Below are 72,089 nucleotides of genomic sequence, written 5' to 3' on the forward strand. Positions count from 1 at the left end.
TGAGGAAATAGGCTATCCATCTTTGCAAATGCTCAGATTATTCCTACCACACAATATACAGAATCTAGTTGCTGTATAAGGAAGAAGAGGGTGGCTCTGGGCAGACACCTGTGTTTCAATCCCAGTTTTGCTCTATGCACCTCTATGGCCTAGAGAAAGTTACCCTACCTCTCTAGGTATATGCTATCCAGATCTTAAGCGGGTTTAAGAAAATAGCTAGGCTGGTCATGGTGGCTCACACCTGTAATCCCAGCACTTTGAGAGGCAGAGGTGGGAGAATTGCTTGAGGCTAGGAATTCAAGACCAGTCTGGGCAACACAGTGAGTCCCTGTCTCTACAAAAATAAAAAATAAAAATTAGATGGCATGGTGGTGCATAACTGTAGTCCAAGCAACTCGGGAGTCTGAGACAGGAGGATTGCTTGAGCCCGGGAGTTCAAGGCCACAGTGAGCTATGATTGCACCACTGCACTCCAGCCTGGGCAACAGAGCAAGACCCTGTCTCAAAGGAAAAAGAGAGAAAGAAAGAAAGGTAGCTAAATCATAGAATGGTTCTGATAAACTGGGCTCTAGATGTGAAGACCTTAGAACAATGCCTGGCATGTTCAGTAAATACTATTTCCCCATATCCGTCTATTAATAGCACGCTAAACATAGGAGGAGAAGGCCACACAAGCAAGTGGGTTACAAACTTCTGGTTCTGGGTAGGACTCAGGAGCAGAGAGAGATAGATGAGGGATGATGGAGGATAGCAGTGGACTCACTAAGATTGACTTCCTGGCTCAAATCTTGGAGAGGAAAAGGGAAAATCCCAAAGGACTTTGGCCATGGGAGTTTTGCTGCTAGTATTCCAGGGCATGTCCTGTGATTCATGCTCGTTAAGACAAAGAATTTTATAGCAGTTGCCATCCCAGAAAATTCCTATTCCAGCTTCCCTGGGCCACAGGTGAGACAGAGGCTCTCTAAAGTCAACCCGCAGGTTTGGCTTCTTCCATTTACCTGTGCCCTTTCTTTCAACAAGAGGCCTCCAAGGCTGCCACGATGGAGAAAAGAAATGGGGATTACACAGGAGACAGTTCTGTGAGCCAAGCCCCAAAGCGGCAGCCTGAGCTTCTGCCCACATCATACCGACAAGGACTCAGTCCTGTGGCTCCTGCTACTGGCAGGGAGGTGAAGTTTCCCTGATCTGCAAGAGGAACATGAGTGGGTTAGGTGAGCAATAGCACTGACTGCACCAGCATGCCTTCAGGTCAGCAGATTATCATATTTCTGTTGCCACTACACACCAATAAAACAGAAACTCACTCTGTCTCCAAGGTGGCCATGCAAAGGACTCTCTAGTAATTCCATCCTGCTCAAAGCTCAGGACCATTGGCTCACACAGAGTCCTCTCCAAAGCAGCAAGATGTGGCCCTGTGCAGCCAGGAGACAGAATAATAACCTAATTCCCATTCAGAACATGCAGAACATGGACCAAGGAGAAACACAGAATAATTTGTGTAGCCTACGGGGCTGGCAATGGGAAGATAGTAAGAATGTTTTCCTTGATTGGACATCAAGTCTGCTCTCTGGAATTAAGTCCATTTTCATTTTGTTTTCTCCTCTTGTGCCTGGCTCTCCTCTCCAAGGAATTCATCATTGTCTGTTACCATCTTGGTCACTTCTGAAGTGGGTTTGGGGGAAAAAGTCTCTGTGGGAGCTGCAAGTTTAGCAGCCTACTTCCTTGCAAAGATGGTACCAAGACTTGCCTATGGGTCCAATGGTTTTAGATCCTGCTCTGCATTTAGACAATGCTCATAGCTGCTTTGCAAGCCACCCCAAACCTTGGTTAACTCACATCCCTGTGTTTCCAGTCAGTTCCATGAGCCAATTACCACACCCCAAAGGCCTTTCTTTCTTGGACATAATTCTCAAGACTGAGCCTTGGTAGATTGGACTTCTAAAATACTCTCTTACTACTTGGGGTCCAGAAGCAGCAAGGTTTTTCCACCTTACAAAGTCTGATGTTTCTGGATTCTCTTGATTTCTTTTTAGTTATACTTACATACTGGGAAAATTATTGAACTCATCTTCCTCCAATTACTTGCCAAATGCATTTATCAATATAGAACACACACTACTAACATTGTTTATCAAACTCTTCCCTTATAGTCACAAGTTCAGCAGCAGGTGCATAATCTGCCATCTAAGTAACTGCAAGTGATGACTTTACCAAAGGCTTTGTTATCACTTAAGATGGATTCAGCTTTCATTAGAATTATTCATCAAAATAATATAATACAAAAACCAAATAAAATGTGGCTACACCATAAATTTTGGTAAATGATTAGCAAATATAAAAATTAAAAAATTTTGGAACGCTTCTCTTAATGAGACAGATGGACTTCTGTCCCAGCTTTGCCATGAATCTGTGAATGAACAGTTACCTGCTAGAATGTGACAGAGTTCAACATCAGTCATACACCTATTTTTTCACTTGTTCAGTTTGAAGTCCTGAGAAACCTTGCTTACATAAATAAGCAGATAGGAATGGAAAGGGTCTTTATGCAATTATTTGAACTCTTTCAAAGTTATAGACCAAAAAGCACAGTTATATATAATAAAAGTTATTGTAAATGACCCATCTGCTGACAACTGGATTTGTTCCACCTTCAGTTTGTTCAAATGAAGAATTGAAACTTATGTGACTCGTAGTGGGATTTGATATCCAGGAATTAAAGACAGTCTCACCTGAAATACCTACTTCAGTATTTTAAATTATCCCCTTGTTAATCCCTGGAGATATGGATCTATGGTCTATAGTAAGATGCAAGATTGTTGAAAGGGAACCTCTTGTGAAGTGGGAGAAGGGCTATTCTAAATAGGGACTCTTTGATCTCATGCTAGATCTTAGGAAGATCATATTTTGGAAACAGCCCAGGTAGAAGTTAAAGATCTGAAAATTAATTTCTTTAAAACCATCCATGGGAAAGTTCTGAGTTAGGAATTCCAAAGGCCTGCCTTCTACCAAAACAGTGAAACCACTGGCAAAAAACTGTCAAAATCACTCTTTATAGAACTCTGGAAAAGCTTGCAGCAAGCAGTAGAGCACATATTCAAGAAAAACTGCTGACACCAATAAGAAAAGCTTGCTCCAGGGTGCTTTAGCTTATCCTGGTTCCATCTCCTGCTTCCCTTGAAAACTCACAGCTGTTGTTCCCAGTGTGGTACTGAACAGATCAGAAATGAAGATATTCTCAGAGAGTTGGAACTGCTCATTTTGATCTGTCAGATTGCTCCCCAGAAGACTAGCTCCAAAGGATTGCCATTCTCTTGTCCACCTTGGAACTCACCCCAAACTGAAGCACCACCTCAGAGCAATTGTTGACAACATATATGGCAAATGTTCCAGGCCCAACTTCCAAAGGGAATGGACAGTTGCTGGGGAAAACAACAGGTTAACCAAAACTTACTGGGAGAAAAGTCTGGAAATAAGATGTTTTAGGCAACAAGGGCTTTGGAAAATTGTTACAAATTCCTGGGAATCTTGAAGGCCGCACACATGCCCAGGGCTCTGTGCACCCTCAGAGAAGAGCTCAGACAGCTCTAAGCTCACCCTTGGCTGATCATGAGGTTCAACACAGGCAGGAAGTGAAGGTTAAGACCAGGTTGGAAACCACCTGGCTGAGCATTGAAGGAATGACCTCAAAATGCAAACACTTCCTCTGCAAAGATTAGATTTTTATTTTATTTTATTTTATTTCTTTAGACAGAGTCTTGCTCTGTCACCCAGGCTGGAGTACAGTAACATGATTATAGCTCACTGCAGCCTCAAACTCTTGGGCTCAAGTGATTCTCCCACCTCAGCAGCTGGGAATACAGGTGTGTGCCACCACACTCAGCTAATTTTGAATTTTTTGTAGAGACGGGGTTTCACGATATTGCCCAGGCTGGTCGTGAACTCCTGGCCTCAAGTGATTCACCCATCTCAGCCTCCCAAAGTGCTGGCATTACAGACAACAGCCACCGCACCTGGCCAAGATTAGATTTTTTTTTTTTTTGAGACGGAGTCTCGCTCTGTCGCCCAGGCTGGAGTGCTGTGGCACGCTCTCGGCTCACTGCAACCTCTGCCTCCCAAGTTCAAGCAACTCTCGGGCCTCAGCCTCCCAAGTAGCTGGAACTACAGGCACCCACCACCATACCCAGCTAATTTTTTGTATTTTAGTAAAGACGGGGTTTCACCATGTTGCCCAGGGTGGTCGTGAATTCCTAAGCTCAGCCATTCCACCCACCTTGGCCTCCCAAAGTGCTAGGATTACAAGCATGAGCCACCATTCCTGGCCTAAAATCAGCTCTTTTAAGTATGTCCAAAGAGCTACAAGAAACCATGTTCTAAAGAACTATGGTGAGGACGAAAACAGTATCTCACCAAATAGAGAATATTAACAAAGAGATGGGAATTATAAAAAGAAATTCAGAAGTTAAAAAGCACAATAACTGCAATCAAAATTCAATGGAAGGCTCACCAGTGCATTTGATCAGGCAGAAGAAAAGAACTGACACCATGGTTTAGGTCACAGCATCCCAGATGCTGCAACTAGATTTTTCCTTTCTTAGGAACCTTGGGGTCCAAGGGTTGTAGTCCCACTGGTGTTCAACAACACACGGATCAATGTGTGTCCATGCAGTACATTTAATTCCGAACCCCCATTTGGGGGTACTGTCAGGCTTATAGATGCCTTCATATACATACATTATGAGATGCTAGGATATTCCTGCTGCTCATTACTAGGACAGAGCTCCAGCTGCCATTTCAACAAAAAATCCCAAAAAGTCAACTAAATTCAACGCCTTCATCTGCACTCAATGAGCCTGTCTGCCCAGTGGGGATTGTGGACAGAGCAGAAGCATTATGACACGTTACGTGTTGGGGTTTTTAGTGCTAAGTTTGTGTGATGAGAATTGCTGAACCCTCTGATGTGGGGTGAGTCATTAAATTGTCTCCCCTGCCACTGAATAGATTCCAACATAGCCTGGCCACACGTCCAAGGGTGTGGGGGACAGAGGGGGAGCCGAAGCACTGATGCTCCCTGATCCTTTGATCAGTCAAGATGACTAAGGTGGGTGCACACAGAAGGCGGGGGCAGGAAAGTGCTGGGGTGGATGTTGGAGAACCGACACTAGTGGAGCTAACCCAAAATCACTAAATCAGGGATTTCAGATGGCGTCTACTGTTAGGGAGATGAGAATCCTCATGTGAGATGAGTCAGGTTCTCCTGGGAATTGCCATGGGGCAGGGGGTTGGGGGGGAGTTAAATGGCACTCCTGAACACTAGGGCTAATTAATAATAAAGCCCTATATTTCCATTTTACTGCCAATCACATGGAGACATAAACATCTTCCTGATGGGAGCCATAGCCAAAGCCTTTCCACTTGCAAGAGCTCCGACTTCCCTTCAGTGCATGCGGGTTGACCAGGGAGACTACAAGAGGGGGCAGGGGTGAGATTCGTGGCAGGTGAGCCTGGGAGCAGAGCAGAGAGAAGCACTGTTGTACCATGGCTTCTTTTTCCAATTTTGCTTTTTTTTTAAATTATACTTTAAGTTCTAGGGTATATGTGCACAACGTGCAGGTTTCTTACATATGTATACATATGCCATGGTGGTGTGCTGCACCCATTAACTCGTCATTTACATTAGGTATATCTCCTAATGCTATCCCTCTCCCTTCCCCCCACCCCACGACAGGCCCCAGTGTGTGATGTTCCTCTTCCTGTGTCCAAGTGTTCTCATTGTTCAATTCCAACCTATGAGTGAGAACATGTGGTGTTTGGTTTTTTGTCCTTCTGACAGTTTGCTGAGAATGATGGTTTCCAGCTTCATCCATGTCCCTACAAAGGACATGAACTCATCCTTTTTTATGGCTGCATAGTATTCCGTGGTGTATATGTGCCACATTTTCTTAATCCAGTCTATCGTTGTTGGACATTTGGGTTGGTTCCAAGTCTTTGCTGTTGTGAATAGTGCCGCAATGGACATAAGTGTGCATGTGTCTTTATAGCAGCGTGATTTATAATCCTTTGGGTATATATCCAGTAATGGGATGGCTGGGTTAAATGGTATTTCTAGTTCTAGATCCTTGAGGAATTGCCACACAGTCTTCCACAATGGTTGAACTAGTTTACAGTCCCACCAACAGTGTAAAAGTGTTCCTATTTCTCCACATCCTCTCCAGCACCTGTTGTTTCCTGAGTTTTTAATGATCGCCATTCTAACTGGTGTGAGGTGGTATCTCATTGTGGTTTTGATTTGCATTTCTCTGATGGCCAGTGATGATGAGCATTTATTCATGTGTCTGTTGGCTGCATAAATGTCTTCTTTTGAGAAGTGTCTGTTCATATCCTTCACCCACTTTTTGATGGGGTTGTTTTTTTCTTGTAAACTTGTTGGAGTTCATTGTAGATTCTAGATATTAGCCCTTTGTCAGATGAGTAGATTGCAGAAATGTTCTCCCATTCTGTAGGTTGCCTATTCACTCTGATGATAGTTTCTTTTGCTGTGCAGAAGCTCTTCAGTTTAATTAGCTCCCATTTGTCAATTTTGGCTTTTGTTGCCTTTGCTTTTGGTGTTTTAGACATGAAGTCCTTTCCCATGCCTATGTCCTCAATGGGGGGCATTGCCTAGGTTTTCCTCTAGGATTTTTATCGTTTTAGGTCTAACATTTAAGTCTTTAATCCATCCTGAATTAATTTTTGTCTAAGGTGTAAGGAAGGGCTCCAGTTTCAGCTTTCTACATATGACTAGCCAGTTTTCCCAGCACCATTTATTAAATAGGGAATCCTTTCCCCATTTCTTGTTTTTGTCAGGTTTGTCAAAGATCAGATGGTTGTAGATGTGTGGTATTATTTCTGAGGGCTCTGTTCTGTTCCATTGGTCTATATCTCTGTTTTGGTACCAGTACCATGCTGTTTTGGCTACTGTAGCCTTGTAGTATGGTTTGAAGTCAGGTAGCGTGCTGCCTCCAGCTTTTTTCTTTTGGCTTAGGATTGTCTTGGCAATGCAGGCTCTTTTTTGGTTCCATATGAACTTTAAAGTAGTTTTTTCCAATTCTGTGAAGAAAGTCATTGGTAGCTTGATGGGGATGGCATCGAATCTATAAATTACCTTGGGCTGTATGGCCATTTTCACGACATTGATTCTTCCTATCCTTGAGCATGGAATGTTCCTCCATTTGTTTGTGTCCTCTTTTATTTCATTGAGCAGTGGTTTGTAGTTTTCCTTGAAGAGGTCCTTCACATCCCTTGTAAGTTGGATTCCTAGGTATTTTATTCTCTTTGAAGCAATTGTGAATGGGAGTTCACTCATGATTTGGCTCTCTGTTTGTCTGTTATTGGTGTATAAGAATGCTTGTGATTTTTGCGCATTGATTTTGTATCCTGAGACTTTGCTGAAGTTGCTTATCAGCTTAAGGAGATTTTGTGCTGAGACAATGGGGTTTTCTAAATATACAATCATCTCATCTGCAAACGGGACAATTTGACTTCCTCTTTTCCTAACTGAATACCCTTTATTTCTTTCTCCTGCCTGATTACCCTGGCCAGAAATTCCAACACTATGTTGAATAGGAGTGGTGAGAGAGGGCATCCCTGTCTTGTGCCAGTTTTCAAAGGGAATGCTTCCAGTTTTTGCCCATTCAGTATGATATTGGCTGTGGGTTTGTCATAAACAGCTCTTATGATTTTGAGATATGTCCCATCAATACCTAATTTATTGAGAGTTTTTAGCATGAATGGTTGTTGAATTTTGTCCAAGGTCTTTTCTGCATCTGTTGAGATAATCATGTGGTTTTTGTCTTTGGTTCTGTTTATATGCTAGATTACATTTATTGATTTGCCTGTGTTGAACCAGCCTTGCATCCCAGGGATGAAGCCCACTTGATCATGATGGATAAGCTTTTTGATGTGCTGCTGGATTCGGTTTGCAGTATTTTATTGAGGATTTTTGCATCAATGTTCATCAGGGATATTGGTCTAAAATTCTCTTTTGTGGTTGTCTCTCTGCCAGGCTTTGTTATCAGGATGATGCCGGCCTCATAAAATGAGTTAGGGAAGATTCCCTCTTTTTCTATTGATTGGAATAGTTTCAGAAGAAATGGTACCAGCTCCTCCTTGTACCTATGGTAGAATTCGGCTGTGAATCTGTCTGTTCCCAGATGTTTTTTTGGTTAGTAGGCTATTAATTATTGCCTCAATTTCAGAGCCTCTTATTGGTGTATTCAGGGATTCAACTTCTTCCTGGTTAATCTTGGGAGAGTATATGTGTCCAGGATTTCATCCATTTCTTCCAGATTTTCTAGTTTATTTGCATAGAGGTGTTTATAGTATTCTCTGATGGTAGTTTGTATTTCTGTGGGATTGGTGGTGATATCACCTTTATCATTTTTTATTGCATCTATTTGATACTTCTGTCTTTTCTTCTTTATCAGTCTTGCTAGTGGTCTATTAATTTTGTTGATCTTTTCAAAAAGCCAGCTCCTGGATTCATTGATTTTTTGAAGGGTTTTTTGTGTCTCTAGCTCCTTCAGTTCTGCTCTGCTCTTAGTTATTTCTTGCCTTCTGCTAGCTTTTGAATGTGTTTGCTCTTGCTTCTCTAGTTACTTCAACTTTGATGTTAGGGTGTCAATTTTAGATCTTTTCTCCTTTCTCTTGTGGGCATTTAGTGCTACAAATTTCCCTCTACACACTGCTTTGAATGTGTCCCAGAGATTCTGGTATGTTGTGTCTTTGTTCTCATTGGTTTCAAAGAACATCTTTATTCCTGCCTTCACTTTGTTATGTACCCAGTAGTCAATCAGCAGCAGGTTGTTCAATTTCCATGTAGTTGAGCGGTTTTGAGTGAGTTTCTTAATCCTGAGTTCTAGTTTGATTGCACTGTGGTCTGAGAGACAGTTTTTATAATTTCTGTTCTTTTACATTTGCTGAGGAGTGCTTTACTTCCAACTATGTGGTCAATTTTGGAGTAAGTGCGATGTGGTGCTGAGAAGAATGTACATTCTGTTGATTTGGGGTGGAGAGTTCTGTAGATGTCTGTTAGGTCTGCTTGGTGCAGAGCTGAGTTCAATTCCTGGACATGCTTGTTAACCTTCTGTCTCATTGATCTGTCTAGTGTTGAGAGTGGGGTGTTAAAGTCTCCCATTGTTACTGTGTGGGAGTCTAAGTCTCTTTGTAGGTCTCTAAGGACTTGCTTTATGAATCTGGGTGCTCCTGTATTGGGTGCATATATATTTAGGGTGGTTAGCTCTTTTTGTTGAATTAATTCCTTTACCGTTATGTAATGGCCTTGTCTCTTTTGATATTTGTTGGTTTAAAGTATGTTTTATCAGAGACTAGGATTGCAACCCCCGCCTTTTTCTGTTTTCCATTTGCTTGGTAGATCTTCCTCCATCCCTTTATTTTGAGCCTATGTGTGTCTCTGCACGTGAGATGGGTCTCCTGAATACAGCACACTGATGGGTCTTGACTCTTTATCCAATTTGTCAGTTTGCATCTTTTAATTGGAGCATTTAGCCCATTTACATTTAAGGTTAATATTGTTATGTGTGAATTTCATCCTGTCATTATGATGTTAGCTGGTTATTTTGCTCATTAGTTGATGCAGTTTCTTTCTAGCATCGAAGGCCTTTACAATTCAGCATGTTTTTGCAGTGGCTGGTACTGGTTGTTCCTTTCCATGTTTAGTGCTTCCTTTAGGAGCTCTTGTAAGGCAGGCCTGGTGTCACAAAATCTCTCAGCATTTGCTTGTCTTTAAAGGATTTTATTTCTCCTTCACTTGTGAAGCTTAGTTTGGCTGGATATGAAATTCTGGGTTGAAAATTCTTTTCTTTAAGAATGTTGAATATTGGCCCCCACTCTCTTCAGGCTTGTAGAGTTTCTGCTGAGAGATCCACTGTTAGTCTGATGGGCTTCCCTTTGTGGATAACCCAACCTTTCTCTCTGGCTGCCCTTAACATTTTTTCCTTTAATTCAACTTTGGTGAATGTGACAACTATGTGTCTTGGAGTTACTCTTCTTGAGGAGTTTCTTTGTGGCATTCTCTGTATTTCCTGAATTGGAATGTTGGCCTGCCTTGCTAGATTAGGGCAGTTCTCCTGGATAATATCCTGCAGAGTGTTTTTCAACTTGGTTCCATTCTCCCCATCACTTTCAGGTACACCAATCCAATGTAGATTTGGTCTTTTCATGTAGTCCCATATTTCTTGGAGGTTTTGTTCATTTCTTTTTATTCTTTTTTCTCTAAACTTCTCTTCTCACTTCATTTTATTCATTTGATCTTCAATCACTGATAGATTTCTTCCAGTTGATCTGAAGCTTGTGCATTCATCACGTAGTTCTTGTGCCATGGTTTTCAGTTCCATCAGGTCATTTAAGACCTTCTTTACACTGGTTATTTTAGTTAGCCATTCATCTAATCTTTTTTCAAGGTTTTTAGCTTCTTTGCGATGGGTTCGAACTTCCTCCTTTAGCTCGGAGAAGTTTGATCGTCTGAAGCCTTCTTCTCTCAACTCATCAAAGTCATTCTCCATCCAGCTTTGTTCCACTGCTGGCGAGGAGCTGCATTCCTTTGTAGGGGGAGAGGCACTCTGATTTTTAGAATTTTCAGCTTTTCTGCTCTGTTTTTTTCCCCATCTTTGTGGTTTTATCTACCTTTGGTCTTTGATGACGGTGATGTACAGATGGAGTTTTGGTGTGGATGTCCTTTCTCTTTGTTAGTTTTCCTTCTAACAGTCAGGATCCTCAGCTGCAGGTCTGTTGGAGTTTGCTGGAGGTCCACTCCAGATGGTATTTGCCTGGGTATCAGCAGCAGAGGCTGCAAAAGAGCGAATATTGCTGAACAGCAAATGTTGCTGCCTGATTTTTCCTCCGGAAGCTTCTTCTCAGAGGGGTACATGGCTGGGAGAGGCGTCAGTCTGCCGCTACTGTGGGATACCTCCCAGTTAGGCTACTCTGGGGTCAGGGACCCACTTGAGGAGGCTGTCTGTCCATTCTCAGATCTCAAACTCTGTGCTGGGAGAACCACTAGTCTCTTCAAAGCTGTCAGGCAGGGACATTTAAGTCTGCAGAGGTTTCTGCTGCCTTTTGTTTGGCTATGCCCTGCCCCCAGAGGTGGAGTCTACAGAGGCAGGCAGGCCTACTTGAGCTGCGGTGGGCTCCACTCAGTTTGAGCTTCCTGGTCACTTTACCAACTCAAGCCTCAGCAACGGTGGGTGCCCCTCCCCCAGCCTTGCTGCCACCTCGCAGTTCAATCTCAGACTGTTGTGCTAGCAATGAGTGAGGCTCTGTGGGCATGGGACCCTCCGAGCCAGGGGCAGGATATAATCTTCTGGTGTACCGTTTGCTAAGACCATTGGAAAAGCGCAGTATTAGAGTGAGAGTGACCTGATTTTCCAGTGTCATCTGTCATGGCTTCCCTTGGCTAGGAAAGGGAATTCCTGACCCTTTGCACTTCCTGGGTGAGGCGATGCCTCACCCTGCTTCAGCTCATGCTCGGTGGGCTACACCAACTATCCTGCATCCACTGTCCAACAAGCCCTAGTACCAGTACCTCAGTTGGAAATGCAGAAATCACCCATCTTCTGCATCACTCATGCTGGGAGCTGTAGACTGGAGCTGTTCCCATTCAGCCATCTTGGAATCGCCATTCCCTTTGGCGTCTTTGTCTCTGCTCTGCTTTGCCTGTATCATTATGGACTATCCCTAGGGGAGAATCTGGATGAACACAGGTGGTGGCTGAGTTCTCCACAGCCCACCTGCAGTGAGTGAGGACCTGCCTCTTCTCCTGAATGGTACCTCTTTAACCATCAGTTGGGCACATTTGTCTCTCAGCCTGGATCTTCTAAATGTGTCCAAGAAGTCTTAGTGCCAGTTGTTTCTCCAGGACTGTGGGAGGCTGTGGCAGCTCAGGGGCTGATTGGGAGATCATCTCTTTTCCAACCTTTCCCTCTATGAGTTCCAACTTCCATGAAGCCTGTGTCTTCTCAGAAGAGATGGGAGAGGTTTCTTTTTCTCATCCAGCCCACAGCCTCAGCAAGGGATCGCCCATATCAGTGGCTATCATGGGCCCAGGCATGAGGTGACCACAGGAGTTGGGGCTGCATGAGACACTCACCTTGCAGTTGGTGGCAGGTGTGTCCTCAGGGGAGTCCTGTCAGCCAGCACTCCAGGTGCGGGATGCAGGGCAGGGCAGCCTTCAAGGATAGCAGAAGAGTGGGTTGGGTTGGAGAGGGCAAGGAGGAATCACTTATGTATGCTCCCTAGTTTTAAACCTACTAAAATGTTTATAGGATAGACCTGAACAGTCTGATCATTTCAAAAGGTAAATAAAACTCTCCTTACAATCCTTGTCCTCAAAGTCCTTAGCCCCGCACACACAGGATTGTGCGCAATGAGGGAAGCTGCACCTGCCAGCCCAGGCCTGTGGAGTTCTGGGCGTTGCTTCATCACTTTGTGTCACTCCATAAGGGACTGTTCACGTGTATTTGTTCAGCTTCGCTCTCCAGAAGGCCCTTCAACTATTAGTCCATTGTATCTCTCAACTCTCCCAACAGATTGTTGAAGCATTTCACAGAGGAGGAACCCGAGGCTCCTATGAAGGAATAGTTCACCCAGAGTCATGGTTGATAGGCCACAGGTCATGGGGATGGCTTGCCTTGGGATGAGTGTGTAGATTGACTTTAAATTTCTAAGGAGGGGAGTTTAGATATGTATTCCCAAAACTTACCATCGCCATCTGGAAGTTTGAATTACCATCTTACTGGGAACTGTCCAGGTGACCTCACACTAGAGCTCATGTGATATCCGTTTATGATGAGGTGGTTGTGTGCTCAGGGTGCACACATATCTCTGAGTGGGTGTGAGGCACATGCCAGGTGGGCACAGAGACATCCACCTGGAATCCCAGAATGGTTTGAACCCCTCTACATATAGACCTTTCCTTGGTGCTGGGAAGTCAATTGTCCTCTCCGACCCTTGAGAGGGAAGGTCCTGGGTGGCCCATAATGTTTCAGATGTTTTAGGTATCAGTAACCTTTAAGGACATTACTGTGGATGCCACCCAGGAACAGTGGGCCCTGTGAGGCCCAGCCCAGAGGTGCCATGCTGGAGAACAATGGTCCCCTGGGCCTAGTGGGTGAGTCTGTCAGCACTGATTGATTTATTCATTTATCTTTAATAATTTCAACTTTTCTTTTCGATTCAGGGGGTCCTTGTGCAGGTTTGTTACATGGGCATATCATGTGATGCTGAGGTTTGGGGTACGATTGATATTGTCACTAAAGCAACGAGTGCACATGGTACACAACGGTTAGTTTTTCAACCCTTCCCCCCTTCTTCTCTTCCTTCCCCCTCTTGAATTCCCCAGTGTCTATTGTTCCTATCTTTATGCCCATGTGTACTCAACATTTACCTCCCACTTGTAAGTGAGAACATGCAGTATTTGGTTTTCTGTTCCTGAGTTAATTCACTTAGGATAATGGCCTCCAGCTGCATCCATGTTGCTGCAAAGCACGTGATCTCGTTCTTTTTATGACTGTATGGTATTCCATGGTGTATATGTACACATTTTCCGTAGCCAGTTCACCATTGAAGGGCAGCTAGGTTGGTTCCCTGTCTTTGTTATCGTGAATAACGATGATTTATTTTTTGAACATGTGTCCACGACAGCTTGGCCACACCCCTCCTCTCAGCCCTCAGTCACACTGGTTCTTTCACAGCACAAAGGACTACCTGAAGGAAGCTTGTTAATGTCTCTACATCTGGCTTGTCACCCACCAGAGCATCATCTTCCCATTGCAATGTCATGCCTTTCTGGCTGCTAGATCTCCAATACCCAGAACACTGTGGCTATCTTTAAAAAATAAATCACTAGATTAAATTTTTACCAAGCAACAACTCTGTTCTGAGCACGAAGCTAGCGTTTGAGAGCATAGCAGGAAAAATAACTGGCCCTTGCCTTTTTCTTGCAAAACTGAGATTGTGCTGGTGGAGCTTTCATTGATTGGATTATTATGAAAATAAAGGTCAGCCAGCTGTGGAATCTTCCTTCACTCTGCTCTGAGCCTGGCCATGCAAACCAGCAACATGAGCTCCCACTGCCTGGAGATCCGAGGCAGGACTCCCTCCTGTCCTGTGAGGGACACTGGTGTCCTCAGGGTCAGGGTGCTCTTCCCTGGCTGCCCTTGGAAGCCCACCTCATTCTTCCTCAGGAGCCTGCCCTGAACCTGAGGCCCATGCTTGGTTCTGGCATAGGATTCAAATCCCTGCAGCTTCACTGCAGAGCAGGAGCTCTGCCAGAGAGAATTTCCCAGGTGGAGCAAGGACAGGGCTGTGGAGGGCAGGGAAGGTCCTCCCTGGGGCCTGAGTCCAGGTGAGCCGCAGACAGGTGTGCTCCTGGGAGGACCTAGCCAGGGAGGGAGCAGGGTCTTAGTGAGCGCGGTGCGGAGTTCCAGGAATGGTGTTTTCAGGTAGTATGGGGGCTGCTGGTTGACCGGTTCCTTTGAGGTCATATTCCTCATGCGTATCAGTCTCCCTTCCTATATGTTCCTGTCCTCCTGGGCGTCGGAGTTTCCCGTTGCAGCCTCTGCCCTGACCCTTGCCCTTGGACCGTTTCCCTCCCCTTTCATCCCTGAAATCCCAGATCTATTCTATTTTTCCTCTTATATCAACCCTGAAAATGTTGTCTGTCCGTTTCCTAAGTCGTGTTTCCACTCGCTGGTGTACGGATTGTCAGGTTCTACCCCATGCAGCTGGGTGGGCCTCTCCGGCTCCTTCCTGCTCCTGTAGGTTTCATCCCCCACCTCCCCCAACAGCGGCTTTTAGCTGCCTGGGGCCGCCCGCCTGACCCTAGGACGAGTGCGGAATGACCCCCTCTCCACGCGGAGCCCTGAGCGGGAGGCGGCAGGGGCCCAGGCAGCAGGAACTGGGAACAAGCCGCCCGGCAGGAAGTTTCGGGTGGCTGGAATTTAGGAAGAAGCTAGCCTGAGCTCAAAACCTCCTGCTAAACAAACCTTAAGGCGCGCATCCGGCTCTGTTTCCCACCTGCAGGTTCCGCATTCCTTAGCCCAGCAGGCGGGGAGGCGGGAGCGGGGTCAGAATTGGTGGAAGGCTGGGGTTGCGGGGTGCAGAGAGTGCTGAGCCATGAAGACTTGGGGCAGCGAGGCCGAGTGATGGCAGAGCCTGGGGAGGTGTCCAGGCTGCGGGGGAGCAGGGACTTTGGAGCAATGACCCTGGGGGGACACTGAGCACAGGGCCAGGGTGGCGTCCAGGGGTCTCGGGTAGGCCTGGACTAAAGAGGCCTGGGAAGAGAGACGTGGGGAGGTCAAAGGGCCCTGGTGAGTCTGGATGAGGAGCAGAGGATTGAGTCCCCCCAGAACTGAGTCCAATGTTTTTGGGGGGAGGGACAAGGAAACAGTGAGGGGGTGGGGGCCATGTGCCACTGTTCGAGGGACAAACCCAGCTCAGAGGAAATAAGGCACGGGGGTGAGGTGACAAGGGACATGGGGGTGACAGGGCCATGAGATGAGGGGTGTCGAGGTCGGGCCAGGAAAAGATCAACTAAACAGCCGGGGGAAGTGGGGACCCAGGGAAGCAAGACATGGAGGCATGAGGGAGAAAAAGGGAGGAGGGGGAGCTCAGCAAATCAGTCACTGCCAGGCGCCTCTAGGAGTCTGATTTTGTGGCACCTTAGTCATGTTTTCAGAGAAGAGGTTCATAGTCTAGAGGATCCCATGGCCACATGGCCAACACAGGGAGGAAGTGGGGTGAAGAGCTGGGGTGCCCATCTGTGGCCCCGCTTCCTTGTGAGGTTCCCACAGGCCCTGTGGGCACACAGCCCAGCTCTGCCCTGAACTCAGGGCCTGCCTGGGTCCTGTCTCTTCCCTCCTGTACTTTCTGTCTCAGCTGAGCTGTTCTTGCCTGCACCTTAGCACCTCAGGCTGAGTGGGAGGGAGAATCCTAAACTGGCCCTCAAGATTCTGCCCCCTGGGGAACAGCCCTGTGTATAGAATCCCTTTCACCAGGGTGGCCTGGATCTCTGAATACTTTGGGATCTCACTCCCCAAGTTACATGACTTTACATTGCAGTTAGGGGGTTTTGAAGATGTAATTACAACCCCTAATCAGTCTACTGTAAGTTCATCAAAAAGGAGATTTTCCTGGAGAGGCCTGGTCTAATCAGGTGATCCCTTTCAAAGAAGGGCTGGAGGCTGGGCATGGTGGCTCACGCCTGTAATCCTAGCACTTTGAGAGGCCAAAGCAGGAGGTTCACTTGAGCCCAGGATCACTTGACCCCATCTCTACAAAAAATACAAAAATTAGACGGGAGTGGTGGTTGTATGCCTATAGTCCCAGCTACATGGGAGGCTGACGTGGGAGAATCACCTGAGCTCAGGGAGGTTGAGGCTGCAGTGAGCTGTGATTGCACCACTGCACTCCAGCGTGGGCAACAGAGCAAGACCCTGTCTCAAAAAAAATAACAGGAAGAAGAATAAAAAAGTGGGCTGGAGGTCAGAAGCAGAAGGGATCAGCGTGATGCAAGGCAGACAGTCTCCTGCAGGCCCTGAAGAGGCCACCTCCTGTGCTGTGCTGCTGTGCCACCGCTATGCTGCTCTGCCACCTTGTGGAGGGCCTCCAGGAAGGTTTCTGAAGCTGCTGCGTGTGTGGCAATTGGTTACGTAGCAGCAGAAAACAAATGCAGCTTTCTACTCCTCCCTCTCCTACCCCACCCCTGGATCTAACCAGTTCCTGATATTCTCTAACCAAGGATCACCCTGCACACTCCTGGACAGCCCTGGTGTGAACCCTCACTCACCCTGGGTGGCTGAAGATGGTTTGGGATAATAATGATAATAGTGGCTCCTGATATCTGTTGGGCACTAACTACTGTGCAAGTATTTTATGCCCATGAAGCCATCCCATTTTCACAACAACTGCATAAGGAGGCATATCTAGAAGAGGATCTAGCAGCCTTCCAGTTCAACTTCATTTAGACATCAGGATCCCAGGCCCAGAGGCACAGGTCATGGTTTCCAAGCCCCATAGGGCGCTGTTTTCAACTGTTAGGATAATCCAGAACACCTGGAGGGCGCTCCTATGTGCTATGAGCAAAGCAAAAACATCCTTCATTCAACAGACTCTCCCCAGGCTGAGCCTGCAGACCCCCTCTTGTGATAGGGTCAGAATTCAGTTTTTAAAGAGCTTAGTGTGTAGATACTATTGATGATCTTTGGGAGCTGAAGTGTTCTTGAACTCCAGGCATAGTAACATGTTTTAGGTTCATTTATTTGAAGCATTATGAAAGGAAAATATATGTTACACCTCAAAAGGAGTTTAGATTCTCTGTAGTTATAACTACTGTATAGTCACATGACTATTTTCTAAATTTTAAGCTAAATATTCAGTGTGATAAGATACTCATTTTTGTACATGTTATATCCACTTAACTATTAAAGCTGGTCATTTATTACCTCACATGCAGTGTTAAGATAATGAGTAAATTGTTCATAAATTTTCACTACTATTATTGGGAAGCATCATGGCATGTAATAAATCATCTTTTTTATACATAGAATGAAATCAAGGCTAGGGAAGGTACATACTACTCCATTCGTGCTGTGTGGCTAAGAATGGATCTCATCGATTGTGTATAATGGCAAGATGAGTACTAAAAATATTTGTAGGATCAATACTTGAATGTTCATAAGCAAGATGTCACAAATATCCCACCATTCCTACAAATTAAAATAATTTTAGTATAATTTTTAGACAGCACATTTATAAACATGTGCCAAATAGAACATAGCCACCTAGCACAGTGACTGGATTGGATGTAGTACGTCTCTGGATTCCTCCTATGTGTTTACTGGAGATGTTTGGGAAGTCACCTAGTCCTTTGATTGTTCATATTCTTTATCCATGTATTAGAATTTCATAGTAACTGCTTAGCTGATGTGTTTCATGTAAGTTACAGAATTGTCTATTAAACATGCTGTGCTCATTACCTATTATAGGATATTGATTTTTGTCTGTATATTTGCCCTTCTTTAAAACATTCTAGTACTTTTACTTTTTAGAACATGCAGGAGAATACGTAGCAGGAGGAGAGCAAAGATGACACCAACTTTTTTCATTTCTTAGCCCTTTTGATCTATGTTATGGATGAAGATATAGATGAAAATTAAGGCTGAGATATCTGATATCCTGATATCTGTTGGGCACTTTTAATCTGTTGAGAATTTTAATTGTTAGATATTTTACTTCTGATTATGTGAACATATACAATTTAATGATTAAAATATTATAAATTTCATGCTTAATAATAAATGTCTTTCATATATGACTCCATCAAATCTTTAAACTTTGCATATTTATACTGTGAAAAAAAATGAATTAACTAAGCCTCCGGCTTTCTAAAATGGAAGCAGGAGAAGCACTCAAATCTGCTAAAGGTCAAGCCACAGAATGTTCCAGTAGACTTGGATAAACAACTGAAGCCAATGTCCACCAGCCTTCAGCATCTTTCAGCTGGGAGTGGCCTCGTTAACTGACCAATCAAAACGAGTTTACAACTTCGGATTTCTGCCCAACAAATCAACTGCCTTTAAAAATAACTTTTGTGGAAATCCTTGATTCAAAAATGTTTCCTGCACTTGCCTTACAAGACACTCTTCAGGGCCGCCCTGACTCACTGTACCTGAGTTGCAATTCTTTGTTTCTCAAATAAATGCTATTTCCTTTGACCTCCATGCCCATCTTTTTTAGTGAACAGCACAGTATCGTAACTGTTATTGGTATCCATTATTAAGACTGTTGGACCTTTCATTGCTTCATAGAATTATCTTTATCTTGGGCAAGAAAGTGAAAATTATCCATAGTTTCTTTAAAATAGTAATATTTTAAGCCACTCAAAATAAGAAAAAGTTAAAGTTCACAATAAAAAGATCCTGATTTACCTGAATAAGACTTGAAAAGTGAAGAACAATTCCTTCTACCTGAAAAGGGTGTTGACCCAGAATCCACCTTGGACGACCCTCTAGAGCTGGCAAGTCAGCGTCATCCCCAGTGCACCTGTGACTGACAACACATCTCACCCAGCTGCCATAGGGATGTCAAAGACACAGGATACAGTGCTGGAAAGGGAAAAAGCATCAGTGCAAAAGTAGATTTCAGGATTTGGAGCACGGAGGCAAGTGCCCTCTCCTGGCATCCCTGCATGGGGCCATAGTGAGGAGGCTCTGCAGTCTTCCAGGAGGACTGGACCATGGATAGGAAATACCCAAGACATGGATTCTCTAGGGACATGGGCGATTCCAAAAGCACCGAGGAGCGTGCCCCTAGAGAAGCAGTCCACTGGGTCCGTAGTAAAATCTCATGGCATAACCAATGTGGAGACCAGAGACTAAAAATCTGTAACGTCCTTGGTGTCCATGGACCTCAAAGCCAAACACAACAGCCCCACGAGTATCTGTCATCCAGGCACGGAGAGCTAGGGGCGAGCTTCTAAGGGTAAAGGAGGCTTCTTCCCTGTCCAGATGTGTGGACGCTTGGGTTTACAGATAATGGAGGTGTCTATGTATGTTGTCATGAAAATATAAGGCAAGTGGCACCAAATATGATTTAGTGGTCCCAGAAATTCGGTGCTGTGTGCTTTCTGCACGACATTAATTTTAATTATATGGACACAGAAGGAGAAAATTTAAAACTTAAATGTCTTATCATTGCTAGAAAAATAAAAGTTTTTTCCCTACGAGTTAGAAATCTTGATCTCTGCGTTTTTCTATGGATCGATTCTCAAAGTTTGTGCAAATACAGTTGGTGTTTCTTTCTAAGTGTCTTTGGTTATGAACTAAGGATGTAACCAACTCCTGCTTATTAGGTAAAGGGATGAGGCAAGAGAGATCCAGCAACAGGGTGTGTTTTTTTTTCAATCTTTGGCAACATTTTTCTGTGATGTCCAAAGTAGTGAACTCCCTGACTAGGGTTTCAGACATGGAGTGTTCTAATCCACCAAACACCAAAGGGCTGGGAAGAAGTGATTTGGACATGGATAACCAGTGTCACCTACAACATGGAACAGAGGGTCATCAAAGTGGTCTGAGTCACTTTAATATGTGGCTGGAGAGATGCAAGAACAACAGAAAGAGCCCTCAGGAGGCATCCCCACCCAAGGGCAGTGAAGCTCAGTGCAGCTGCGGGGTGTGGGGTCATAGGGTGACCAGGTGACAGGGCTGATGGGGAGGAGAAATGCTCTGTTAAGGGTGTTGTCTCTGTCACTTCTTCAAAAAGCAGCACAGTCTCAGGCACATGCTCCCTCCTGCCCCACCCCACCCACAATTGATCCACTGCAGCTCTTCCAAGATGCTTCCCTCCATTCTAGTACCTCCCCTTACTCCTGAGCCCCTGTGGCCTCTATCTTACTCCCTCTCTCCAGTTCTTTGTACCTTCCTCCTCTCCCTCACTCACCTCCCCTCCCATGCAAAGCCCCTACTGGTTCCCCCCTTCCCCCCACTTCACCTCCACTCACACTCCATCTTCACCCTCCATTCCAGTCCTTCCCTTCCTCTCCTCACTCTGACTCCACCGGTGAACTCACTTCCCATCCCTTCTGTCCATGTCCCTGCCTCAGTTTACCTCCCTTCCCCTCTCCTCACCTTCCTTGGATGCACCTGACCTCTCCTGCCTCCCTCCCCTTCATTCATGCCCTTCCTTTCTTCTCTCTCCAGTTCCATCTCCTCCAACATGCTCCCCTCCCCCTTTCCTTCAGCCTCTGTTGACCTCTCCACCCTCCCACAGTCCCCTGCACTCTCCTGCCAAGGACATCCCTCCCAGCCATCCCCGCCCTCCTCACCTCACCTCGTTTGGCTCCATGTCCCTCAGCTCCCCTTCCCTCCCTCTTCCCTGTCCCAAGAGCCATCTGGGTTTCCTTTCCAGTCTCCCTCTGCTTGTGTGCTTTCTTCCCCTTCCCTGACTTCCCCTGCTCTATCTTCTCCTCAGTTCCCCGCCCTCCCTCTCTGCACCTGCCCAGTTTCCCCCATCTCCCCTCCATGCTCCCTTTCTCAGTTTCCCTCCCCAGCTCCTGAGTTGGACCACCTCAGCTCAGCGCCCTACTTCCTGTGCCTGCCCCTGCCTGCTGCCCACCCTCCCTGCACACAGCTCACTTCTCCCTCTGGCCCTCCTGCTGAGCAAGTGGCTCCCCGACTGCCCTGGGCCTGCCCACTTTCCCCAGCCCCCGCAGTCAAGGCTCTCCACATCACCGGGGTGAGGGCCGAGATGCACCCTCTCCAGGGCTCTGCTTCCTCCAGCAGGTCCCAGATCCTCCCTCCAAGCTAAGCTCCATGGCCCATCCCTCCCCTGGGGGCAACACCACAGGGACCTTTTGCCCACCTTGCCAGGCTTTTCAGAGGCCTCGAAGCTGTGGTCAGGCAGGCAAGTGGGGAGCAAGCCAGGAGTTACAGATCCAGAGCTTGGGGCAGTCCAGGCAGCGGGGGCTGTGGTCCCCTGTGACCACTTCTGTGACCTTGCCACTTGAACCCTCCAGGGCCTATGTCCTCACCTCCAACGTGAAGATCAGGCTGGGCCATTATTGCAAAGCTGTGCTGAGTGTTGACAAAGGTGCATGTCACGCTTTATTACAGGTAGCTGGTGTTTCCTGAGCATTTGGAAACAACGCCCTGTAAAATACTGTGAACTAATCGCAGAGCTGGGCACAGCATGCTTCATGATCTTATTTTATACTGACGTGTTTTGTCATCGTGCTGTCAAGTATTCTCCAGCCACATCATTTGTTAGTAGTTTGACCTGCATAGGAGGGCAGTGTCACCCTCCTTCCTGCTGTGCTGATTTCAGCGAGGGCCTCCGGGCCAGACTGCCCCGTGCGCCCCCTGTTGACTAACCTGGGAATCGCCCGCCGCCTGCCTTGAGCCTTGTGATGTGGGCAGGACGGGGCCGGGGCAGGGCCAGGAGCCTGCGGGGAGGCGCGGGGCCAGGCGCCTGCAGGAGTGGAACCTGCCCAAGATCTAGGAGTAGCTCGGTGCAGGACCAGGACAGAGTTCACACCCCTGGCTTCACGTACACGTATTTTTTTTTTTTATACTTTAAGTTCTAGGGTACATGTGCACAACGCGCAGGTTTGTTACATAGGTATACATGTGCCATGTTGGCTTGTTGCACCCATCAACCCGTTATTTACATTAGGTATTTCTCCTAATGCTATCCCTCCCCCAGCCCCCCATCTCCCTGACAGGCCCTGGTGTGTGATGTTCCCTACCCTGTGTCCAAGTGTTCTCATTGTTCAATTCCCACTTATGAGTGAGAACATGCAGTGTTTGGTTTTCTGTCCTTGTGATAGTTTCCAGCTTCATCCATGTCCCTGCAAAGGACATGAATTCATCCTTTTTTATGGCTGCATAGTATTCCATGGAGTATATGTGCCACATTTTCTTAATCCAGTCTATCATTGATGGACATTTGGGTTGGTTCCAAGTCTTTTCTATTGTGAATAGTGCTGCAATAAACATACAGACCTACACATAAATTAACCGGTGTGTGTCAGGTGTAGATACCAGCCAAGAAGAAAAGACAAAGTCAGCGGGGGCAGCTCTAGGACAGCGATGACCTGGGTCGCTTCATTCTGTGCCTGGGGAAGAACCAAAGCCACTTGGAGATTAACGCCATGACAAAAACAAGGGATGACGTGTGTGCAGTTGTGGGTTTCATGTTTACTTTCCACGACTCTAGAGGACTTGCCCACCTGTTCATACATAAACCAGTGCCCAGGGCCCCACTGCCCGGTGAGGGCTCCATCTCCCCTATCACCCCACCCCCTGCTTAGCTCCTGGCCCGCCCCAACCATCCCTTAGTTGATGAGTTGGTGAAGCTGCCCCCTTTTTCCTCCCTATACCTTCTCTTCTCTCCCCCAGGTCCTGCTGGGCCACAGTCTTCGGTCTCTCTGCCCCACCTGCCGAAGGACCCCCCTGGTCTCTTGGGTCCTCACCTGCATGCTCCCGAGCTCACCTCTAAGTTGTGTCTGCCCTTCACAAGGCTGGCCCCCTGCAGCCCACCCCCTCACCTGGGGCACCAGGGCCATCCACTTCCTCCACTCTCCTCACACTCCCGAAGTGACTCAGGGCTCCCCTGAGCAGCTGGGCTGGAGTCCTCCCACCAACTCCCTCAGTTATACCTGCTCCCGTCCCCTCAGACCCAGCCCCCCAGGTCTCCAGACCCATTCATGGACGTGGCCTCCTAGGCCTCTCAACACTCACCTCCCAGCAACCCCTCAGCCCTGCCCTCCCCAGGCACCAACTTGGGACCCCCACAGAGGCAGAGACACCTATTCCCACTTGGGCTCATGTCACCCTGGCTCACTGGGGATGCTGAGCCTGTGAGCCCAATCTTGCTCCATCCCTCCAGTTCCTTTCTCCAATCCAAGTTCTCTCAGACCTGTGGTGTCACTCCCAGAAGCCATCTGGACACCCAAGGCACTGCCTGACGGAGATGGCCATGCTCTTCCCTGTAGGGATGGACAAGGGACACCTGCAGTGCACAGGTCACAGTCTCAACCTTTGGAATGGTGTGGCAGGCTGTGCCCTAGTAGGGCCCCCACCAGGGCCCCTGAATGGCTGCTCCCCATCAGTAACAAGGAAGACCCTTGATGATCATCCCCACTGCCTCTGAGATGGGCCCGGAAAGGCGTGAGCTTCTCAAGCACCTGGGTCACCATCTGGGAAATGGCAGTCATGATCAAGTCAATCCCTTGTGCCCCAGAGACACTGTAACTCCCCAGTAGAATCCCACAGGGATTGAGGCCACCCTAGGCAACATAGCAAGGTTCCATCTCTACAAAAAATAAAAACATAGCCAGGAGTGGTGGCACACACCTGTAGTCCCAGCTATTCGGGAGGCTGAGGCGGGTGGATCACTTGAGGCCAGGAGTTCGAGGCTGCAGTGAGTAGTCATTTTGCTACTGCACTCCAGCCTGAGTGACAGAAGGGGAGGAGAGGGAGAGGGGAAGGGAGGGAGGAGTGAGGGGAGGGAGGGAGAGGAGGGGAGAGGAGGGGAGGGAGAGAGAGAAGGAGAGGAGGGAAGGGGAGGGCAGGGGAGGGAGAGAGAGAAGGAGAGGAGGGGAGGAAGAAGAGGAGAAAGAAGGAAGAAGGAAGAAGAAGAATTCCAGAGAGTGAAGAGCCACCAAGGGTATCCCCACACTCTGTGCAAGCGTCTATCTGCCTGAAACATACATGTGTGAAACTCACTGTTGGCAGCACAATCAAGACGGAAAATTAGACCTGAGAGCAGCCTCTGTGGTCTTTGAGAGGGACCCAGGGGATGACCAGAGGCAGGGAGGCTCCATGGGAGGGAGAAACACAAGTAGATGGCCTTCTCTGTGGCTTCCAGCCTGGGGCAAAGGGTGGTCAGTCTCGAGATGCCCAGTAGGGGAAAGGCTCGTGTGGGAAAAGGGAAATCAAAAATCCTGCCACCTGCACAGCACAGGGGAATCACCCAAGGCTCCAAAGGGTCATTACTGTGATGTCTGTAGCATAACATCCACATCGCTGTAACATCCACAGGGGCCTCCTTAACACCATCAGGCTCTGGAATCGGAGAGCAGAAGCTTCACAGCTGTAGCTGAAGTGGGTCTGAGTACAGACTAATCTCTATCGTGCAGCTTACTATTATCCCTCCTTTAGGGACATGGTCATTTTAAAATATTTTATTTTGAAATAATTATAGAACTTATAGAAAACTGCAATAGCAGCATAATGGGTGCCTGCTCCCTTCACCCAGCTCCCCCAGGGCTTCTAGTTTTGCCATGTGTCCCCACCTCGCTGACCAGCCCCAGTAGACGGCACCAAAGGCAGGCAGGATCACACACTCCTCTTTGCTCAAAACACTCAGGGATCCTTCCTGCCCCACACACCCTCTCCATGCACCCACATTCTCTGCCCAAGGGTGGCCTGGCCCCCAGGCCCAGCTCATCCCCAGCATGTGACTCCTTTCACTCAGGCTGTGGATCTCATGTATTGCAAATGTGGTTTAAACTTTGAGAACAGCAATTCTGGTTTGTAGAAAAAAAGTGAGGATCTAGGCGTTTGCAGTCATGCACATGTTCGTATTTTAAATACAGGCCAATGAGCTGCTGCCTAGTGTGCCTACCAGAGACACACCTGTTGTTAAACTACAACTGGATTTACTGTTCCATTCTGCAAAAATACGCCATGGTGCTGTGGAGGGTGCAGTGAGAGGCTTGGAAGAGCCTTGCCACAGGCTGTGTGTGTGTGCCAGCTGGCCATGGGTGGACTAACTGGAGAGGGGCTGGCTCTGAGTTGAGCACTGTTAGGAAGCAGGAGGAGGTAGGTATACACTGGAATCTTCATAAACCTCATCCCCGGGGAGGCCTGACACGGGCAGGACAGGCTATCACCAAGGCCAAAGCGGCAGTCATCATGTGGGCTGGGAGAGGACACGGCTGGCACTCCTGGCCTGAGAGATGCTCCCATCTGTCTGTATTCAGACAGGATTCTGGAGTGGCTTGTCTTTGTCTTGATCAGACCATCTGGGGTCTTGCCTGCTGCTGGTGTCCTGAGGGACAGTTTGTGTTCTCCAGGAGAGCCCCACAACCTCACTGAGGGTGCCAGCCCAGCTCCTGGGACACAGCCACCCTCCTCCTTCTCAAGCTTTAATGAGAAACGGGCAGGAGGTTGCCGGAGAACCACTGCCCATCTTCCGGGGTGCTAGGGGTGTCTGCTGGCAGTTGTGGTCTAGGGCAAAAAGAGAAGGGAAGGGAAAATCTTTCAGAAAATAACGGAATCACAATGGGGCTGCAGGCGAGATGAGCAAACTGGGCTGGTGGCATCCAGGGCGTTAGCAAAGAAAAAAGCACCAGTGTTCAGGCAGCCAGGGAGCCCAGCCGCTCTCTTAGGGTCACCCCCTCCCAGCCCTCCGGAGGCCACCCTTGTCCCGCCCTGCCCCAAGGGCACAGCCCGCGCCCCTCCCCCAGTCCTCTCCCTGCTGGGCTGCCCCCTCCCGCGGCCGCATCCCTAGTCAGTCCCTGAGACCGTCCAGAGTTCAGTCCCCGGGATCAGGCTTGCAGTGTTGGGCCGCCCTCCTTGCCAGATGCCGCCCTGGAGAGGGCAAGGGCGCAGAAAGGGCTGAGCGTCCCGGGTCCCTGCGTGGCCGAACGGCATGTGAGCACATTCCAGGAATAAGGAAACGAGAGGAGTAGGCATTTCTACCGTCTAAGGCACTTTGCATGAAATCCCGTGGCACTGGAAAAGTAGTTCAAACAAAGTAACGCTGGCTTTTACGATGCAGATAAACGGATAAGCGGCGTAGGACTCAAGTAGGAGGGCTCCGTGCACACCAGGCGCAGCCCAGCGGGGATTTGCCTGCGCGTCCCAGCGCACAGGGAGGTCGCTGAGTCCCAGGGAAGCCCCCTGGGCTCGCGCTGCAAACTCAGGCAGCCTCTGCTCCTGCCCTACGGCTTTGAGGGCACGTGCTCCTCCGGGGAGGCACAGCTTCCTCTAATTTCCCACTTCCTCATCCGGCCCTTAATTCACTAAAGACTAACAGGGAATGATGTTCATTACCAAAGTAGGTGCTCCCCCTAGTGTAGCACAGAACGCGGCGCTGTTCTCACTATTGAATTGGAATAATATTTTTAGTATCAAAATTAATTCTAGAAATCTATTACAGTTCATTTTCCAGAAAACAAGGGTAGCAAAAATAGTATAGGTTTGTTTCTTAATTTCTTTATGACACACATCACTGGTTCATGTGATAACGTGTGGATTCTCACCTGGAAGACACAAGAGGAATAAAATCACCATATTTTAAACTCTATCTCAAGTCTCTCAACATTTCAGGCTGTGCTCATTTACACACTACAGAATGATGAGTATTCAGTGGAAACTTTTGCAGAACAATTAAAATTGCAAAATCGGAGCCGGGCGCGGTGGCTCACGCCTGTATTCCCAGCAGCACTTTGGGAGGCCGAGGTGGGAGTATCGCTTGAGCCCGGGAATTCAAGACCAGCCTGGGCAATATAGTGAGCCATCATCTCTAAAAAAAAAAAAAAGAAAAAGAAAAAATTGCAAAATTACCTAAAATGAAATGCATACATTGAAACGCCCACAATTATTATGAAAATTAAAGTTAATATTAACAACATATGACATGAGCCACAAGATTTACATTAAAATAGTCTAGTTGACAATAACTTGAATATTTAAATAAAGTCCTCTTTATCTCTAAATAATATATTTACAGTCTGCCATTATATGAATCACTTAAAATTCAGATGAGGATATTAATCAATATTGACAATTTCTTCAGGAATATCAAGTGAATAATAATGATTTCACTTTTTTGTTTCATTTTGTTTTTGACATAAGATCTTGTTCTGCTGCCCAGGCTGGAGTACAGCAGCAGGATCGTGACTCACTACAGCCTCTGCCTTCTGGGCTAAAGCAGTCCTCCTACTTCAGCCTCCTGTGTAACTGGGACCACAGATGCACACCACCAGGCCCAGGTAATTTTTTATTTTTTGGTAGAGACAGAGTCTTATTATGTTTCCCAAGCTAGTCTTGAACTTCTGGGCTCAAGCAAGCCTCTCACTTCAGCCACCCAAAATGCTGGGATGACAGGCATGAGTCACCATGCCCAGCATAAAGATTTTATTATGTGGAAATAAAAGGACATTAAAATATAACTTGAAATAACCCATTTCTCGCAAGTATTTATTTTTCCACCAGTTAATCAAATAGTGCCAACACTAGACACCAACCCCACTTCCATTGCTAATCCCACTAATACACTCACCAAGACTTCAATTCCTGACCCCCATGTCTCAGGATACTCCTCAATAGCCATTGCCATAGTATATCCAAAAACAACCATCGTACCCCCTAGATAAATTAAAAAAAACCATTAAACCCATATAACCTCCCCCATAATTCAGAATAATAACACACCCAACTACACCACTAATAATCAATACTATACCCCCATAAATAGGAGAAGGTTTAGAAGAAAACCCTACAAACCCTATTACTAAAGCCACACTTAATGATAATAAAGCATATGTGATTAATCCCACATGGATTACAACCACGACCAATGATATGAGAAACCATCATTTTATTTCGACTATAAGAACACCAATGACCCCAACACGTAAAACTAATCCACTAGTAAAAATAATCAACCACTCACTTATCGATCTCCCCGCCCCATCCAACATCTCCATATGATGGAACTTCAGCTTGCTTCTTGGTGCCTGCTTAACCCTTCAAATTATTACAGGACTATTCCTAGCTATACGCTACTCACCAGACGCCTCAACCGCCTTCTCCTCAGTCGTCCACATCACTCGAGATGTAAACTATGGCTGAATCATCCGCTACCTCCATGCCAATGGCGCCTCAATATTTTTCATCTGCCTCTTCCTACATATTGGCCGAGGCCTGTACTATGGCTTATTTCTCTACCTAGAAACCTGAAACATTGGCATCATTCTCCTACTCACAACCATAGCAACAGCCTTCATAGGCTAGGTACTCCCATGAGGCCAGATATCCTTGAGGGGCCACGGTAATCACAAATCTACTGTCCGCCATTCCTTATGTCGGAACAGACCTGGTGCAGTGGGTTTGAGGTGGTTATTCAGTAGACACACCCACTCTCACACGATTCTTCACCTTCCACTTTATCCTACCTTTCATTATTACAGCCCTAGTAGTCTTACACCTACTATTTCTCCATGAGACAGCATCAAATAACCCCTCAGGAATCTCCTCCCACTCCAACAAAATTACCTTCCACCCCTACTACATGACCAAAGATATCCTAGGCCTATTTCTCCTCCTTCTCACCCTAATAACACTAGTACTGTTTTCACCCGACCTCCTAACTGATCCAGATAACTACACCCTAGCCAACCGCCTGAATACTCCACCCCATATTAAACCCGAATGGTATTTTCTATCTGCCTACGCAATCTTATGATCCATCCCCAACAAACTAGGAGGCGTACTGGCCCTCCTACTATCAATCCTCATCCTAGCAGCAATTCCCACACTTCACATGTCCAAACAACAAAGCATAATATTCTGTCCACTAAACCAATTCCTATATTGACTCCTAATTACAGATCTCCTTATCCTCACATGGGTTGGAGGACAACCAGCAAGCTACCCCTTCATCACCTTCGGACAAACAGCATTCGTAGTTTACTTTGCTACAATTCTAGCCCTGATACCGCTTGCCTCCCTACTCGAAAACAAAATACTCAAATGGACCTGCCCTTGTAGTATAAACCAATATATTGGTCTTGTAAACCAGAAATGGAGACTCTCTCCCAAGGACAACTCAGAGAAAAAGTACTTGACTTCACCATCAGCACCCAAAGCTAAGATTCTAATTTAAACTACTCTCTGTATTCTCATGAGGGAGCCATTTTGGGTACAACCCAAGTATCGACCCACCCCACCATAATTTTATATATATCGTGAATTTCTGCTAGCCACCATGAATATTATATAGTACTATAATTGCTTAACTGTACATAGTACATATCAAACGAAACTCAACAACAACTCCTCCCCACGACGCTTACAAGCAAGGACTAGAATACCTTAACTAACGGTAACACATTAAACCCACCCTCCAAAAGAAACTTCTCAACCACAAGCGTACCAAAAAACACTATATATCCTTGAGTACATAGTACATCTAATCGCTCATGGTAGATAGCACATTCCAGTTAAACAAGTCCTCGTCAATACGGATATCCCCCTCAGATAGTGGTCCGTTGTTCACCATCCTCTGTGAAATCAATATCCTGCAGAAGAGTGCTACTCTTCTTGATCCAGGTCCATAATACTTGGGGGTAGCTATAATGAACTGTATCCGGCATCTTGTTCTTACCTCACAGCCATAAAGTCAAGACCAACCACACGTTCCCCTTAAATAAGACATCACGATGGATCACGGGTCTATTACCCTATTAATCAGTCACGGGAGCTCTCCATGCATTTGGTATTTTAATCTGGGGGGTGTGCACGCGATAGCATTGTGAAACGCTGGCCCCAGAGCACCCTATGTCGCAGTGTCTGTCTTTGATTCCTGCCCCATCCCATTATTGATCACACCTACATTCAATATCCCAGGCGAGCATACCTATCACAAGGTGTTAATTAATTAATGCTTGTAGGACATAACAATCAGTAAACACACCCACGGCCGCTTTTCACATCAACTCTACAATAAAATTCTGCAAATCCCCTTCCCCCATCTTTGGCCTCACCAACCCAGGAAAAGACATCTTTGCCAAACCCCAAAAACAAAAAGCCTTAATCCAACTCAACCAGAGCCCAAATTTTTATCTTTAGGCTGTACGCATTTTTAACAGTCACCCCTCAACTAACACGTCTTTTTCCCTCTTAGCCTCACTTCACAGACTCTACAAATTTAGTTATCCCTTTTTCAGCCATCCCATTCAACGCATGCCCGACCACTACTAAACCAACACCCTAAACTAACCCAACCCCAAAGGCAAGGCTTTCCCCCCTACCCATTGCTTGTATGCCCATCCCCTAGCCTTGCTTACACTGTGCAATCACAGTCTATGTAGCTTAATGACCCAAAGCAAGACACTGAAAATATCTAGATGGGCCTACACTGCCCCATAGACAAATAGGTTTGGTCCTAGCCTTTCTATTAACTCTTAGTAAGATTACACAAGCAAGCATCGCCACCCTGGTGAAATAACCCTCTAAATCACTACAATCAAAAGGAGTAAGTATCAAGCACGCATTAGTGCAGCTCAAAACACTTTGCCTAGCCACACCCCCACGGGAGACAGCAGTGATAAACCTTTAGCAATAAACGAAAGTTTAACTGAGCTATACTAACTTTAGGGTTGGTTAATTTCATGCCAGCCACCACGGTCATACGATGAACCCAAGCTAATAGAGACTGGCGTAAAGAATGTTTTACATTATCCCTCAATAAAGCTAAATTTCACCTAAGTTGTAGAAAACCCTAGTTGATATAAAACAAACTACGAAAGTGGCTTTAATATTTCTGAATACACAATAGCGAAGATTCAAACTGGGATTAGATACCCCACTATGCTCAGCCCTAAACTTCAACAGTTAAATCAACAAAACTGCTCGCCAGAACACTAGGAGCAACAGCTTAAAACTCAAAGGACCTGGCGGTGCTTCACATCCCTCTAGAGGAGCCTGTTCTATAATCGATAAACCCCAATTCACCTCACCACCTCTTGCTCAACCCATATACCGCCATCTTCAGCAAACCCTGACAAAGGCCACAAAGTAAGCACAAGTATCTACATAAAAATGTTAGGTCAAGGTGTAGCCTATGAGGTGGCAAGAAATGGGCTACATTTTCTACCCCAGAAAATTCTACAATAACCCTTATGAAACCTGAGGGTCCAAGGAGGATTTAGTAGTAAATTAAGAACAGAGTGCTTAATTGAATAGGGCCATAAAGCACGCACACACCACCCATCACCCTCCTCAAGTATATTTCAAGGACTATCTAACTAAAACCCCTATGCATTTATATAGAGGAGATAAGTTGGATAAACCAAGGTGTAGCTTAACATAAAGCACCCTGCTTACACCTGGGAGATTTCAATTTAATTTGACCACCCTGAGCTAATTCTAGCCCCAAACCCAACTAATTCTACTACCAAATAACCTCAACTAAAACATTTACCCAAATAAAGTATAGGCGATAGAAATGATATCTCGGCACAATAGACATAATACCGCGATGGAAAGATGAAAAAACATAACCAAGCATAAAGTAGCAAGGACAAACCCCTATACCTTCTGCATAATGAATTAACTAGAAATAACTTTACAAAGAGAACCAAAGCCAAGACCCCCGAAACCAGACGAGCTACCTAAGAACAGCTGAAAGAGCACACCCATCTATGTAGCAAAATAGTGGGAAGATTCATAGGTAGAGGTGACAAGCCTACCGAGCCTGGTGATAGCTGGTTGTCCAAGATAGAATCTTAGTTCAACTTTAAATTTATCTACAGAACCAGCTAATGCCTTTGTAAATTTAACTGTTAGTCTAAAGAGGGACAGCTCTTTAGACACTAGGAAAAAACCTTGTAGAGAGAGTAAAAAATATAACTTCCAAAGTTGGCCTAGAAGAAGCGATCAATTAAGAAGGCGTTCAAGCTCAACACCCAACCACCCAAAAAATTCCAAACACATAACTGAACTCCTCACATCACATTGGACCAATCTATCATTTCATAGAAGAAATAATGTTAGTATAAGTGACATGCAAACATTCTCCTCCGCATAAGCCTACATCAGACCAAAATACTTCACTGACAATTAACAGCCCAATATCTATAAATAATCAATGAAACCATTATTACCCACACTGTTAACCCAACACAGGCATGCTTACAAGGAAAGGTTAAAAAAAGTAAAAGGAACTCAGCGAATCTTACCCCTCCTGTTTATCAAAAACATCACCTCTAGCATTACCAGTACTAGAGGCACCACCTGCCCAGTGACATATGTTTAATGGCTGCGGTACCCTAACCGTGTAAAGGTAGCATAATCACTTGTTCCTTAAATAGGGACTTGTCTGAATGGCTCCACGAGGGTTCAGCTGTCTCTTACTTTCAACCAGTGAAATTGACCTGCCCGTGAAGAGGCGGACATAATACAACAAGACGAGAAGACCCTAAGGAGCTTTAATTTATGAATGCAAACAAGACCAAATAGGCCCGCAGGCCCTAAACTACCAGACCTGCGTTAAACATTTCGGTTGGGGCGACCTCGGAGTATAACCTAACCTCCGAGCAACATATGCTGAGACTATACCAGTCAAGGCGAATATCCACATACAATTGACCCAATAATTTGACCAACGGAACAAGTTACCCTAGTGATAACAGTACAATCCTATTCTAGGGTCCACATCGACAGTAGCATTAACGACCTCGATGTTGGATCAGGACATCCCAATGGTGCAGCCGCTATTAAAGGTTCGTTTGTTCAACGATTAGAGTCCTATGTGATCTGAGTTCAGACCGGAGTAATCCAGGTTGGTTTCTATCTATTCTACATTTCTTCCAGTACGAAAGGATAAGAGAAATGGGGCCCACTTCATAAAGTGCCCCTGCCCCATAGATGATATTATCTCAGCATTTTACTGTACCCACACCCACCCAAGAACAGGGTTTGTTAAGATGGCAGACCCCAGCAATTGCATAAAATTTAAAACTTTACAACCAGAGGTTCAACCCCTCTTCTTAACAACATGTCCATAACTAACCTTCTACTTCTTATTGTACCTATCCTAATCGCCATGGCATTCTTCATGCTAACTGAATGAAAAATCCTAGGCTACATGCAACTACGCAAAGGGCCCAATATTGTAGGCCCCTATGGACTATTACAACCTTTTGCCGATGCCATAAAACTCTTTACCAAAGAATCCTTAAAACCCTCAACGTCAACTGTTACCCTCTACATCACTGCCCCAACCTTAGCCCTCTCTATTGCCCTTCTACTATGAACTCCCCTCCCTATACCTAACCCCCTAGTTAATCTTAACTTAGGCCTTCTATTCATTCTGGCTACATCCAGCCTAGCTGTCTACTCTATCCTATGATCAGGATGAGCATCAAACTCAAACTATGCCCTGATCGGCGCATTATGAGCAGTTGCCCAAACAATTTCATACGAAGTTACCCTAGCTATCATCCTATTATCGATCCTACTAATAAGTGGCCAATTCAATCTCTGCACCCTCATTAGAACACAAGAACACCTCTGACTACTCCTAACATCATGACCCCTAGCTATAATATGATTTATTTCCACACTAGCAGAAACCAATCGAGCTGCTTTTGACCTTACTGAAGGAGAATCAGAACTAGTCTCAGGCTTCAACATTGAATATGCTGCAGGCCCATTCGCCCTATTCTTTATAGCCGAATACATAAATATCATTAAAATAAATGCCCTAACTGCCATAATCTTCCTAGGTACAATATATAATATTCACCTACCAGAACTCTACACAATATGCTTCACCATTAAAACCCTATTCCTAACCTCTCTATTTTTATGAATCCGAACAGCATACCCCCGATTCCACTACGATCAACTCATGTATCTCTTATGAAAAAATTTCTTACCATTTACACTAGCACTACTTATATGATACATCTCAATATCCGCTACAATTTCCAACATTCCCCCCTAAACTTAAGAAATATGTCTGACAAAAGAGTGACTTTGATAGAGTAAATAATAGAGGTTTGAATCCTCTTATTTCTAGGACCATAGGAATTGAACCTATCCCTGAGAATCCAAAATTCTCCGTGCCACGTGTCACACCCTATCCTGGAGTAAGGTCAGCTAAATAAGCTATCAGGCCCATACCCAGAAAATGTTGGTTATATCCTTCCCGTACTAATCAATCCACTGGCCCAACCTGTCATCTACTCCACCGTTTTCACAGGTACACTCATTGCAACATTAAGCTTGCACTGATTTTTTACCTGGACAGGATTGAAAATAAACATACTAGCTTTTATCCCAATTTTAATTAAAAAAATAAACCCCCGCTCTACAGAAACTGCTATCAAATACTTTCTCACATAAGCAACCACATCTATAATCCTCATAATAGCTATCCTCTCCAACAATGTACTCTCCGGACAATGAACCACAACCAACACCACCAACAAATACTCATCATTAATAATCACAACAGCCCTAGTAATAAAACTAGGAATAGCCCCTTTCCGTTTCTGAGTCCCAGAAGTCACTCAAGGAACCCCTCTAATATCCAGCCTACTTCCCCTCACATGACAAAAATTAGCCCCTATTTCAATTATATATCAAATCTCCCCATTAATAAACATTCTCCTTACCCTTTCAATCTTATCCATTATAGTGGGTAGCTGGGGTGGACTGAACCAAACCCAACTATGTAAAATCCTAGCATACTCCTCAATCACCCATATAGGCTGAATAATAGCAGTACTAGCATACAACCCAAGTATCACCATTTTCAACCTAATCATCTATATCATTCTAACAACCACCACATTCCTGGTACTCAACTTGAACTCTAGCACTACAACCCTACTACTGTGCCGCACTTGAAATAAACTAACCTGACTAATACCCCTAATCCCATCTACCCTACTATCACTAGGAGGCCTTCCCCCACTAACTGGCTTTCTACCCAAATGATTTATCATTGAAGAATTCACAAAAAATAACAACCTCATTATCCCCACTACCATAGCCATTATTACTCTCTTTAACCTATATTTTTACATACGCTTAATCTACTCTGCTTCAATTACACTATTCCCCATATCCAACAACGTAAAAATAAAATGACAATTTGAAAATACAAAATCCACACCACTCTTCCCCACACTCACTGTCCTTACCACCCTCCTCCTACCAATCTCTCCACTTACACTACCCACCTCATATAAATTTATGTTAAACGCAGACTAAGAGCCTTCAAAGCCCTTAGTAAGTTAATAATACTTAATTTCTGCAGCACCCAAGGACTGCAAAACCCTACTTTGCATCTACTGAACGCAAATCAGCCACTTTAATTAAGCTAAGCCCTTGCTAGATCAATGGGACTTAAACCCACAAAAATTTGGTTAACAGCTAAATACCTTAATCAACTGGCTTCAATCTACTTCTCCCGCCGCAAGGGAAAAAAGGCGGGAGAAGCCCAGGCAGGATTGAAGCTGCTTCTTTGAATTTGCAATTCAACATGAAAGGCACCTCAGGGCTGGTAAAAAGAGAGTTTTTAGATTTACAGTCTAATGCTTTGCTCAGCCATCTTACCCACTAATGTTCGCCAACCGCTGACTATTCTCAACAAATCATAAAGATATCGGAACACTATATTTATTGTTTGGTGCATGAGCTGGAGTCTTGGGCACAGCCTTAAGCCTCCTTATTCAGACTGAACTAGGTCAACCTGGCAACCTTCTAGGTAACGACCACATCTACAACGTCATCGTCACAGCCCACACATTCTTCATAATCTTTTTCATAGTAATGTCTATCATAATTGGAGGTTTTGGCAATTGACTGGTCCCCCTGATAATTGGCGCCCCTGACATGGCATTTCCCTGCGTAAATAACATAAGCTTCTGGCTCCTTCCCCACCCCTTTCTACTACTGCTGGCATCTGCTATGATAGAAGCTGGTGCCGGAACAGGTTGAACGGTTTACCCTCCTTTGGCAGGAAACTATTCCCATCCAGAGGCCTCTGTAGACCTAACCATTTTCTCCCTTCATCTAGCAGGTGTCTCCTCTATTCTAGGAGCTATTAATTTCATCACCACAATTATTAACATAAAACCCCCTGCCATATATCAATACCAAACGCCCCTCTTTGTCTGATCTGTCCTAATCACGGCAGTCCTACTCCTCCTCTCCCTTCCAGTCTTGGCCGCTGGCATTACTATACTGCTAACAGACCGTAACCTTAATATTACCTTTTTGACCTGGCCGGAGGAGGGGACCCTATCCTATAACAACACCTATTTTGATTCTTTGGTCACCCTGAAGTCTATATTCTCATCCTACCAGGCTTTGGAATAATTTCTCACATCGTACCATATTATTCCGGAAAGAAAGAACCATTCGGGTACATAGGTATGGTCTGGGCTATAATATCAATTGGCTTCCTAGGGTTTATTGTATGAGCCCATCATATATTCACAGTAGGGATAGATGTAGACACACGAGTTTACTTTACCTCTGTCACTATAATTATTGCCATCCCCACTGGCGTCAAAGTATTTAGCTGACTTGCTACGCTCCATGGGGGTAACACCAAATGGTCCACTGCAGTACTCTGAGCCCTAGGATTCATCTTCCTTTTTACAGTGGGTGGCCTAACGGACATTGTACTAGCAAACTCATCATTAGACATCGTACTACATGATACATATTATGTTGTGGCCCACTTTCACTACGTTCTATCAATAGGAGCTGTGTTCACCATCATGGGGGGCTTCATCCACTGATTTCCCTTATTCTCAGGCTACACACTCGGCCAAGCTTATGCCAAAATTCACTTTGCCATCATATTTGTAGGCGTAAATCTAACCTTCTTCCCGCAGCACTTTCTCGGCCTATCTGAGATGTCCCGATGTTATTCCGACTACCCCGATGCATATACCACAGGAAATATTTTATCATCTGTAGGCTCATTCATCTCCCTAAAAGCAGTAGTGCTAATAATTTTCATAACCTGAGAGACCTTCGCTTCAAAGCGAAAAGTCCTAATAAATGAGCAACCTTCCACTAACCTAGAGTGGCTGTAGGGATGCCCTCCACCCTACCATACATTTAAAGAACCAGTCTACATAAAACCTAGACAAAAAAGGAAGGAATTGAACCTCCTAAGGCTGGTTTCAAGCCAGCCTCATAACCCCTATGACTTTTTCAACAAGATATTAGGAAAACTATTTCATAACTTCGTCAAAGTTAAGTTACAGGTTAAACCCCGTATATCTTAATGGCACACGCAGCCCAGCTAGGTCTTCAAGACGCCACATCCCCTATCATAGAAGAGCTAATCGCCTTCCATGATCACGCCCTCATAATCATCTTTCTTATCAGCTTTCTAGTTTTATACGCCCTCTTCCTAACAATTACAACAAAACTAACACTAACATCACAGACGCCCAAGAAATAGAAACTGTTTGAATGATTCTACCTGCCATTATCCTAGTCCTAATTGCCCTTCCATCCCTACGTATCCTGTACGTAACAGATGAAATCAATGACCCTTCTTTTACCATTAAATCAATCGGACACCAATGATACTGAACCTATGAATACACCAATTATGGAGGATTAATTTTCAACTCTTATATACTTCCACCACTATTCTTAGACCCAAGTGACCTTCGACTTCTTAAAGTTGATAATCGAGTAGTCCTTCCAATTGAAGCCCCTGTTCATATAATAATTACATCACAAGACGTCCTACACTCATGAACTGTCCCCACATTAGGCTTAAAAACAGATGTAATCCCCGGACGCCTAAACCAAACCACATTCACCGCCATACGACCAGGAGTATACTACGGTCAATGCTCAGAAATCTGCGGAGCTGACCATAGCTTCATAACCATCATTCTAGAACTAATCCCGCTAAAAATCTTTGCAATAGGACCTGTATCCACTTTATAGGCTACCGCCCACTCTCTTAATAAGGTTCACTGTAGAGCTGACCCAGCATTAACCTTTTAAGTTAAAGACTAAGAGAATCGCTATCTCTTTACAGTGACATGCCTCAACTAGACACCACCATATGACCCACTATCGTCGCATCAATACTCCTCACATTATTACTCATCATTCAACTAAAAGTACTAAACACAAACTACCATCTGCCTACCTCACTAAAAATTATTAACATGCAAAACCACAATAATCCTTTAGAGTCAAAATGAACGAAAATCTGTTTACTTCATTCATTGCCCCCACAATTCTAGGCCTTCCAGCTGCAGTGCCAATCGTTCTATTTCTCCCCATGCTGATTCCAGCTTCCAAACACCTTATCAACAACCGATTAATTACCACTCAACAGTGACTAATTCAACTCACCCTAAAACAAATAATAACAATAAATAACATTAAAGGACGAACCTGATCCCTCATGCTAATATCCCTAATTATCTTCATTGCTACAACCAATCTCCTCGGGCTCTTGCCCCACTCATTCACACCAACTACCCAACTGTCATAAACCTGGCCATGGCAATCCCCCTATGAGCAGGTGCAGTAATTACAGGCTTCCGCTTTAAAACCAAAAATACCTTAGCCCATCTCTTGCCACAAGGCACACCCTCACCCCTCATTCCCATACTAATTATTATCCAAACCATCAGCCTATTTATCCAACCAATAGCCCTAGCCATGCCCCTAACTGCTAATATTATGGCAGGCCATCTGCTCATACACTTAATCAGAAGTGCCACACTAGCGCTATCAACTATCAACCTCCCCACAACCTCAATCATCTTCACAATTTTGATTTTACTGACGATTCTCGAAATCGCTGTCGCCCTGATTCTAGCCTATGTTTTCACACTCCTAGTGAGCCTCTACCTACATGACAATACATAATGGCTCACCAATCACATGCCTATCACATAGTAAAACCCAGCCCATGACCTCTAACAGGGGCCCTTTCAGCCCTCCTAATGACATCCGGCCTAGCTATATGATTCCACTTTTACTCTACCACCCTACTAACACTAGGCCTACTGACCAATGCACTAACCATATACCAGTGATGATGTGATGTTGTACGAGAAGGTACATACCAAGACCACCACACAGTACCCGTCCAAAAAGTCCTTCGGTATGGAATAATTTTATTCATCATCTCAGAAGTCTTTTTCTTCGCTGGATTCTTCTGAGCATTCTACCACTCCAGCCTAGCCCCCACCCCTCAACTAGGAGGACACTGACCCCCAACAGGCATCACTCCACTCAACCCCCTAGAAGTCCCACTCCTAAACACATCTGTACTACTCGCATCGGGAGTTTCAATTACTTGAGCTCACCATAGCCTAATAGAGAACAATTGTAATCAAGCAATTCAAGCACTACTTATCACAATCTTACTAGGCATCTACTTCACCCTCCTACAAGTTTCAGAATACTTTGAAGCCCCCTTTACTATCGCCGATGGTATGTATGGTTCAACATGTTTTGTAGCTACGGGCTTCCACGGGCTCCCCGTCATCATTGGTTCAACATTCCTTACTGTTTGCCTTATCCGCCAACTATTATATCATTTTACATCCAAGTACCACTTCGGCTTCGAAGCCGCTGCTTGATACTGACACTTTGTAGATGTAGTTTGACTATTCCTATATGTCTCTATCTACTGGTGAGGATCTTACTCTTTTAGTATAGACAGTACCACTGACTTCCAATTAACTAGTTTCGATAACACTCGAAAAAGAGTAATAAACCTGGCACTAGCCCTAACAGTCAACACCCTCCTGGCCCCATTACTAATAACCATCACATTTTGATTACCACAACTTAATATCTACATAGGAAAGTCTAACCCTTATGAATGGGGTTTGACCCACTATCCTCTGCTCGCATTCCCTTCTCCATAAAATTCTTCTTGATTGCTATCACCTTTTTATTATCTGACCTAGAAATTGCCCTATTACTACCCCTACCGTGAGCCCTCCAAACAACCAATCTACCACTAACAGTTGTATCATCACTCACATTAGTTACTATCTTAATCCTAAGTTTGACTTATGAACTATCCCAGAAAAGGTTAGACTGAGTCAAATTGGTAAGTAGTTTAACAGACAAAAACAATGATTTTGACTTGTTAGATTATGATAGTCATACTTACAAAATGCCCCTCATCTACATAAACATTACATTAGCATTTACTACCTCACTGTTAGGAATACTAATCTATCGCTCACACCTAACGTCCTCCCTACTATGCCTAGAGGGGATAATATTATCTCCATTCATCGTAAACACCCTCATAACCCTAAACACACACTCTCCCTTAATTAACATCATACCTATCACCATATTAGTCTTTGCTGCCTGTGAAGCAGCAGTGGGCCTCACCCTACTAGTCTCAATTTCTAACAGATACGGTCTAGATTATGTACATAACTTAAACTTACTCCAATGTTAAAATTAATTATCCCTACAATCATACTACTTCCAACAACATGACTCTCTAAAAACCATATAATTTGAATTAACATAACCACTCACAGCCTAATTAACAGCTCTATCCCACTGTTATTTTTCAACCAAGCCAACGACAATCTATTTAGCTACTCTCTTTCTCCTCTGACCCCCTGATGACACCCCTTCTAATACTAACAGCCTGACTTCTACCTCTTATGATCATAGCGAGTCAATGCCACTTATCTAACAAGTGCCCCTTACGGAAAAAAACTTTACCTGTCTGTACTAATCACCCTTCAAATCTCCCTGATCATAACATTCATGGCCACAGAACTAATCATATTGATTATTAGTGGTGTAGTTGGGTGTGTTATTATTCTGAATTATGGGGGAGGTTATATGGGTTTAATAGTTTTTTAAATTTATCTAGGAGTATGATGGTTGTTTTTGGATATACTACAGCAATGGCTATTGAGGAGTATCCTGAGACACGGGGGTCAGGAATTGAAGTCTTGGTGAGTGTATTAGCGGGATTATCAATGGAAGTGGGGTTGGTCTTATGAGTGAAGGAGTATGATGGGGTGGTGGTAGTGGTCACATTCTTTGCTGAACAAACGGTACCTCAAATAACTTCATACAAATACTACTGGGAAACTTAGCATTTTATTAAAATGTTTAAATTTCCTATTTTATCAAATCTAACATATTAGTAATAATATATTCCTTTTATTCAACTTTAAAGTTCTATTCAACAATAGCAATTTATAATTTTATATTATTAAATGTTATTCATACAGTTTAATAATTTTATAATTTAGCATTAATGAAACCAGCACAGACAATATAATGTTCATGATATTTTATGTATATGTTTAACATACACATACATAATTCAACATTAATGGCTTCCTTAATTACCATTAATATTATAATTTTATATTATCATTTAAGTTTGCCCTTCTATTTTAATATTAGATGTCTTAGCATCCATCAGTTCTATCAAGCTCTTCTCACTGGTTCTTCTTTGAATTCCAGACATGGCCACAATCTTCTCTTCTAAAATTCTAAAATCTGAGGGCTCTCGCTGGCTGGGTGCTGCTGGAAGAACTGTAACTTGGTTGTTATCTCAACGGTATTTTATTTTAAATGTTTCAATTAAAAGAAGTTTTTAAAAATGTGGAAATCCCTGAGAATATTCACTTTTTTAAATACAATGGGAATGTATTTAATGTATGGCTGAAGTCTGTTTCTCCTCGTTTGATCCAGGGGTGCTTCTGAGAACTCTTCCAAGTGCCAGATCCTGGGCCGCTGGCAGCTTGGCCCCAGTGGCAGTTCAGTTACCCCATCACGGCTGGGGCACCAGGGGAGCCCCACAGGTGGGCGAAAATTACCGTAGATTAAAACCTAGGCAGTTTAACACAAGCAGCCAGCACCAACATCACGGTACTTGATCTTCCAACTTCCTGCACTACCAATTCTATGTCTCATCACATTCTCCTCTGGCCTCTCGGCCCCCAGCACACAGGCTTCAGCCTCTGTTTCTGCTGAAGCCCTTTCTTCATACACTCTAGAACATAGAACATAGGACAGAGAGAGAGACTTTAGTAGGAATACTGACATTTAAAAACTTATCAGAGATATGAAAAATCAACTACATGAAGTACGGCGGTATATTAAGGCTTTGTGAATAAAAACACAGTAAAGGGTGGGTGTGTAAAGCTATTTTCCAACCATCCTTCCAAACCAAGGCTTTTGAGGGCACAAGTCCTCCCAGCAGGTGGCAGGATGGGCCCAGCAGTGTCTTCAGCCCATTGCTGTCATGAGTTAGGAAAGGCTGAATTCTATTTTACATACAAAAGAAAACATTTATTTAATTAAAGATTCAAGCTACAATACAGTTCTTCATAAAACACTACAATATTTTGATTATCAATGTTTTTCTGTTGCTTTTTCTCATGAAACATGATTTGCCTTTGTGAAATCTGAAGTTTCCTATTCTATCAATGAGAAGGTGTATCAAATGGATAGTCCATCCAGTGTATCCGACATCAATTACAAAATGCCTCCCTTTTTCTTAATTTTGCCTTTTTTCCCTTTGTCATTCTTGAGTCTCTGTTAGTGCACTGAGGAAGTGAAGACATGTACTTAAAGAAATGCCAACATCTGCTGAAGATCAGATTCCGTATTTTGTATTTTAGTTGATGTAATGATGACTTTAGTTATAATGACTTTAGTTGATGTAATGATTCTAATGAACAAGAAAGATTTTGTTTCCCATTTTAAAAGATATCATTAAGTCATGCAGAATATTTTTCAATTTATTATGGGTGTGTATGCAAGGGGTTGCCATTTCACCTGCTTCAGTCTTCCCTCTAAACCAATCCTAAGACACACCTAGGCTGAATTCATATCACATGAAAATTCATCACATGATGTCCTACTAGGTCAAAAAGTATAAAAACTGACATTACGGAGAAAGACTTCATTGAAACCAGGACAGAAAGACACTAAGGCACACAGTGCTCAGAGCGGCATGCTGACAAGATCTCTGGTGGGAGGCCATTGCCTGGACACCTGCTGGGTTTTGTCCTGGACACCATTCATTCACTTGAGCATGTTTGGTACCCAGGGTATTTTTCAATAATAGGCAAAATAGAATGAGTTCTTCAAACCTTGTGGATTTTATACTGAAAACTTCCAGAGATATATCTTAGGTAATTATAAGACCAAGCACAACAACAACAACAAAATCCTAACTTGAATCCATCAGTTGCAGATTTCATGGTTGACTACATCAAGAGGAAGTTGCAAGCTCTAAAAGCTGGAAGACCAGTCAATATCAGGAACTCCTCAGAAGTGAAGGAAAAGTGGTTTAAATTTGTTTAACAAAACCATGTTTTCAAACTTACTTTAATTTATGCATGAGGGCCATTAAATTTGTTCTTTTTAAAAAGGAAACTTCTTAATTGGAACTAAATCATTCATTATTCACTGTGATACGGGTTATATACCCTTAGGTTCCATGTGATTATTCACATGTTCAGCTGACAGAAAGGAGAAAAAGCTACTCTAATGACTTAGCTTCGCTTTGACTCACTGGTTTTTATCTCATTTTAACTTCCAATCTCGGTTACAGAGAGTGTTAAAGCTGGAAGAAATAACATTTTGGTAGATGGTAAAGGATAAGTACGAGTCATTTCAAGTTGTTGAAGCTTTCATTAAACAAAGCAAGCTATTTGAAATCTTAAAGCTATTTAAATAAAGGGCTAAGACTTTTCCGTTTTATTTACTTAAAAGCTTAAAAGATACTGTTGAAAATTTAACAGTTAATCTATTGTAGGGTGTGGTTAGACACTTATTTTGACAGTGCTCACTGAAAATTCAATTATACCCCCGGAGTCAAACTTGCCAGTCATCAAAATGTCTAACGATCTGAGTGTTCACGGGGTAATAACAAACCCCATACTAAACAGTTTGCTAGAAATCTGTCCTATAACATCTAAACGGAACAATTGGGTGGTTGTCTAAGACACCTAAGCTCAATATGACATTTCAGCTAAAAAGAGTGAACTTATAACTAAGCACTTCATGCAAGTTACCAAAAGAGAAGATATTCTTTAATAAAAAAGTACATTTGTAGAATCAAAGAATCTCAGTGTTGTAAGAAATATTTGAGATCATTTCAGTTAGGCTTTTCATTTCTTAAATTTGAAACTGAAGCTGAGATTAAACAGCTAATAAAAAGACAAAGCCGATCCATGATATTGGTTTGGGCAATGATTTCTTAGATATGACCAAAACGCACATACAACAAATGAGATTACATCAAACTAAAGAGCTTCTATACAGCAAAGAAAACAATTAACAGAGTGAAGAGTGACAACTCACAGACTGAGAAAAAATATTTGCAAATCATATGTTTGATAAAGAGCTAATACACAAAACATACAACGAATTCAACTCAATAACAATAAAACAACCTTGTTAAAAAATGGGCAAAAGACCTGGACAGATATTTCTCCAAAGAAGACATACAAATGGCCAGAAGAGATATTAAAAGGTGTTCAATATCACCATTGATTAGGGAAATGCAAATTAAAATGAGATTTCACCTTACTCATTTTAGAATGGCTATTACAAAAAAAATGAAAGACAAGTGTTGGTGAGGATTTGAAGAAAAGAGAACACTTGTAAAATGTTGGTGGGAATGTAAATTAGTGCTGCCACTATGGAAAACAGAAGGGACGTTTCTCAAAAATAAAAATACATAATTACTATATGACCCAGAAATTCTACTTCTGGGTGTATATTCAAACGAGTTAAAATCAGTATGTTGACTAGATATCAACACTTCCATGTTCATTGCAGCATTATTCACAATAGCCAAGATATGGAAGCAATCTAAGCGCATATCAAGGGATGAATGGATAAAGAAAATTATATACACATATTTATAGTGTATACACACAATGGAATACTATTCAGCCTTTAAAAAGGATACAATTCTGTCATTTGTGAAAACAAAGAAAAATCTAGAGGATCTTACATAAAGTGAAATCAGTCAGGTACAGAAAGACAAATACATCATGATCTCACTTACATGTGAAAAGTAAAAAATGTCAGACTCATAGAAGTAAAGAGTAGAATGATGGTTACCAGAGGCTGGAGGAGGCAGGATAGACAGAAAAAAGAAGATTAATTTGTTAAATGGTACAAGGTTCAGCTAGATAGAAGAAATAAGTCCTAGTGATCTATTGAGCAATAGGGTAATTATAGTTAATAATAATGTATTATATATTTCAAAATTGTGGAGTATATTTTAAGCACTCTCACCATAAAGTAGTGATAAATACGTGAGTTGAAAGATATGTTAATTCACCTGATGTAAATGTTCCACAATGTATACATGTATCTAATCATCATATTGTATGCCATAAATACATACAATACTTAATTATCAAATAAAAAGTTAAGATGGAGCTGAGCCAAGAATCCAAGTCTCTGAATTTAGATTTTTCATTTTCTATTATGCCAAAGTGTTTTCTGAAAATTAAAATTGAATATGGCATGTCCAAAAGAATATGTCATAAGAAGACAGGAATGGGGGGACTGCTGCATATAATCTCATATTTTTAGTCAGTTTTGTAACATATTATTAGGAGAAGAAAATCAAATATTTTAAGAAAATTTTTATAACTCCTGTAATACTGTAATTTTATGGCAAACCTAAAACCTTCAAAACACAGAGTTTTTTTAAAAAAGTGAATCATATATATGCAAAGTTTTTATTGAGATTATTAAAGCAAAATCCCTCAAAGTAGCAAAACATAAGTATATGTTTTAGACTGTACTATGCAGAATAGCAGAATGGTACCAATGGCAAAAAATCTTTCAAAAGACATAAAAATTATTGAGGTCTCATCCCAGCTCTACTAATCTATGTCTTAGCAACCTAGTGTAATTCCTACAAGTTCTGAACACTGCCTTTAATGTATCTGCATGGTTCCCATATCATTTTATAAACTTCAAATATTCACACTTTATAATTGAAACAATATACAAACTTTATTATTAAATAAGCTATGGGATGATATTCTCCATCTACCCTATAAGGATACTATCTTCCTGTCAGAAAATCTGAGACTCTCCAATACATATTTACTCCCCAGATCTTTTCTTTTTCTTTTTTTTTTTTTTTTTTGAGACGGAGTCTCTCTCTGTCGCCCAGGCTGGAGTGCAGTGGCACAATCTTGGCTCACTGCAAGCACTCCCCATATCTTAACTGTGGAATCTCCAGACCATGTCCAGTCAGTAATCCATTATTAGTTTTGTCTCATGTGCCCTAACCACCTTCTCTTTACCTTCTATTTCAGCCCCAAATAAAAGTTACTATTCTTGGCTCAATTCTCCAAATCCTTTGAAGGTAACTGGTGACACTATAGCTTTTCTTTATGTGCCACCTTGTGATCCAGGCTTCCTAGTTATCTGTGAATATTCACATCAGGTTACCTGGACTCCATAGAGGCAGCACCAACAAAAAACATAATTGGGATATACACCACTTTTAGACTTTCGATTACATGCCCCACCTTATAATGTGTGAACTGATTTCACTTCTAGACATTCAACTTTCAAACAGGTATGCTCTGTATTAAACACCAACATCCTCCTTCCCTTTCACTCAAGGGACATCGGGAAAACAAAAAGATGCAATGCAAAGTTCACATATAAGGATAATTATTTGTGATAATGGTGACAATGATCCCTATTTCTTTTCCTGCTCTTATGAATTTGCAAATGTCCTACAAACTGTATTAAATGAGTCTGTGAAAGTTCATCTAAGTCCCTAGTATTATTATTTTTTAACTCTCTAGAAAGTCCTAGCCACGTAGCTCAAAGCAAAATAGAAAAGATCCAAATCATTCATAGGACAAGTGTTGAGGCAACTTTCAATTACTAAATATATTTTTAGCCATTTAAAACTAAAAGAAAAGTAACGTCTGTAATCCCAGCACTTTGGGATGCTGAGGCAGGCGGAACACAAGGTCAGGCGATCGAGACCATCCTGGCTAACACGGTGAAACCCCGTCTCTACTAAAAATACAAAAAATTAGCCAGGCCTGGTGGCCGGCGCCTGTAGTCCCAGCTACCCAGGAGGCTGAGGCAGGAGAATGGCTTGAACCCGAGAGGCGGAGCTTGCAGTGAGCCGAGATCACGTCACTGCACTCTAGCCTGGGCAGCAGAGCGAAACTCCGTCTCAAAAAAAAAAAAAAAAAAAAGTAAGAAAACTCTTTTACTCCTTTTTATGATTTAAATTTTATTTTAGGTTTGAAAAGTGAGCTATATATCACTTAACAGTCAGGAAGCGTGCAGTAAACTCAATCTCTGAACCGACGTTACCTAAATCAAAGATGTTCGTTTTCTCATACTCATCTCTAAAACAGAGGTAGACAGAGAAAGTGCTTCTTTTTCCGAGATTGTAATGAATTCAAACCTATTCATTAACTTTATAGCAGTTATTTTGGTTTCACAGTGAAACATAAAAAGTTCTATTTTATTGGAAAGAAAACCAAGTAGCTATCTAAGTAGTTCATGAGAAGGAATTTGTTCTACTGTTTTAAGTGCATGAGGGATAAAGCAAGACTTAGAAATATTTTTGTTAGACCATTTCATTTTAATAGTATTTTCTATTATAACAGAAATGACCTACAGTAAAATAATTCAAAATACCCTTACTTCTGAAGGTTATTTCCACATAAAATTGTAACATTACTATGATCTAAATTTAAATAAATTTTCTATTGATGTTAAAAGTTTGATAATATACAGTTTGTTAAAGTGGTTTGGTCACTATTTGGGCACGATCGACTTCAAACCATAGGTGTTTAAATGAACCAAAGTCTTTTGTTTATTTCTATAGCTTTTTGCCTAGTTTGATTAATAACTAGTATACCAGTCATTCACATATAGTCATAACTGGCCAACCAAGGTTTACTTGGTAGGAGGGTGACAGTTTACCCTTTAATACCACCTGATTAAAATACACAAGATGTTCTACACAAATAACAACAAATTGTTTATTTCTAAGAACATAATTTTCCTTTTATAGGAAGCTCTCAACTTTAATTTGGAGTCACATTTTAATTTTATAATGTAATAATTCAATAAATGGTCATTAGATATTGGGTTATTTGGAAAACTGCAAAAAATCAAACTTCTGACAATGTCCTTTAAAATAATTAACTCAGCTGGAAATAGTTAAACAAGACTTAAAAATACAAATCATAATGGCCAGGCATGGTGGCTCACGCCTGTAATCCCAGCACTTTGGGAGGCTGAGGCGGGCGGATCACGAGGTCAGGAGATCGAGACCACGGTGAAACCCCGTCTCTATTAAAAATACAAAAAAACTTAGCTGGGAGCAGTAGCGGGTGCCTGTAGTCCCAGCTACTTGGGAGGCTGAGGACAGAGAATGGCTTGAATCCGGGAGGCGGAACTTACAGTGAGCCGAGATCGCGCCACTGCACTCCAGCCTGGGGCAACAGAGCAAGACTCCATCTCAAAAAAAAAAAAAAAAAAAAGAAAATACAAATCATAACGTGAATATTCAAATGATTGTACAGTGTAACAATTGTATGCAAATAATTAAGAATAGTGACTATAATAAAAAAGTTTAATAGATTTGACATCAACATTTAAAGAATATAACTTACATATACGAAAATAAGCCATCAAAACTTGAAGCTGTCAAATTGTGAAAAACAGTAGTAAACAATAAAAATCACTGACTCATTGGAAACACTGCAAAATGTCATGAAAACATTTCAGAAATGAAGGTACGTTAATGAAAAATAATCATAGTTTTAAATTCAGTCTCACCTCACCTTTAAGAAACAGTGTAAAACAGCAATAAATGGGATAATTTATATTACTGCAATAAAATGCAAATATATATATATTGTGTACTAGCACCCTCTCTTCAATGTATACTTTAACCCAATAGCTTTCTACCACTGGAAATTTATCATAAGAAAATAATGGTGGCTTACACCTATAATACCAGCACTCTGGTAGGCTGAGGCAGTAACGTCAGTTGAGCCTAGGAGTTCCAGATCAGCCTGGGCAAAATAGTGGGATTCTGTCTCTACCAAAAAAAAAAAAAAATGCCAGTCATAGTGGCTGGCACCTGAATCCTTGCTGCTTGGGAGACTCATATGGACCTAGGCTGATTTGAGCAGGGGTATCATTTGAGCACAGGAGGTCAAGTCTGCAGTGAGCTATGATCATTCCATCGCTGCAGCCTGGGTGACAGAGCAAGACCCTGTCACACACGCAAAAGAAAATAATTCAGAATGCGCCCAAAAATATATAAATATATTTCTGAAAGCTGCATTTGTAATACTGCAAAATCAATGCCACATTGAGACAGGGGTACCAAGATTAAGGTAGAGTCACCAATGACAATTAAAATCTGGAGTCAGAATGCTGTATCTAAGTAGGACAACAATTTCTCTGCTGCAGCCTACCATTACCATGCAGCAAAGTTGCTCTATTACTTCTGAATTTTCCACATTCTTAAAGAAAAGCAGAAAATCCAGTTTCTAAGACAAAAATCAAGTTATAAGTATTGACAGAAAAATCACTTTTAAATAATTGTAAAAGTAACAACACACTATAACAGTAAATCTAATTCAGCCTGATACCAGGCTGTACCAATAGATATAATGAAACTGCATAATATTGGTAAAACAATTGTATGGTAGAAAAATACTGGCATAAAAATGTTCATAGCAAATTCATAAATGGAAAAAGTAGTCTGTTTTATTTAAATAAAAAGGAGCTAAATGAATGGCAGACAACTACAAATTAATAGTTTATACCTTTCAAGTTTAGAATTAAGGATATATTTTTCTTTATTTTTTGTTTTCATTATTGTGATGTATTATGCTGAAATTAGCAAAAAAAAAAAAAAAAAAAAAAAAAAGAGAGTATCTGACCAATACAGAAATTTGTATTGAGAAGTAAGGTGTGTCCCTAACAAACCCACCTATGAGTCAGTTTGAAGGTAGCAAGAAAATTTTTATCACTGTCATATACTTCAGAAGTATTTGTGTACCTAATGATTTCCAGTGTCATCAAACATAGGTAAGAACACTGAGTATTAGCACTGGTTGATATTTGGTCTCTACAATAGTGAGTATGGTGGTTAATTTTAGATGTCAACTTGAATGGACTAAGGGTTGCCTAGAGAGCTAGTAAAACCTATTAAAGTATTATTTAATATAGTATTGTAGAATATACGTTAAATACATTATGTTACATGTATTCTAATGCAACACATTATAATATATTAAAGACATTATTCCATTAATACAGTACTTAGTATAGTATTACTTAATACATTAAAATGGTAACTAAGCTTGACGAATCCCTGAGCAAAGCCAGTTAGACCTCATAAGCAGCCTCTCAACCTTGCTTGTTTTGCAAACATTAACAAAACTTCAGGTATTTTTTGTAAATGCCTATATGAAAGAAAAACAGAACTTTCTTTTTCTTTCCAAATAGGAGTGTTTACTATAGTTTTCCTGTTCCTGTATCACATTACACACTGAATGTGTGGGAGAGCAGAGAGATTTAATTTACAAGTTTTAGATCAAGAGAGCATAACCAGATCCCAGGTTAAGACTTAACACTACAGAATACTCATGTTAGTAATACTCGTCCTATAAAAAGATACACTTTTCACTGTAATTGCTGCAAACAATAAAATACTGTAAAATAATATGCAGTGTGTTTGTGAAAGGTCAATAACATGTTTATATTTTTGCTGTTGAAAAACTACACAAAAACAAATGACTACAACAGCAGATCAATTAGTATCAGTAGAATTATACCATCAAAAATTCCACTGAGCTTGAATGTAAGATCTGACATAACCAGATAATTCCATGGCAGGGGAATAAACTGCATTTACATTCTCTTTCTAACAATTAGTGCAAGCATATCCAGATAAACTATATTGATTCTACATTATCTTAGAGTGAAATCACCTAATAACTTCTTCAGTAGTCTTTCTTTTAATTTTTATCCTAATTATCCGTCTGAAAATGATCTTTTAAATTGGGAAAACTCTGATTACATTACATCCTTCAGTTCAGAGTAGCATTGGGTAAAGACATTTTGGCTGCAGACAAATCACTCTTTCATAGTCATCAGCTTTCAGAACATTCTAAGACTTTATTTTCCATCTAAACTTTTCAGTTAATTTGACTCTAACTTTTAATTGATGTTACTGAGCAGCAAAGGAGCCTGAAGGACACTGCTTTGTTTGGAAAAATGAAGAAAGAAAGGAATGTAAATCCTGTAAATGTAATTCTAACGAAATCAAGATAAAATATAGTGTTTATAAAAGGAAATACAATTATTTCTAATAACTGTACTTTCATTTCAAATAATTTTCAACAAATTAGTGATGTAGAATAAATACAATTCCAGAAGAATCCAGGATTTTTTTTCTATTGCATGGCTTTTTATTAAATTATAGCTACTTGAAGGCTTTGAGAAATTGAACACCAGTAAAACTGCCCTTCTTTTGTTAATATGTTTTGTTTTCTTTTTTCATTTTTAATTCAACTAGTCATTCACAAGAAAAAATTCACTCAGGTAAACTTTTTTGATTATTCTTTCATAGCATTTAACGCGTGTTATTTATTGTAGTCTTTTGTCTATGAATCTATTAATGCTAAGAAACTGAACATTCCTAGGAGTGTCCTAATAAGAAAGAAACATTAACAATTTCAGCTGTATTTTTACTTAAATAAATATTCATATAGTTTACCTTTCAGGATCATAACAAACACTTTAATTATATAAGAAGGTTTTTGTATATACATCAGACTACCAAGAAGTCATATCTGATTTTGTGCTTTTCTACTACTCTTCCCCCAAACACTTGTTCAAAAAGTTTACTTTTAAAGGGTCTGAACTGTGTGTCAAGCACTGACATCAGCATGTTACCTGAATTAACTCATTAAACTCTTGTGATACTCATGTGGTATTAGCAGTGAAGAAACTGAAGCACAGAAGCTTCAAGTAAAATGTCCGGTTTTAGAGCAACTGAACAGTAGAGTATGGAAGCCCAGTTACTGACCTTGTACCATTGCCCAGTATTGTGAACTGACCTAAAAAGGCCTATGAGATATCAACCCATTAAGATCCATGACATAAAGAAAATTGTTTGTCCTACAATATCCCAATCTGGATGAAGGCACATAAAGAGAATATGCTTAAGCATGATGACAAAAAAATAAGAAAGAACTGTGAATGAACTTTACAAAACAGAAAAGAACACAAGGGACTTTGGAACCAAGTTGAAAATTAAATATGTTCATGTGCACATAACAAAAGAGTGATCATAAATAAACTGTGTCAACACTGTACTATGAAGGTGAAACTTTCTTTTTAGGATTAGTTAAACCTTGTATAAGTTGTAAAAAAATGCAACCACATATATTGATGTACTAAACCCAATGTTTCTTTTGGCTTATATACTAAAAACAGGAATTCCTTCCTGTAATGAAGAAAAAACACAGGCATCAAGGAGTAACAAAATTAATGTCTTAGAATCTAAAATATAGAAACACCAATTAAGGCTTTTTTTACATAATACATGCAAAAACTGCATCAGAATTTACAAAAAATCTACAGCGTAATTGGTTCTGGCAATAAGCAGTCACATTCTGCTGGAGGTAACTTTAGTAACGTCAAGCAAAGGTCTTAAAATTATGACAGGTGGTATTCATTTAAAATACTCTTAAGAGCTCTTAGAAATCAAGAACACAGTATCTGGACCCTTATCCACACTCAATCTCTTTCTAACTGGGAAATTTTGGGCAAAGTTTTAAACTTTCTTGAACATAAAATGCCTAGCTAGCAATAACTTTAGAAAATACTAGGAGTTTGTAAAGTTACAAGAATCAAATGAGTTAATAAATGTAATGTACTTAATGTAATAATGTGCAAAATAATAATTCATTATTTTAATATCTAAATTCTCTAGCTTGTAGTTATTTTGAACAGATAAATATATATAATTAAAATTTCTAACATGTGTTTTTGATTACTTATCATGTAGAAAAATACAGCTTTCCAGATGAAAATATAGTATATAATGTAGAAGTCACAAATAATATTTATTAAACTGGAATGCTATCATTTTAAATTATTTTGGAGCTCATTAAAGTAAGTCTGCACTGGCCAACTTTTTATTTATTAATTAAATTTTTGCCTAGCACAGTTAATCTCCTTTTCTAAGACTTAATTCCCAAATCTATAGCCTTTCTTTTCCCATTTGGAGATGAGTGGGAGTACTGTTCCTTTCTTGCCAATCCCTTCCTCTATTTTCATTATAATAACCAATATGCCCTTGCCTAAGCATATGCCCCCAGTTAATAATACAGATTCACTGTACTGTCTCACCAAATTTAACCTGTTATTTTTGGAAACAGGGTTTGTTTAAAAATGGGTTTGTTATTTCTTAATACATGCCAAATGTCATCAGTATATCGTGGTCCAGATGTATTCTAAATACCAATTGAAAAACATTCTTAAAGCTAAGAACACACAACATACTTCACAGAGTGAACAACTGTGAGAAGCCTGGGGATTGTAGGCATTCTTGGAAAACTATTATTTTTTTTTCCATGTGTGTCAAGCATTTGCATAGGTTATATGTTTTATAGCTCCAGTTATAAAAATAGGGAATAAATTATATTCCCTCACATCTGTACAAAATAGCAAGAATACACATCTACAGAAGTTTAAAGTATTTACTCTTTTTTTTTAGTTAATACGTTTCAGAACCTTAAAGAGAGCAAATCATAATACCCATTGATTATAATGTCACATTTTAGTTATTACATTATTACATTTACTTATTATAACTTTTAGAATTTTAGGAGGGAAAAAATAATTCTGAGTGTGAAATTTGAATATTTGCACCCTAAAAATTTCCAATTCCATTTTCAATAATTTAGTAGAATGTTTCTTAGAGAAATAAGAAGACAATTAAAAATATGAAGTACTACTAGGTTTTCAAGTATATTGCAAAGCCATAAATAATATATAATCTATCAGTGGTACAATAATTAATATATTTTTTCAATTATATTCAGTTGTAAGAACTCAATGCTCCTAAAATTTTTAAATAATACTATATAAAAGCAACTCAAATGATATCAGCTCAAATTCATGTATACATCTTTGCAGCTAACGTCTTTTAAAATTAAAAATAATTTAAAATTTTGTCATACATTTATGAACCCATTTTAAAGAACATAACATGTCATACAAATGTTAATTTAATACACAATGCATTAGTAAAAACTGTTCTGTATACATATGTTTATGTTAGAAAACTATTTTTAAACAGCAATTCGATTCTATTGATTCATCAAATTATTAAATCACAACATTGCTAAACTCAATTTTTACTCTCCTAAGCATATTGGAATCTATGAGAATATACAGTAGAGATAATAATTTGAATAGAATTTAACTTATATGTTTTAGCAAAGAAGAAATAAAAACTGGAATATTATGGGTTTCTAACATGCCTATTTGTTTGTTAGTTTTCCTTTTAAAAATTTCTTTATAGAAGCATTTTGAGTGAAGCCCACAGATTATTTAATAACTTATTAGTTATTTAAAAAAGTCTGCCTTGTTGACAATGTGGAAAACACCATAGAGTGGGGTCCCCCACCCCAGGAGCTGCAGACCAGTTAGCTGCTCATAACCTGTTAGGAACTGGGCCTCACAGCAGGAGGTGACCTGCGGGACAGGTAATGCTGGGTGGCATTACCACCTGAGCTCCGCCTCTTGTCAGAACTCAGAGCGGCATTAGATTCTCATAGGACCAGGAACCCTACTGTTAACTGCGCATGTGAAGAATATAGGTTGCACACTCCTTATGAGAATCTAATAACTAATGCCTGATGACGTAAAGTGGAAGAGTTTCACATACTCCCCCATCCCCACAACCCACTCACCCAGCCATCCCTGGTCTGTGAAAAATTTTCTTCCACAAAACTGGTCCCTGGTGCCAAAAAGTTTGGGGAATGCTGTGTTAAGGTGAAAAAGGGTACATGTGGTAATTGTAAAAAAAAAAAGTTCAATAAATATAGGAAAAAACTCTAACATCATATGTATATGTGGACATATATACTTACATATACATGATTTTCTGATTTGAAGAATGTATAAAAAATGAGAAAATGACATTGAAAACCTTTTTAAGGATCATTCATTAATATACTCTCGCTCTCTCTATATATGTATTATATACTATATAGTATATATAATATATAATACATATAATATATAGTATATTATATATTATATGTAATACATATAATATATAGTATATAGTATATATATTATATACATATAATATATAATATATAGTATATATATTATATACATATACTATATAATATATAGTATATATATTTATTATATACATATATAATATATAGCATATAGTATATAGTATATATTTATATACATATATTATATATTTTATATAATTTATATTTATATACATATATATTATATATAATTACATATTCATATATGTATATATAATATATAATACATGTTTTATATATATTATATATATACATTTTATATAGACAGGGTCTCACTATGTTGCTCAGGCTGGTCTTAAACTCTAGCTCAAGTGATCCAGTCTTGGCCTCCCAAAGTGCTGGGATTACGGGCATAAGCCACTGTGCCTGGCCCATAGTTAAGTACTTAAGTCAAAACTGATCATTGTACCTCCTTTCTCTTCCTCGCTTCATTCTTGAAAGGAATTCAACACTGAAAAAGAGGTGGAGACTTAACTGAGTCATTCACAAATAAGAACTTTAGAAAAGTGAAAAAACATAGTTATACAAATCATTTCCAATGATTTGTTCATCTTTAAAACATAGGCCAATATTTCTATTTTACCCAACTTTACTCAGCTGTAGGATGCAGTCCAGAAACATCTTAGTGTAAGAGTATTTTTTCATAAAATGTAAGATATTTTATTCAAATTGAATGGCTGATCAGCCATAAGAATTCCACTGTAAAGTAACCAAAGAAGTACAATTCTTACAAAACAATCATGAAATAGTTTTAAGAATTAAAGAAAAAGTAATCACTTTTCACCAGGAATCAAACTTTTAGTTGGCATAGCATAAAATAATTTCTCACACTGGCAAAAGGAAAACCTCCAGAAACCTCCAGGCAAATGTCCTTTCCCCACTCCCACTCCTAAAGAAAATATGGGCTAGACCGAGGCACCATGATCTCTCCTGCCTCTTGGATTTGCTCTCTGTATCCCAGGGCTGTCTTCTAGTCTAATCTCACTCATAAAGCTGAGCAAATGGCATACCAAGACAGAGGATCTAACATGTGTTTGACCTTTTGGAGGCATCTCAAGTCCCTGGATTCCACCTCCTGTTCTCCGTATTTTCAAACATGTTCTCGAATATGTGTTTGACCTTTCTGAAGTATCACTAGTCCCTGGATTCCACCTCCTGTTCTATATATTTTGTAATGTTAATGTCCAATTTCATTTTTAAAATGTGAGTTTCTACACAAGTTGTTTCTTATTTGTACCCGAAGACTTTGAATAGGCTCTGGCACTCCCAGACATGGGATATCAAACAGATGCAGGCCTTAAGTAGGTCATAGGACTGGACTTACATACAAGTGGCTGTGGCTTGTGAGACTAGGTTGTAGTGGTTTTTTTGTTGTTGTTTTGTTTTTTCATTTTGTCTAAGGACTTGAAAACCTTCAGGGGAGACGTGAGTTAAGATTTGTCTTCTTCTAGTGATCTTCTTTTAAAACACAAATCAATCCTGTTAAGGAATCCATTAAATTACTATTAGTGCGAATGGACTTTTTTAGGTAGCATGGATGAATTCAATGTAAATGCAAATGTAGTATGTGGAAGAAGAGCCATTCTCATTCTATGAACATAGGACAAGGATGAGAATATATATAACCTATAGTTAATGAAAAATATATATTTCTGATTTATGTGAAATCAATTTAAGAGATTACATAAATATATTCTATAGATATAATATGATTTTCATCAGAGCACAGAGGATGAAGAGAGAAGAGAGAAGATAGGAGTGGTGGCTACTAGATCCTTTTGGGGGATTATTTTTAAAAAGGCAGTTTTTGGCAATAAAAGGGGACTAACACCTTCTAATAGATATCCACTGGCTTGCAGAAAACAAAGTGTCAGAAAATTTATCATTGGAGAAAAGTCAATGTTTCCATTAGTATTAATGTGGCTAAAGATGGCTCAAGGGTAAAATTATTCAAAATACTATGCATCACAATAGTGCCACCCTGTGGACTACTCTCTCTCTCACCCTATGGGGAAAGGGGCTATGTGAAAAGAAAAAGAATTTCTAGCGCAGCAAAACAAAATTCTTTAATTTTTTTACATAGAAATTGATAGTGTTTGCTATCAGTGATGTAATTATTTTACAAAGAAGCCCTTGAACTATGGCAGAACTTCTGGATGCTCTGTCACTATGTGTCAATCTCAATATATCAATCATAACACGTGTGATTTGGGGTTAATATGAAGGAAAAACAAACTTCTCTTCGGTTAAGTATATTTTCCGAGATTTAAATTAGTTTCCCAATTTTTTTCCCCAGGTTTCCAAATTCTTAGTGTAACACCAACCAAATATCAAAATAGATTATTAGAGTTTCGATACAATAAATAAAATTAAAGAGTAAGCTTATAATTCACATTATTTAATTACATGCATTATTAGAGAGGACATTTCATTAAAGCATGCAAGTTGCATTTTTTTTTTTTAAATTTTGACATGTAGATAGTTTAAACTAAAAGCCAGCCAACACTTTGATATAGCAGAAGACAACTGGGAAATGTCAGTTGACTAAAGTGGTTATTTAAAGAAAATAAGGAAACACAATATTCTTTTTGTCTATTGATATGTGATGCTGTACTGTTATTGGGCAAACTTTTTAAATAATAGAAAACTCTAATGCTTACGATGACAAAAACATGTTCTGTAAAATAGCACTGTATATGAAAATAGTACAAAAGGGGGAAATTAGAACTCTGACACCACAGTATCAATGAACATCACACAGACTGAAGATCACAGTAGTGAATGACCAACATCTTTAGGCTGGAAAGAGTGGGAAAAATTAAGAATTTCATGGAGATGTTATTTTCAAAAATAGACTCAATAAAATCACCAAACTCACCACTGGGTTCAGAATGTGATCAACCATCTCTTTCACTTTTATGTTACCTTTGTGGAGTTTTATTAATGGAAATGAAGAAATTTACTAGAAAAACATGATTGCAGGCACTGTTAAATTTACTTTCTCTTTGTATAATTTCATGAAAGTGACCTGAACTGCTTTGCAGCATTAGTAGGGAAAAAGATAAATTTATGAAATTAAAAGGTGAGAATACATAAAAAGTTTTTATCTTTCCAGTGAGAAAGTGATAATCATAATGTTTAGTTAAAGCTATCATCTAACCAAACCCATCAGTACGCTAATTGTTTTTAACTTGAGATTTTAATAATGCTGAAGTATTTCCGTCACCTCAGTATTAGTGCTTCCTTGTTTAAATCTCAAAGGGCCACCATCCAAGGCTGCAAATATACAAATGATAAAATTTTGGTATTTAAGAATACCCATCTTCTAGTAGGACAGCCATGACAATAATAATGGCTTTGATAGAAGAAAACAAGAAAATTTCAAGAAGATAAATACTAGGGAAAGTTTTTAGATTAACATGCAAGTATGATACCCTCCCTCACAAAAATAAAGTTCATTAACACTAAGCCTGTAAATTTCATAGAATACTTCTTGAACTAGGAGAACTGGAATCACCCATCCTGTTAGAATGCAATTAATTGGACCCTCTTGAACCCGTATCTTGTGTGTCAGGAGTTGTAAATCTGTTAAGCATCTTCAGGCACTAAACAAGATCTGAATACTAATGGGTTCATTTATTTCACTGATTACTGTATGCAGATATGAAATTCCAGGCACTGATTTTTCATTAAACCACTCTCTTAAGGTTAACTTGCCCCTCTCTTTTCACCTGAATCCATATGCTTGCCACGTAAATTGTAATATTGATTTTTAACATTTCCCCACAGTTCAAAAATATTGTTTGCAAAAAATCAAGGGCCTTTTCTAACAATTCATGTAATTCCTGTTATTAGCTAATGTGTAAGAGTAGGGAACAATTAAACATACTGTATACAAAATCTTACCATCCTGAATTGCACCCAAGATATTAGTTCAGTCATCCTTCAAATTACCTCACAACTAAAAAGGATCAGATACTTAAATAAAAACTTCAGGCAAGGTAGGAAAGAAGTCTTTTATCATCCCTGTATATTGCAAAAGTGTTCCATTCTCTCTAAATTCACATTATATTTATTAATGAGCAGCACATGGAAAGAAAGAAAATGAGAGAGAGAGAGAAAAAGAGAAAGAAGGAAGGAAGGAAGGAAGGAAGGAGAGAAGGAAGAGAAGAAAAGATAAAGAAGGAAAGAAGTCAGGATGGTAGGAAAGTGAGAGACAGAAGGAGAGCTAGAGATAACGATGAGAGAATTAAAAGAGGGAAACTCTAATGTCTTTGATATCCCCCAATTTAAAAGAGAAGGATGTGACCCCCTCCCCCGTTTACATATAATGGAACAAGCCAAGTCTCCATTCACTGCATGTGGACAGTAAGAAAACTTGCATGGGGAAAACTTTTGGGGGGAAATGAAGGTGATTTCCGAGCTGCTACTGCAGTTATATATGACACTGACATTTATTTCCCATAATTCTTGCCCACAGGAAACACATCCTTTAAGAAACTGAATAAAATCAAGTTTGACATTCTCATAATCTGCAAGGTATCAACTTCCCTGAGAAGCTCACATTCCCCCAAAACACACACATGTATGTAAGGAGCGAGACATTCAGGAGATGAGCTGTGAAAGGTACTTCCACATTGTGAGGGTGCCAAGGATTTGGTTATTCCTGAACCTGAATCCGAAAAGCGGGGGTGGGGTTTGCGATGACAAATGAGGGTGAGAAGAATGTTTCCATGAAACCAGACACCCTTTTGGAATCTAGGCTGAGAATCAGGATCCCACCCCCTTGCCTACCGCCAGGCTCCAGTAAGCAACCTCTGGCGTCCTCCCCTCTGCTCCTTCCGCAGCAGCAGACATAGGGATCCCTAGCAGCCAGGGAGCTTAGGTCCCGCCGAGAGCTCCTGCCAAGCGCTTCTCTCTCGACTAGTTATCAATTGAGAAAAAAAGGATCAGACTCACAACAAGGATGGTGATCAAAATCCAGTGTCAGGCACCAGGGTCCCAGAAGGTTCCGGCTCCTCTTCTGCGCCCTTACCCAGCTCTTTTCGCCTCGCAAAGGGTCACCCAGGGAGCCACCAGCAGCAGATCCTTCCCTTTTGCTCCTCCTGATAGCGCCAATCTTCGCCACCACTGCCACACTGCGCGCCCGCTATCCACTCACGGCACACCGAGAAGGCCTGGCGGAGACAGCGCAGGGGGAGGAGGGTGGATTAAAAGGATAGATTTTTGGAAGGGTAAGGGAGAAAAACTTTGATGTTGTACCCACACACAGGACTGAGAAGAAACCAAAAGAAGTTGCAGCTTCAGGAGCTGGGAGGACGCTTTCGCCAGCTCGGAAAAAAAATAATAATAAATCACCCCCTACCAAAATCAGGGGGAGGAATCTTCCTGCTCCTTGAGCGATCACTGAGCACACCTCGCAATCTCTGATCTTCGAACCCACTGAAAAAGCACAAGGCATGGGGAGTCCTGTTGGTTCACGCCCGGGGTGCGAATACCAAAAGCACCTCCCGCTGGAAAGGCTGCAGGAATCTCGAGGCAAAGACAGAGGCAAACGCAACGCTGGGAAGAGCGAGGGGTGCTGCCATCTGCAAAAGCAGAGACGCGTCTCCCTTCGGGCAAAGTGACTGTTACAAAGTCTGTTCCCTCCTGCGCAAGGACAGAGACATTTAAAGGCCTGAACGGACGTCAGCACCAGTCGAGCTCGCTGGGTGAGCGCCAGGTCTCCCCACCCCAAGGATAGCGCGCACAGGGCGATCTGCTGCTCGCGAGGTAGAGAGTGGCTTACTTGGGGAGAAAACATTGAATCTGTAAATTACCTTGGGCAGTATGGCCATTTTCACGATATTGATTCTTCCTACCCATGAGCATGGAATGTTCTTCCATTTGTTTGTATCCTCTTTTATTTCCTTGAGCAGCGGTTTGTAGTTCTCCTTGAAGAGGTCCTTCACATCCCTTGTAAGTTGGATTCCTAGGTATTTTATTCTCTTTGAAGCATTTGTGAATGGGAGTTCACTCATGATTTGGCTCTCTGTTTGTCTGTTGTTGGTGTATAGGAATGCTTGTGATTCTTGCACATTGATTTTGTATCCTGAGACTTTGCTGAAGTTGCTTATCAGCTTAAGGAGATTTTGGGCTGAGACAATGGGGTTTTCTAGATATACAATCATGTCATCTGCAAACAGGGACAATTTGACTTCCTCTTTTCCTAATTCAATACCCTTTATTTCCTTCTCCTGCCTAATTGCCCTGGCCAGAACTTCCAACACTATGTTGAATAGGAGTGGTGAGAGAGGGCATCCCTGTCTTGTGCCAGTTTTCAAAGGGAATGCTTCCAGTTTTTGCCCGTTCAGTATGATATTGGCTGTGGGTCTGCCATAGATAGCTCTTATTATTTTGAAATACGCCCCATCAATACCTAATTTATTGAGAGTTTTTAGCATGAAGAGTTGTTGAATTTTGTCAAAGGCCTTTTCTGCATCTATTGAGATGATCATGTGGTTTTTATCTTTGGCTCTGTTTATATGCTGGATTACATTTATTGATTTGCGTATATTGAACCAGCCTTGCATCCCAGGGATGAAGCCCACTTGATCATGGTGGATAAGCTTTTTGATGTGCTGCTGGATTCGGTTTGCCAGTATGTTATTGAGGATTTTTGCATCAATGTTCATCAAGGATATTGGTCTAAAATTCTCTTTTTTTGTTGTGTCTCTGCCTGGCTTTGGTATCAGAATGATGCTGGCCTCATAAAATGAGTTAGGGAGGATTCCCTCTTTTTCTATTGATTGGAATAGTTTCAGAAGGAATGGTACCAGTTCCTCCTTGTACCTCTGTTAGAATTCGGCTGTGAGTCCATCTGGTCCTGGACTCTTTTTGGTTGGTAAGCTATTGATTATTGCCACAATTTCAGATCCTGTTATTGGTCTATTCAGAGATTCAACTTCTTCCTGGTTTAGTCTTGGGAGAGTGTATGTGTCAAGGAATTTATCCATTTCTTCTAGATTTTCTAGTTTATTTGCATAGAGGTGTTTGTAGTATTCTCTGATGGTAGTTTGTATTTCTGTGGGATCGGTGGTGATATCCCCTTTATCATTTTTTATTGCGTCTATTTGTTTCTTCTCTCTTTTTTTCTTTATTAGTCTTGCTAGCGGTCTATCAATTTTGTTGATCCTTTCCAAAAAACCAGCTCCTGGATTCATTAAGTTTTTGAAGATTCAATGCCAACCCCATCAAGCTACCAATGCCTTTCTTCACAGAATTGGAAAAAACTACTTTAAAGTTCATATGGAACCAAAAAAGAGCCCGCATCACCAAGTCAATCCTAAGCCAAAAGAACAAAGCTGGAGGCATCATGCTACCTGACTTCAAACTATACTACAAGGCTACAGTAACCAAAACAGCATGGTACTGGTACCAAAACAGAGATATAGATCAATGGAACAGAATACAGCCCTCAGAAATAACGCCACATATCTACAACTATCTGATCTTTGACAAACCTGACAAAAACAAGCAATGGGGAAAGGATTCCCTATTTAATAAATGGTGCTGGGAAAACTGGCTAGCCATATGTAGAAAGCTGAAACTGGATACCTTCCTTACACCTTATACAAAAATCAATTCAAGATGGATTAAAGACTTAAACATTAGACCTAAAACCATAAAAACCCTAGAAGAAAACCTAGGCATTACCATTCAGGACATAGGCATGGGCAAGGACTTCATGTCTAAAACACCAAAAGCAATGGCAACAAAAGACAAAATTGACAAATGGGATCTAATTAAACTAAAGAGCTTCTGCACAGCAAAAGAAACTACCATCAGAGTGAACAGGCAACCTACAAAATGGGAGAAAATTTTTGCAACCTACTCATCTGACAAAGGGCTAATATCCAGAATCTACAATGAACTCAAACAAATTTACAAGAAAAGAACAAACAACCCCATCAAAAAGTGGGCGAACGACATGAACAGACACTTCTCAAAAGAAGACATTTATGCAGCCAAAAAAACACATGAAAAAATGCTCACCATCACTGGCCATCAGAGAAATGCAAATCAAAACCATAATGAGATACCATCTCACACCAGTTAGAATGGCAATCATTAAAAAGTCAGGAAACAACAGGTGCTGGAGAGGATGTGGAGAAATAGGAATGCTTTTACACTGTTGGTGGGACTGTAAACTAGTTCGACCATTGTGGAAGTCAGTGTGGCGATTCCTCAGGGATCTAGAACTAGAAATACCATTTGACCCAGCCATCCCATTACTGGGTATATACCCAAAGGACTATAAATCATGCTGCTATAAAGACACATGCACATGTATGTTTATTGCAGCATTATTCACAATAGCAAAGACTTGGAACCAACCCAAATGTCCAACAATGATAGACTGGATTAAGAAAATGTGGCACAGATACACCATGGAATACCGTGCAGCCATAAAAAATGATGAGTTCATGTCCTTTGTAGGGACATGGATGAAATTGGAAATCATCATTCTCAGTAAACTATCGCAAGAGCAAAAAACCAAACACCGCATATTCTCACTCATAGGTGGGAATTGAACAATGAGATCACATGGACACAGGAAGGGGAACAACACACTCTGGGGACTGTTGTGGGGTAGGGGGAGCGGGGAGGGATAGCACTGGGAGGTATACCTAATGCTAGGTGACGAGTTAGTGGGTGCAGCACACCAGCATGGCACATGTATACGTATGTAACTAACCTGCACAATGTGCACATGTACCCTAAAACTTAAAAGTATAATAATAAAAATTAAATTAAAAAAAAAAAAGAAAACAGATCTGGTGGCGCTGCTGAGTGTCAAACCCTGGAGCCCATCATCAAGACGTTATACTGGTGGCAGTTCTGCTGTGAGTGCACTTGCCGAATTGAACAGAGCCAGAGCTGCGTGGAGAGAGAGCTGGCCACTCTGCACGCGCGCAGCCAATATTGGGTTACCAAGGAGCTCAACACCTGGTTTTTAGAAAAAAACACTTCTCTCTTTAACTCTGGTTTGAGTCAGTATTCTGATTTGCTTCTGAAAGTTAGTTGAAATCCATCGAGATGTCTTTCACAAGAAAGGGATTAGACTTTCCCGTCTTGGAATTCCAATCAAGATAATACTTAATCTTTCCTTAACCCCCACTGTGTACTTCCTAACTCACAGTCACAATGGATGAAAGTATTCAAGCATCTTCAAATGACCATTACCCTGCATTCTAAGACGATTTGCCTACTTAGACGTCCTTTAGTAACTGCAAATTATATTTTTTCAAGTTCGTTTGCCAGCTGGCTTCAGATCAGGTTCAGTCAATGAAAACTGGTGTGTAGGAAATTGGCCGGTGCCCAAAGAGTAACAGTTAGGTTGTTCCTCCTCCTTTGCCTCTGCTATGGGTGACATCTACACCATTACCTGTCCTCTAAGTGGTTCTAGCTTCCATCAGGGAATGCTGGCTCCTTGTCTTTAGTAGCTTGACCTTCCCCCTTTATACTTTCAACCTGTTTCTGATTATAATTTGACTTCTCATATAATCAGAGGGAGACAATTTACTGATTTCAATCAATTACTATTCTCTATATTTTATTTATCATACTATAAGACTGCATTTTATGTGTGTTTTAAGCATGATTCAGCCACTCAAAATTTGACAAGAGCAGCATTGGTATCTTCCAAAAGGAAGGTCAAATCCTGCTGTGTGGTAAACTAATTACCATAAGATCTACAAACTACAGGCTTAGGGTTTTACTTTGATGACTGTTATTTTTATAATTCTGAGTATCAGTGTTCAACATATTTGATGGCTATCCTCATCAAATGATCCTAATTTATTTATTCACTAATTTATGTACTCTTTGAAAATATGTATTGACATCTTCTGTATCCCTGTCCTCATACATCTCTCAGTTTTGTTGCAACAGAGGAAAGAATATGGTGAAACAAGGAGTTGGCCCCTTCTTGACAACTTGTGCAGACACAAGTGCTTTGAATGGGGAAGAGACTGGGAATGCAATTTTCTTAGTGTGGTGAGCTATTCTGCAATATTATAACAGATTCAATATCTAAAGAGCTGCAACTCAAAATGAATAAGATAAATTGAAGTGTTGTGATTTAAGTGCAAATTAAACTCTCAAAAACATTAAAATACAGGTTTTGCCTGTAATTAACAAAGCAAAGAGAGAGTGTAAATCTTATGCAGCAATTAGATTGGTCCATGGTAAAACGGAGGTAGCTGGTAATTTATTTTTCTATGTTGGGGAAGAAATTTAAAAACAAATATAGTAAACAGCAATTAATGTTTTATGATTTGTAAATAAAGTTATATTTTTAAGATTGAAGCCTCTCTTACCATTCTCAAAGAGCCATTTCAAGCCTTGAATCTCTCAGGGCTTCAGTCTGAATTATTATAACTTTCCAGTTTGAGAACATTTTTCATTTATTCAACACTTAAATTGTATGAGATTATATTTTCAGGAACAATTATGTTTATTTTTTATATGAAATAAAAGTGGACAAAATATTAACTGATAATTGTAAAAGTATTACAAGAAATACAAGGCATATTATAATTATGTGTCAATAAAAAGAGAAATGCCTGTAAAATTATAATAAATCATTCAAATATCTTAAAAGCAAAATGCATAAAATGTAGAATGTATATATTTTCATTTGAATGACCATTTTTTAATTAAAAAAATAAAAGGATTCTTAAAACATTCAATTAGAAACTACGGATTTTCAGCTTTTCCCGATTCTATTAGAAATGTAAAACAAAATAAATTTAAATTCAAAAACATGACAGACCCTTCATAATGTTTTCTCTGCCTACTCATTCCATGTCACTTCTAATTTCTCCCTCCATACAAAATATGTTGAAATCATACTAAATCTTTGCCTTCTGTGCTTTTATTGTAACACACTCCATCATCTTTACAGTTGCAATTTTCTGTTCATATAATTTGCCTTCTTTCTTCCATTTTATGGCTTAGCATCTTTTTATCTTTCTTGGATCATCTAAGGTTTAGTTTTCTTGTGGAAATTTACATTGGCTGCACTTCCTAGATATTCCCATTGGGCGTTGATTTCCTCTTATAGCACTTCCTCCACTGCGATGTGTTGCCACACTAACTAACATAGCTAACCTGTTATACAGTAAGAACTGTTAGGAGAGAGTTAGGATAAAAAGACTAAAGTGGGTAGAGTTAGGGTTTGGGTTACAATACTAGCTGTATCTTGATTTGCTAGCATAGCATACATACTAGTCAACAAGTATATATGTATTGAATATACCTATAAATAAATCAATAATAACTTTTAAAACATAGACCTTTGGTTTGTATCTTATAAAAAGCTTCCCTAAAATGTATGAAAGGTCTCACTGACTTTATGAAATATACATTGCTCTGATTTCTTATTTATTTTTATTTATTTATTTATTTATTTTGAGACAGAGTACCTCTGTCACCCAGGCTGGAGTGCAGTGTCACAATCTTGGCTCACTGCAACCTCCGTCTACTGTGTTCAAGCAATTCTCCTGCCTCAGCCTCCCGAGTAGCTGGGATTACAGGCGCATGCCACCATACCAGCTAATTTTTATATTTTTAGTAGAGATGGGGTTTCACCATGTTGGCCAGGCTGGTCTCAAACTCCTGGCCTCGTAATCTGCCTGCCTTGGCCTCTCAAAGTGCTGGGGTTGCAGGCGTGAGTCACCGTGCCTGGCCCCTTGCTCTGATCTTAGTCTTCTTAGGCTCTGGTCCTTAATATTTGAGAATGTCTGACAGGACCCGTGAATTTTATTTTTTAAAAATTGTATATGCCCAAAATTTGCATGCAGTTTGTATGGAATTTTGCAAAATGTATGGAAATCCTGAAGTCTGGCTTGTTTTTTTCTTTTTTTTTTTTTTGGCAGGGTCTCGTTCTGTTACCCAGACTGGGATGTGGTGGTGTTATCGTAGCTTACTACCTTGAACTGCTGGACTCAAGCAATCCTCCAGGCTCAGCCTCTGAGTAGCTGAGATTAAAGGCATGTAACACCATGCCCAGCTTATTTTATTTTATTTTTTTCAGAGACAAAATCTTGCATTGTTGCCCAATCTGGTCTCAAACTCCTGTCCTCAAGTGATCCTCCTGTCTAGGCCTATTAATCCCAAAGGGCTGGGATTCCAAACATGAGCGGCTGTGCTCAGCCTTGAGGTTCTGGCTGTAATCTGGCTGTTATTTATGGAAACAACAGAAGTTCTTGGTATTAGCAGCAGTCATTCTTCTTGAGAGAGTCACCCCACAAGACTGAGATGAATATATTTAAGAACCCAAAATGAGGTCATTATGGCAGAACAGAATTGATAGTGCACATTAAAAGACATTACACACTTTGGGTGATTCAACTAAATCATAGTCTGAAATGCAGTTACAAAGTGGTAATGTTCAAAAGATCATCTATTAGTCAAAGTTACAAGGAAAGTCCTGGTTATGTTGGTAAAAATTGATATCTGTGATTATCCATCTTCAAATGATTTGTTAAATGTTTATTAAGATAAAAAAGTTACATTTCAAAAGTATTTATATTATTTGTCAATTCCTCCATAACAAATTATCCCAAAATAAAGTATAATAATAAAATTTAAAAAAAGATGAGAAACATATTCTTCACCACAGGAAAAAAAAAACAACCTTTATTATCTCAAAGTTTCTGTGGTGCAGGAATCTGGGCATGGCTTAACTGGGTCTTCCATTCAGAGACTCTCACAAGTTATAATCAATCTCACTCACATGCTTGATGGTGTATTCAGTACTTTGACAGCTGTTGTCCAGAATTCCATATAATGTGAGCCTCTTCGGTATGGAAGGTTTCTTCATCAAAATGTGCCAAGCCAAAAAAAAAAAAGCTATTGAAAAGAGTCCAAGACAGAAGTCACATCTTTTGTCACCTAATCACAGAATCAACCTCTCATCATGTTTGCTGTATTCTATGCAACAGCAGCAAGCCTATAGATCCAGCTGACACCCATGGGGAAGGTATTAGACAAGGGTTGGAATCCCAGGAGATGGAGACCATTAGAAACAATATTAATCTGCTGATTACAGTAGTTTGCCAAAGAATCCTGAGATAATAATTCTGGGCTCAAAATTCTTATGAGGCACTGAGGCAGGACAATAAAGGAACAGAAAATAATACTATATTAATTTTAATGATTTATTAATACTAATATACTGGTATAATGTGCTAAAATAGTATACTACATTTTTGGTAATTTGTCCAGGAGTAATAGAAACAAATCCAAATATTAAATATCAAAGCATATTATAATTCTATGATAATTAACTCTGTAATTTAAAAAGTCTAATATAGGAATATACCAAAAAAGAAAGTTTTAAAAATATACTTTATTTCCTAATATATCAAAATGGAGCCTTCACATATGAAATTAGTAAAATATTTTTGACCTAATAATTTCATTTTTAGCTTTTCTCTTAAGAAGTCATATTGTTTGCAAAAATGTTATGTACCAAGGAGTTTATAACATGCAGTTGTAGTCAGGAAAAATTTTAAATTAAAAATGTGCAATAAATATATGTAAAAACAGAATAATATAGGCATCTAAATAGCCCTATATAAAAAGACAAACATAACATTACAAATTAGCATTAACCAAAAATATGCTCTGAAGTACATCCCTTGATTAAATTTACTTAAGTTTCTTTTGGAAAAAAATAAAAATAATTGTATTTGCTAGTAAGAGAAGGTAGAACATTATTTGCCCATTTGTTTTCAGAAGTAAAACAAGACATTTATGTTTTCAGAAGTAAAACAAATACAATATTTTCTAAGTAATAAGGTTGAGACAAGAAAAAAACAGCAATGAGTAAAAATGTCTATTTACATGCTTTTACAGGAAAACAAGACTTAACTACTTTCTTCCAAAAAAAAATTTAAGTAGAAATGTTATTGTTTTACTAAAAGTAAATACATTTTACATACTTCTCTCATAATTTTAATCTGAAGTTCAGTTATGGTGATCATATTAGTCAGTGTTTTCCAGAGAAACAGAACCAACAGGAGAGAAAAAGAGACAGGGAGATGAAATAAGGCATTGTTTAGCATGATTATGGGGGAAAAGACGTCCCAAGATCTGCAGTCAGCAATCTGGAGACTCAGGAGAGATGGTGGCATAGCTCCAGTGTGAAAGCTGGCAGGTTTGACACTCAATGAAAGCCAAAGTTTCAGTTTGAGTCCAAAGGTGGGAAGAAACCAATGTCCCATCTCAATGCATTCAGGTAGGAGGAAGTTCCTTCTTACTCCTAGGAAATTCAGCCTTTTTATTCTATTCAAGATTTCCACTGATTGATGGGACCCACCCACATCATTGGGGAAGTCTACTTTACTCAGTCTATGAATTCAATAGAGAAAAAGATATACATAAGCTATCATTTAAATTTTTAAAAAATCATTTCTAATCAAAATGTAGCATTTTAATTGTGTTTTTAGAGTTTTGTAAGTGTCCTTAATTTTTCAGCTTATTCTTAAAAAATCAATTTCACTTTATTCAAAATTCCCTTTTGGAAAACATTAAATGGTGGCCCATATAATCTTAGACTTTACATGCTTTTTGATAAATATAACATTAAAAGTAGCATGTGTAGTAATTTAAATTACATATATAAGATGTACATATATTATTCTCCAGAGGAAATAAAACTGTTAAGAACTCTGATTTAGTCAGGGTTCTCCAGAGAAACAGAAGTGATAGAAGATGTGTGTGTGTGTGTGTGTGTGTGTGTGTGTGTATACATATATATATATATATAGAGAGAGAGAGAGAGACAGAGAGCGAGAGAAGAAGTGAAGAGAAGACATTTATTAGGAGAATTGGCTTATCTGATTTCAGAGGCTAAGAAGTCTCATAATAGGCCATGTGCAAGCTGGAGAACCAAGAAAGTTGTTAGCATGGCTCAGTCCAAATCCAGAGGCCTTTCCAGACTTTACCACTAATCAATACACTATATTTAGAAAGGTATCATAATAAGTCTCTATTTCAATTTAAAATTCTCTATTTTCAGAGACAATGAAGGACAAAGGGTCAAATTTTACAATTATTGTGAAAAGAGATTATAGAGAAAGGGCCTGGATAATACCAAAAATAGAAGAAAGAACCATCCATCTGGGGCAGAGAATCAGCAGTGATATTACTTGAAATATGGAAATTAATAATATGTAAGGTTGAGTTTAAGATCTAAAATATAAAAGTTAAATTTAAATCTAACATATATGATTTAACTCTCTAGAATATATCTACTCAATTATATGAAACAAGCGGGCTGATTCTCAATACTTTATCAATAATAAAGGTTTTTCCAAATAGTTTTGAAGAAATATCAAAGTGTCTAAAAAAAAAGCCTTAGACCATGAACCATAGAGAAAAAGACAAGGTTTGCCATGAAAAGTGAATAACCTTTTTATTTCCAGTTGTGATGTGTTGATACAAACCATTAGCACTTTCATTTCAGTGAATTATGCCAGTTCTTGCTTTACCTTGTCAAGATTATATATATGATTATATAAGCCAAACATGCTTCCAAGCTGTAACTCACACCAAAATAATAAAGACTGCGAATGAACGACTATATTTAATAAAAAACAAAATCATACACTTATTTTAGATTTGAAAATGTTTGGGCAATAGGTTAATTAGATCTCTTTTGAGTGTTTTGTTTGGGATGTGTGTGCATATGAATCTGAGTGTATGTCTTTGTGTGTGTCATCAGCTCAACCCACCTTGAAGAAAAAAATATGATAAAATAAATAAATAAAATATATATTATCAGAATTCGGTACAGATAAAAAGTACAAAATTTGATGAAGATCTCTGTCTTGTTTATCATTACACAAGAAAGGAAAAAATTGGAATATAAGGCAAAAATTGTTTGTTCATACTAGCTACTTTTGAACACTGCTCTGCCCAACAATTTTGCATCCATTAAAATAAATATAAGAATCAAATATTTCAAAGCAATGCTATAAAATACTTGTATGTAGAAATTTGTTGATGCCCTCCTCAGCATCCTGTCCATGTCTTATTTTATATCAGCACAATTCACAATTGCAAAAACATGTAACGAGCCCAAATGCCCATCAATAAGTAGATTAAGAAATTGTGATATAAAAAAATAAATATATGGGGATACTATTCAGCCACAAAACGAAAAAATAATGGGGATTCACAGCAACCTGGATGGAATCAGAGACTATTATTCTAAGTGAAGTAACGTCAGAATGGAAAACCAAACATCGTATGCCCTCGCTCGTATGCGGGAACTAAGCTATGAGGATGCAAAGGCATTAGACTACTACAATGGACTTTGGGGACTTGGGAGAAAGGG

At 40.7% G+C, this 72,089-nt stretch overlaps 12 pseudogenes, besides 1 other annotated feature; 10 read left to right on the forward strand and 2 right to left on the reverse strand.

Moving 5' to 3' along the window:
• MTND6P35 (MT-ND6 pseudogene 35) lies at positions 27,799 to 28,108 on the reverse strand (annotated as a pseudogene).
• MTCYBP13 (MT-CYB pseudogene 13) lies at positions 28,221 to 29,313 on the forward strand (annotated as a pseudogene).
• MTRNR2L1 (MT-RNR2 like 1 (pseudogene)) lies at positions 32,019 to 33,267 on the forward strand (annotated as a pseudogene).
• Positions 33,340 to 34,300, forward strand: MTND1P15 (MT-ND1 pseudogene 15; annotated as a pseudogene).
• Positions 34,503 to 35,528, forward strand: MTND2P13 (MT-ND2 pseudogene 13; annotated as a pseudogene).
• Positions 35,587 to 35,881: a silencer, noted in NCBI's record as "tiled region #3895; HepG2 Repressive DNase matched - State 24:Quies". NCBI's record gives its function as "represses a minimal TATA promoter and a strong SV40 promoter by Sharpr-MPRA in HepG2 cells {active_cell/tissue: HepG2}" and the evidence as "EXISTENCE:reporter gene assay evidence [ECO:0000049][PMID:27701403]".
• MTCO1P13 (MT-CO1 pseudogene 13) lies at positions 35,916 to 37,456 on the forward strand (annotated as a pseudogene).
• On the reverse strand, positions 37,457 to 37,525 carry NMTRS-TGA3-1 (nuclear-encoded mitochondrial tRNA-Ser (TGA) 3-1; annotated as a pseudogene).
• On the forward strand, positions 37,597 to 38,276 carry MTCO2P13 (MT-CO2 pseudogene 13; annotated as a pseudogene).
• On the forward strand, positions 38,538 to 39,213 carry MTATP6P3 (MT-ATP6 pseudogene 3; annotated as a pseudogene).
• On the forward strand, positions 39,216 to 39,996 carry MTCO3P13 (MT-CO3 pseudogene 13; annotated as a pseudogene).
• On the forward strand, positions 40,480 to 40,776 carry MTND4LP8 (MT-ND4L pseudogene 8; annotated as a pseudogene).
• On the forward strand, positions 41,112 to 41,377 carry MTND6P34 (MT-ND6 pseudogene 34; annotated as a pseudogene).

Source organism: Homo sapiens, chromosome 17 (genome assembly GCF_000001405.40).
Source record: "Homo sapiens chromosome 17, GRCh38.p14 Primary Assembly".
Taxonomy (NCBI): Eukaryota; Metazoa; Chordata; class Mammalia; order Primates; family Hominidae; genus Homo; species Homo sapiens.